Source organism: Agelaius tricolor, unplaced genomic scaffold (genome assembly GCF_023055355.1).
Source record: "Agelaius tricolor isolate 1412-34295 unplaced genomic scaffold, bAgeTri1.0.p SCAF_8, whole genome shotgun sequence".
Taxonomy (NCBI): Eukaryota; Metazoa; Chordata; class Aves; order Passeriformes; family Icteridae; genus Agelaius; species Agelaius tricolor.
The window spans coordinates 4,312,111-4,381,256 of NW_027269268.1; the positions used below are offsets into that span (position 1 = coordinate 4,312,111).

At 40.6% G+C, this 69,146-nt stretch overlaps 5 protein-coding genes across 14 annotated transcripts in view; 3 read left to right on the forward strand and 2 right to left on the reverse strand.

Moving 5' to 3' along the window:
• Positions 1 to 1,494: 1,494 nt before the first annotated feature.
• HELQ (helicase, POLQ like) lies at positions 1,495 to 16,046 on the reverse strand. Of its 4 annotated transcripts, none has more exons than XM_071431436.1 (18): positions 15,771 to 16,046; positions 14,664 to 15,402; positions 14,130 to 14,308; positions 13,376 to 13,576; positions 12,269 to 12,341; positions 11,681 to 11,778; positions 11,016 to 11,114; positions 10,207 to 10,352; positions 9,287 to 9,526; positions 8,455 to 8,596; positions 8,049 to 8,153; positions 7,319 to 7,538; positions 6,439 to 6,596; positions 5,973 to 6,071; positions 5,513 to 5,686; positions 4,872 to 4,985; positions 3,093 to 3,227; positions 1,495 to 1,694 (listed from the first exon to the last, which is right to left on the reverse strand). In XM_071431436.1, the coding sequence occupies exons 1-18, from the start codon at positions 15,921 to 15,923 to the stop codon at positions 1,608 to 1,610; spliced, it is 3,162 nt and encodes a 1,053-aa protein (XP_071287537.1). In that variant the 5' UTR covers positions 15,924 to 16,046; the 3' UTR covers positions 1,495 to 1,607. The 4 variants fall into 4 exon arrangements, with proteins under 4 accessions (XP_071287537.1, XP_071287538.1, XP_071287540.1 ...); XM_071431437.1 differs by having other exon boundaries at positions 14,664 to 15,397; positions 15,771 to 15,905; XM_071431439.1 differs by lacking the exon at positions 14,664 to 15,402 and having other exon boundaries at positions 15,771 to 15,906.
• A 73-nt stretch (positions 16,047 to 16,119) lies between these two features.
• On the forward strand, positions 16,120 to 18,569 carry MRPS18C (mitochondrial ribosomal protein S18C). The gene is made up of 6 exons (XM_071431449.1): positions 16,120 to 16,221; positions 16,326 to 16,387; positions 17,422 to 17,505; positions 17,936 to 17,993; positions 18,306 to 18,365; positions 18,450 to 18,569. The coding sequence occupies exons 1-6, from the start codon at positions 16,170 to 16,172 to the stop codon at positions 18,524 to 18,526; spliced, it is 393 nt and encodes a 130-aa protein (XP_071287550.1). The 5' UTR covers positions 16,120 to 16,169; the 3' UTR covers positions 18,527 to 18,569.
• Positions 18,341 to 25,091, reverse strand: ABRAXAS1 (abraxas 1, BRCA1 A complex subunit). Its single transcript, XM_071431441.1, has 9 exons — positions 24,947 to 25,091; positions 23,792 to 23,882; positions 22,869 to 22,905; positions 22,344 to 22,410; positions 21,504 to 21,697; positions 20,795 to 20,914; positions 20,395 to 20,479; positions 19,815 to 19,923; positions 18,341 to 19,666 (listed from the first exon to the last, which is right to left on the reverse strand). Exons 1-9 carry the CDS (start codon positions 25,031 to 25,033, stop codon positions 19,239 to 19,241), a joined length of 1,218 nt encoding a protein of 405 aa, XP_071287542.1. The 5' UTR covers positions 25,034 to 25,091; the 3' UTR covers positions 18,341 to 19,238.
• On the forward strand, positions 24,567 to 46,402 carry LOC139592071 (glycerol-3-phosphate acyltransferase 3-like). Of its 7 annotated transcripts, XM_071431443.1 has the most exons (14): positions 24,567 to 24,977; positions 25,535 to 25,713; positions 27,014 to 27,134; positions 39,061 to 39,133; positions 40,643 to 40,913; positions 41,302 to 41,376; positions 41,676 to 41,765; positions 42,088 to 42,181; positions 42,475 to 42,590; positions 43,341 to 43,396; positions 43,741 to 43,826; positions 44,473 to 44,601; positions 45,012 to 45,091; positions 45,533 to 46,402. In XM_071431443.1, exons 4-14 carry the CDS (start codon positions 39,106 to 39,108, stop codon positions 45,645 to 45,647), a joined length of 1,140 nt encoding a protein of 379 aa, XP_071287544.1. In that variant the 5' UTR covers positions 24,567 to 24,977; positions 25,535 to 25,713; positions 27,014 to 27,134; positions 39,061 to 39,105; the 3' UTR covers positions 45,648 to 46,402. The 7 variants fall into 7 exon arrangements, with proteins under 7 accessions (XP_071287544.1, XP_071287543.1, XP_071287547.1 ...); XM_071431442.1 differs by lacking the exon at positions 27,014 to 27,134; XM_071431446.1 differs by lacking the exon at positions 27,014 to 27,134 and having other exon boundaries at positions 43,741 to 43,793.
• A 10,095-nt stretch (positions 46,403 to 56,497) lies between these two features.
• Positions 56,498 to 69,146, forward strand: part of LOC139592074 (glycerol-3-phosphate acyltransferase 3) — a 22,254-nt gene continuing 9,605 nt past the window's right edge. Inside the window, exons 1-2 of the mRNA XM_071431450.1 lie at positions 56,498 to 56,884; positions 65,909 to 65,981. Coding sequence (XP_071287551.1) covers positions 56,744 to 56,884; positions 65,909 to 65,981 — 214 coding nt within the window. The 5' untranslated portion in view covers positions 56,498 to 56,743. The remainder of the gene's footprint in view (positions 56,885 to 65,908; positions 65,982 to 69,146) is intronic.

Below are 69,146 nucleotides of genomic sequence, written 5' to 3' on the forward strand. Positions count from 1 at the left end.
AGTGATAGGACAAGATGGAATAAATTTAAACCAGAAGAAGAGATATTTAGATTGGATATTAGGAAGAAATTCCTTACTGTGAGGGTGATGAAGCACTGACACTGGATGCCCAAGGAAGCTGTGGATGGCCCATGCCTGGTGTTCAAGGCCAGGCTGGGTGAGGATTTCAACAGCCTCGTCTAGTAGAAGTGTCCTTGCCCATGGCAGAGGGTTTGGAATGAGATGATCTTTAAGGTTTCTTCCAACCCAAATCAGTCTATGATTCTGTAATTTAACACATCAGGCTGCCCCAGCTTTCAAGTCTGTCTTAATGTACAGGACATTGTCAAGTGCTACACAGCAGCTTAGAAGTTTACTATGTCACAACTGATGAAGGTTCAGGCTACTGTATGTTCTAAAGTAGGTTCAAAACTACTTTAATGAAGCTTAACTTTTTGCTGGAGCTAATTGGGTTCAGATGCCTTTAAAAATCCTGACTAGGGTGACTGACACATGCCCATGGACTCTCAGAACTTGACAGGGCTTCTCAAACATCAGTTCTTTAAGACCTCATCTTTATTTAGTCTTCACATTTAAGTAAGAAATTAAAAACATTTTAAAAAAGTAAACCTTCTGTTTGGAAGACTGCTTCAAAGGCATCCTGAAAGAATTATCTCAGGGAATTGCCAGAGGCTGAATATGAATTTGATATCTGCATTTTTCAAAAAGGCTTAAACTAGGCATCATTTACCATCTCTTGCACAACTCTGGGACAACTTCTTTGTTATGAATTGCAGCTCCTTCCATTAGCTACGCTTAGAGTACAGAGAATCCTGCAAGCAGGCATTTCTGGGTAGCTCACTCAAATGCAGGTGTCCTAAAGGGAATATCTAAAGGTATTATTTAAGTCAGCTGTGAGCATAAGCTCCCAGCAGAAGTACACACAAAGCAGTCAGTCCAATTCCCAAAGCACTCCTAGGGCTGTATCTAAAACCAGGAATGAAGATGATTCTGTCCTATTGCTCAAGAAGTTCACAGTCCAAACCTTCGAATTAAGTCAACTGTGGCATTCACATTCTCTGAAAAAATTCCTTTTCCTAGGGTTTTTTCTCCTGGGAAGCTGGAAGGCAGCTAGAGAGGCCTCAGAGAAAAGGAAAACAATTCTTCTTTCATTTGCTTCTCCTGTGCTGTGCTCTGTGGAATGTGTTTGGAGATTGTTTACCCAACGGTGATTGCCTGATTGGACTCTGGTGTGAGTTGTTTTGACTCTTTGGCCAATCAGGGCCAAGCTGTGTCAGGACTCTGGAAAGAGTCACGAGTTTTTATTACCTTTTTAGCATTCAGTAAATATCCTTTCTGTAATCTTTAGTATAGTATAGTATTCTTTAATATAATATAGTAGAATAAAGTAATAAATTAGACTTCTGATAAGATGGAGTCAGATGAATCATTCCTGCCCTCGTCAGGGCACCTTGTTTACAATAGTCAACTTCTGAATTCAGAAATCACTCAGAATTGTGGTATACAAAAGATATTAAATATTTATTAAATTACAGCAGCTTTAAACAGGAGAGTTAAAAACTTTAAAAATATCTGAATTTTGGATTCATTATTTTTTTCCATGACAATCAGTGGGTCCCTGGGATATCTGTTGGCACTTTTAAGAGTTCTTCGACTTCTTCCTGTAAAGCCTCAGCTTTTTCACTCAGCAGCATCTACAACAAGAAAACACAGAGAAAAACAAAAATTACAAAAACAAATACAAGTATTAGCTATAACTCTTAGATTAAAACACCAACGTTTCCCTCCAAACTTGCACCTGGGCCTGTAGAAGACTGCTGCTCCCAGGACAGCAGCAGCTTTGCTTCAAAGAACCAGCATTTTTTTGTCGATTAGTTTACACCCATATAGAAAGCAGTCACACAAAAATTCATACAGCACACAGATGGTTTTCTGGATTCTGCCACCACATAATACACCAATTTTACAGAATATGAACAGTTTTGTCTGGAACCGTTAAGGAACATTTTTAACCTTAGACATTCATTTTCCATGTTAGAATAAACATTTTTAAGTTGTGTCTGCTGAGCTGACTTCTTCCTTTATTTGAAATTTCTTACTACAGCATTTTACACCAGACATACAGGACTCCCAATATTAGCAGTTGTTAAATCCACTGCCCTGAACTGTTTGTTGCTGGCATGGAGAGGAACAGGACCCCATTCAAGCACTCTTCTAACTTCCCAATTAGAGAAAACTCCATGAATTTAGTATCTGAGCAGGAGAGTAGGGTCGATTGCTAGACTTGTCCTTGATGTAGATAAGCAATCTGCATATATCCCTTTCTTTTGGCTCCCACAGCAGCAAACGAAAAAGGCAGCAAGAAGCCTACAACATTATCTGAACATGACCTTTAAGGTACACATACCCTAAAGCTGGTATATTCACTTCATGAGAATGTGCAAACCAAAACTTTCTAATTGACTGCCTTATTTTTACACCAATCACCCATCCTTTTATTCTGGACATTCCCTTACTTCACCATGAGCTTGCTCTTTTAGTAGAATCAAACATGAAGCCAATACCATTGCAAGAGCAGATGATGAATGGGGATAGGGAGAGAATACCATCCCTTGAAAAAGTACTTCCTGCAGTTTTTGTTTAGACACAACTCAGTGTTTGTTATGGAACTTGCATATTCAAAATGGAAAAGACAGGAAAGAATAAAAGGGCATGACAAAAGCAACCTAAATAGGTGAAGTTAATCCTGCACCTTGTTGGTTTCCATTTCTACAACCCTACAAATCCTATTCTTTTGTCACAATTACCACTAGAACTTCTGTAAGGTAAGTCCTGAGATATTGGCAGAACAGAGCATTTCAAGTATCAGACAAGCTGTCACGCATTCTTGCCCTTTACTTCCCCTCTGAAAAGCAGCACCACTTGGCTGTACACAACAGACTGCTCTTAGTACATATCAGCACTTGGATCACAAATGTCCACTAATGCCTTTACTAGTAAACTGAATCCTTCCCTTTTATTGTTGTTCAAACATCCACTTTTGACATACTGGAGTTCTGAAGCAGGTTTTTATAGCTTTGTTTCTAACTCACCTTTGCAGATGAAATTATTTGTTTGGCTTGACGTCGTGACAAGTGCTCAATCATCCTCACCAAAGTTTCTGGATTTGCATTAGCCAGGTGTGCTAAAGTTTTGTACCCTGCATTGTAAAGCTGTTTTGCTCGTGCCTGAAAGTACAAAATTGTGTTAGATTATCAGAACAGGAAATAGGAATTACTGGTAAGTGCCAATATCTGCACCAATCTCCAACATTTCATTTTGCATATCAATCCAATTCTCTTTTTCTAACCTGAATACTCACTGAGAATCTTTATAGCCTAAAAGCACAGGTTTGCCACTAAGATTTACCACCCTAGCTATCTTATCCACCTTTTATGAATCCATTTGCCTTTATTTCCTCTGAGCCTAGATGATAGCAATGCTGCTGTCTTCTCTTGTTGCCATGTTTTCTGCATTCACTGTCACTGACAGGAATGACAGTCCCACATTCTTTGGAGGCGTCTGTCTTGTTTAGCTTCTCAGATTAAAACCTCACTGCCACTAAATTCAATGGTTTTCTGACAAACTGATTCTACAATATGCTGGACAAGTAAGTTAAATCATTTTGTGAGAAGTAGAACCTTGGACTGAAGTCCCAAAAGAGCTTTTGTTTTAATAGGAGTCTTTGATTCAGAGACAAGTTAAATATCTTATTTAAAATACATGCAGTCCCAACATGACTTTGCATATTTCTGTAAGGATCTTTTAACTTAAATATGTAAATTCTTATTCCTCCTTACTCCCAGGAACTGAAGAATACTTACCACAAAAGAAACCTGGACTCTGTTTTCCACAGAATGACTAAGTTGGAAGAGGCCTTAAAGATCATCAAATCCAACCCATGCCTTAACACCTCAATTAAACCATGGCACTGAGTGCCACATCCAGTCTTAAACATATCCAGGGATGGTGACTCCACCAGCTCCCTGGACAGACCATTCCAAAACTTTATCACCCTTTCTGTAAAAAACTCCTTCCTAATATCCAGCCTATATTTCCCTTGGCACAGCTTGAGACTGTGTCCTCTGGTTCTGTCAGTTGCTGCCTGAAGAAAGAGACCAACCCCCAGCTGACTAAAGCCACCTTTCAGAAGTTGTAGAGAGTGATAAGGTCCCCTCTGAGTCTCCTGCTCTCCAGGCTAAACACCCCCAGCTCCCTCAGTTGTTCCTCACAGGGTTTTTGTTCCAAGCCCCTCTCCAGCCTCGTTGCTTCCTCTGGACATGCTCAAGTGAGTCAACATCCTTCCTAAACTGAGGGGGCCAGAACTGGACACAGCACTCAAGGTGTGGCCTCACCAGTGCCAAGTGCAGAGGAAGAATGATCTCCCTGCTCCTGCTGGCCACACTATTCCTGACACAGACCAGGATGCCCTTGGCCTTCAGAGCTGGCTCATGTTCAGTCTATTGTTGACCAGTACCCCCAGGTCCCTTTCTGCCTGGGCCCGGTCCGGCCACACTGTTCCCAGCCCATAAGAGTGCAGGGGATTATTGTGGCCAAAATGCAGGACTTTCAACTGAGTATACAGTTAAATTATTGTCCAAATACAGTATTTTCGTAGTTGCTGTGGCAGAAGCCAGAAGAAAACCATAGGCCTCAGCTCCCATTTCCTAAACAGATCACTTTTCCCCCAAACTCCACACTGTTGTGGAATATCTGCATTAAGCTGAATTCCCAGTAACAAATTACTTAGTTTTCCAGATACACTTGAAAGACACAGTAACATTTAGCACACAAGTTAACTTGAAAAGTTTCATCAAGGCAGGTTTACTGACCTCTAGAACCCCTGCTACCTCCATCAGAGGGATGAGTTCTGTCTTAACACAGTATGTCAGCTGCTTGGTAAGCTCTGTCAGCAAGGCTTTATAAACCCAGAATTCTTCCAATTCCTGCAGAGACAAAGATTGCTAAAAATCAGCTCCAAAGTTCTGTATTTGAGAAATATGACGGACAAAACTCTACTAAGGCAAAAAGTATGTATTTGTCTTTTAGATAGGGGAAGCACTATTATTTCTCTAAGCCATCCTTTCAGAGAGCTGCAGAGGTGTATTCAGCATTCTTCAGCTGAACATCCCAAAGGTGGGGCAATTCTGAAGGATCAGCAATAAATTATTTTCCTTATTTCACCAACAGCACTAACAGTGACCAATGCCCTGTACAATTTGTATATTTTCACACTCTCAGTGCATAAAGCTTGCTTTTACTATCAGAAATGTCATTGTATGACAATGTTAAGCTTTGCTCAACAGAAAAAATGACAGAAAAAATAACATAGAACAGGAAAGGTGAAGAAACATTTTTGCACAGGAAAGGTGAATTACCACACCTGTATTCAGTTCTAAAGTAAGATAACAAAACTCCAGATTTTGCAAAACCAAGCCACAAAGAATTTATTTACATTTTTTTAACACAGTACCTCACAGAAATGTAGAAGGCAGGATGCAAAGGAGGCTGCAGAATTGAGGAGATTCTGCACATAGCCCCGGGACAAGTTAAATTTCTCTGAAACACTCCATATATTGGTCTCTTTCAGTAGTGAATAAAGAACAAATGTCAGGTAGAACCTGTTCACCACAGCATTGTCCACATTCTAGGAATAAGACAAACTAGAATTCAGAGCCAGTATCACACTGCAGATGTTCTGTTAGTACTACAAGGCAAATCTTTTCATCTCTACTCCCTCCACAGCTTTAAAACATTTCTATACTACACACAAAGACATGAAAAACATTAAGAAAACCAACCAATGAGATTAAAAGAACTTTAATAATCAGAACAGCAATAAATAACATTAGCAGAAAAATCTTCTGGAATTTGCAAATAATCAAATGAAATCACTAAACTGTCATCTTAGGTATGAGAAATTGCCAACCTACCTTTCTGACGGCTTGACCAGAAGCCTTTTTTGTAATAAAGCTTTCAGGTACTCCCACAATATCTGCTACTTTTTGCTCTGCTGCACTTAGCTGGTTAAACTAAAATAAAATTTTATAAAGAATTTTCAGATATTCAATTCTTTTAATATCATAGAAAACACAAGTACATTGTTCACAGTGCAACAACGTTTTTCAATATCTCTATAGAATCAGTAGAGTACAGTCACCAGTCACAGGCAGCTCTGAGGCTTCTTTGCCTACTAGTGTGATTTATCTGTAACTGTCCATCTCTGAATGCCTCATTTTAACAGAATTAAACAGATTTTAGTGCACCCCCAGTAAAAAACCCAGCATATTTGCTATCAGATTGCTACCCCACTTCAGGTCCTATGTGTACAAAGCCCCTGCAAATTTAATACACAGGATTACTGAATGCCCCAATGGATGTTTGCTAGCAATTTCTCACCTGTCTCAAGTATATCATCCAATCTGGGCTACAAGTAGAAGTCATATCATAGGGAGTTGACAGATAGAGGAGATGAAGATTGCTCTCGAGAACCAGCCCCTCCAAACTCTTTTTCAGTTCTCGGTACAGAATATTGCAGTACGCCAAGTCTATTGAGCCTAGAATAAGCACACAGGGTAAGAATAAGGACAATTATAAACAGGCACACAGAGTTAAATAAAGTACATTTTAACATAGAAATAGTATTGTCTTTACCTTCCACAAAAGCTTGTTATGCCATCTGAACTGGAGAGAAATATCTGCAACCTGAATTACTATTCTAACCTGAGTAGCGAAGCAAAGCTGAGGAAAGGCAATCACCTATTTCCATGTATGTTCATTCTGTGTGGTTTTGGAGTGCTTGTGAAATGTCTTGGCTTTACTGAAATCCTACAATAATTCTGTAGATTGAAGGAACCTTTCAGACTCATCCTGTTTCAACTACATTCCACAGCCCAAAATATTTATGATACGATAGGAAAACAAAACTTCCTGATATATTTATTTTTATTGCAATTGGTCTACATGTCATATGCTCCCTTTCCCTCTTAAGCTTTCCAAGGAATCCTTCTGTTTACAATAACCTGTTCATAACAATTAATTGTAAAACAAGGCCCTGAGCCACTTCAATTACAACACTAAATCAATTATTTAAGTGATTCTTTTAGGGGTACAGTTCCATTTTTTTTCCCAGTGGGATCAATATTATTACACTTCATTCACATCACTTTCAGTCATGTGCTACTTCACTCCCATTTTCAGTCTACATCATGTAGCAAAACTCTTTCTTGACAACTTATTTTTCATTGCAGTTTAATAATAAGAATAAAAAAGTGCATACCCTTAAATGCAGCTTTACCCAAGGGTGTGATTGTCAGTGTAGATTTGGAATTGTGGTCTTTCTCAGATATTCTTCCTTTTAGGAGTCCTTTTTCTATTAGATTTTCCAGTCCATCTTTAATTATCTCTGAGAGGCTCTTCTCTTTACACAGCAGCTGCTGCTGAACACCCAGCAATGTACAGCACATAAAATTGTCCACTTCCTCACAGGTAACTGCTATCTGCACCAGTTTGGGAAACGATTAGCATATTTAAAGTTATAATTTCACATATTTAATAAGACATAAGAAAAAAATACTGAATAAAGAAAGAGCTTGTGTTTCTATAGAATATATCCCAACAAATAGAATGGTAGATTCTCGGTGGTGGATCTGATGGACTGCTCTCCATCTGTTCTATTATTCTAGCAACTGCATCATGTTAACTTGCTTCCACTGCTTCTATTTGTATTTTGAATCAAGTATCAGAAATAGAAATATTAATATTCTATTGTATAATAAGATAGATATAATTTTTGCTTTTACACATAAGGTAATCGTTGTGTTAGATGATTACTTATTGAGTTACATGAGAAGATCTAATCAGATAAGGACAAAAATTTGATTAAAGCTTTTCTGAACTTGCAAGCCTGAATGTTTAAGCAGTCTGTCTTTTCCTACAGGATCAACAGGTGACATTTTCTTAGCATTTCCAAGCAGTTAAGTTACTCACAGAGAAGAGTTAACTGATACCTTCAGTCCAACCAAAGATAACAACAGGCTCTGGATTCCCTTGGTCAACTCCAGCAGAAGATTGCTGTGGCAGCTCTCCAAAGGACTGTGAACTAAATCCTGAACCTAAAAGGGGCAAGGAAGATATTAGTACAGAGGAATATTCATGCATTAATTTTATACTTTCAAAAAATCAAACTGACATGCATGATTCACCTTATAAAGAAAATAACGGTAAACATCAAAAGTTTACAGTTCCCATCTGAAAACAAGCCACATAAAGGAAGTGTAAAGGTATTATTACATAAATCAAATACTTACAACTTTAAGAGGTGAACAAAAATTAAGCTAGGCAGCTTGTCTCCTCCTGTTTATTGCACCATCTTAACTCAGCAAGTTAAATTACCAACAGCTTTGTAAAAATTACCAAGTGTTTGTCTTTTTCTTGCACTATGAGAATACTTTCTCCAGCACTGTCAATACCAGCTCGACCAGCTCTGCCAATCATTTGCTTATACTGGCTCTTCTTCAGGAAGTCATTGCCAACATAAGGAGCTCTGAGAATCACCCTGCAAAGACATCTTGAATAAGTTATGCTTTATATTCAAATTACTAAAGCAGCAATAAAATGTTATAAATTCAAATTCACTATTTATATAGGCCCCTTACCTCATAACTAATAAAATTCAAATGTACCTCTTTGGACAGATGAGTAAATCAATTGTAAAGCCTTAAACTATTTAAGGTGTATTAAATGTGCACACAGAAGTGGATTCTTAGCCAGTCCACCTAGCCAAGCAATCTTTGGTCACACAGAGTACAGCAGCCCTATCATCAGAACTTGCATATGAAAAGATAACACATTTTTGTTTTAAAACATATTCCAACTGCAAATCCTCAGAAAAGGTTTATTTTACCATTTAAACACTGCTCCTAGGAGAGTATCTAAAGAAATCACTCTTCTTTTGAATAACATTACTAAAAACATGAAAACATTTTTCAATTTATTAAAACTTCCTTAATCCATTTACATAAGTGCTCTTCAGTGATATACTCTGAGGTACTTCCTACTGATTCACATTTCCTACATGATTGCTACAGGCTTGTGTCCCAAATTGACCACAACATCCTTTATATTTCCAATTTGCTGGCAAAAGCACAAACACACTTTAAATAGCACTAAGATTTCCAACTTACTAAAGATTTTTTTTTTTACAAAGCAAAAATCAATGCAAAACTTAAATCTTTTGGCTACTAACCTTCTAGCTGGTAGGTTCACTCCAGCAGCTAAAGTGGCTGTGCAAGCAAGCAGACACAGGACACCTGCAGAATAAGCTTCCTCTATGCTTTTTCTTTCATCATTTGTAAGGCCACCATGGTGATAGGCAATACCAAAAGGGATTGTTTGCTTCAAAACAGGACAGACAGTTCCATTTCCAATACTCTTTAGGTTCTTGATGAGATCTTGTTTTTCTTTCTCCTTGTGGGCTCTAAATTCTCTTGGAGGAGGAAAAGCATTTCTTTAGATTTTGACCAATCATTAAGCAAAAAGAAAATAAAAACCAAGAGACATGCTTACTGCCTCATTCTGTTCATCATTCATTTCTCTAACATGTAAGTTGAAGAAATAGTTATTTCCAGTAACTTTCCAGCAATACACAAGAGGCTGATTTAGTTGCAATAGAGCCTTCCTTGTTTGGAAACACAGGAACAGAAGAGATCAAATACTGGCTGCTTTAGATTTTACAGCTCAGATTTCCAAAGTGGGTATGGGAATAGAGATATTCAACTGACTACCAAATACATGACTAAATACCAAATGTTTGTTTTCCAAGAGAAAAATGTTTGTTTTCTAAGCTTCCAGAAACCAATGCCAAAGGGACATAAAGTTAGATTAATTTAGTATGTTTTTCCTTCTTTTCTTTAGTTTTTTTTCCTCTGGCAATCGTCTTTTTCAACTGTTTTGGTACAAAAGTAAGAACTTAAAAAAAATTTTATTTAATAAGCCTTTTGCAGTTTGCTATCACTTATGCAGTTAGCAACATTACATGACTCCATCTTCAAAGCATTTACTTCTAATCACCAGGGAAAACCACTTGCAAGATAGATGACAATAAACCCTAAGTTGTAAGCAATTATTTCACATATAATTAAAAAAAAAATATATATAGAAACTTACTTCTTGAGGTACTTGCAGACCATTGAAGCCACATTTTCACAATTCTTTTTAGTGGGACAAAAGATTAGACAGGAATATTTAGGAATAACTTCAGTAACGAGGGCAATGATGTGGTCAGGATCTGCTCTCTCCAGATTACTAGAATACTGTAATAAGCACAGATTGACAAATATTTAAACCTAGGAATTAAGTCGTAACCTAAACATTCAACACTTGTTCTCAACCATTGCTTGAATACTCCCATTGGATTTAATGTGACGGAATTCCAAGATGTTGTAGAATAAACTTTTCTCCCAATCCTCATATGAAAGACATTGAACTTGAGGGATGCATGGATACACAAATCAAATTCTTTGCTTTTTCCCTTAATACTTCATTTTCTTTTAGCAATGCTTGAGATATAGTCTACCATTAGACACATTTTCCTTTGTAAAGGTTGAAAGAATCCCTACAAGGCAGTAGTAAGCTGGCAAAACCCCCAAAAGGTATCTTTCAGTTTTGTCCAAGAGTGATCAACTCTACCCCCCAACAAAAAACATTGAGTATCTGGAATACTCAAACATATTACTTTTCAAAATACTGAAGAAACCTCTACCTTGAAGAGTCAAAAAGAAGTGCAAATCAAGTTAAGCATTCAGTATTTTAAGGCTGTTTTTTTCATTCCCAAAGCCTACCCCTTCTTTCTCATGGGTACTACAACTGAATTATCATGTTTAAGTAATTTCTCTAGTAAAAGGCCTGTAAGCATATCAGTGTAAAATAATGCATTTCACAACAGTTCTAAGAAACTATAAGCACTTTGTTTTTACCTTGAAATTAAGGAGATGTGAAAAAGCAAAGCCATTTTCTGTTTTGCTGTCAACTGCATAAATGGTGTCTCGTATCTTTATGTACTCCTTTAATTCTACCTAGCAAGGTAGAAACCACAAAGAGAAACTTCAGTTAAATTACTCAGTTCTCTCTAAAGCTATTACTGATGTACAGATACAGCTTTTCTCTAAACATCACATGTCATATACATACTTGCACATAAGCACGCGCTTTAGAATTTTTAAGAGAACTTAATTGTTTTGATTATTTGCCTTGATAAACCATGGAATCATAATGAAGAATGCCAAAATTGCATCCCATGAACTATTTATAAACCATGTTGTCCTAACAGCATACAAGAACCAGCATCTACATATCCTAGTTATACCAAATGGACTGCAGTGACTCAGCACAGTTGCTGTAATTTAGGAATTGCTTAAGCTAAAGAGAAGCAAATGCCTTAGCACAGCATTACAAAGGTTATTGCATTTGTGTATTTAGAAGTGCATGGTGCTATTTACTGTATTGTTAGCAATTAGAGAGCAATGGCAGGCCTTATACTGTACAATTAAGCACAAAAGGTGTGATACAATTCTAAACAGATTTACTATGATTTTAAAGGCAAATATCTTCTTTACTAATTCCTGGTATCTTGTATACAGACCGGTCTAAAATTATTAGTGTAGTACTCTGCTTGGAGGAACTTCTGCAGGTCTCCAACATTATTTAACGTTGCACTCATGCCAATGATCTGTGTCTTTTCTGTAAAACAGAAGTTGAAATGATTTTATTGTCACATTGCCAATTTTTAACACTTCTGTTCAGTATCTAAGTCACGAGACTCCTTCTTCACCATCAATCTTTCCAAAATGCCAAAGTAGCAGGTTTGAAGGGAAAGGCCACTACTAAAGAAATACTAACTAACTAAGAAATAATATTATAAGTTACAAAATAGTAACTGAGACTTAAATGTAAAAAGAAGAAACATTTAATTGGAAAGGGCTCCTACAAATAAATGGAAGACTTTTGACAACACCTAGCATTTCACAGAGAAGTCAAAAGAGCTTCAAAAACACCCTAACATCGTTAGAGGGTCAAGTAACACTTCAATGAGTAAATGCTGTTAATACATGGAGTCATGCCATGTTTTTCAAAAGCAGCCAAAACAACACAAATCCAGAAAGTGAGAGTGACTTCTCTCAGAGGCCACAACTACAAAATGTTAATGACATTAACTGTAGCCATGTCTTACTACTGGTGTAAAGAATTTTCGCCAGAGTAATTTCCAGTACTGCTCCACGACTTCCCGTCCCGAGCATATGCAGCTGTGGACAGAAGGGAAAAAGAAAAGGCAAGAATGCTAATGAGTTGAGAGTATTTCTAAAAAAACCCCACCAAAATATATAATATAAAGAAATACTACAGAACTGTTTTTCTTGGACTTCCTAAAGATATCCCTTGTTTAAATTTGGACTGTTAAGCTCAGATGTATTACCTCACTCAAAAAGCATTTAAGAATCACAGAACAAGACTCATGGGCAAATGTAGACAACAAGATTTACCTTCCATTTAATTAGACCACAACTGACACAGTTAACTCCTGACAGTAAACAGTCAGGGTGGAGATTTTTCTATTTGCCAGTCTGAGGCAATTTTAAACTAAATGTGGTTTAAGCAACACTTAAAGTAAAAACATTCCTAGCAGCCAGCTTCTAGAAAAAACAGTAGTTAGTGCTTCAGCTGCCCTCTGTTTAGAAGCTACAGTGCTAAAGTATGGTCAGTCAGCCTGAATAATTCCAGGAATTAAAATCCCCATTAGACATTATACATGTTACTCAACCTCACAATAAACCCTTGGTAGTGCAACTCAGCCCCACCACTGCAACAGGCAATTCTCACAGCCAAATGTTACTTGGTATTTTTCATTTTTGTCAGTGTTTCACTGGGTCATTACTACCAGACACAAAGTTGCATGGCTTCACATCTACGAGTTAAGGTCTAGGCTTCATAAAGTACATTCCAAAACATTAGAATTATTTATGCTTTATATCAACCCATTAGAGACTTCTAAATGACAAGTAGTTATGCAGGAATTCACCATCAACCACTACCACAGTAGATTTCTCAATATAAATCTATTATTCTAAAAAAGTGATAAATGCTTCATTAAAAAAAAGAACAAACAACAACTTTCAAATTAGAGAATTATGGGCCAATTCAGAACACAGAAAATAAAAGTAGTTTTCATGATGAATACTCTAAGCAAAACCAAACAGGCAAAGAACTGCTCCTTCCTAAATAATTGCTTATTAGAACCCTAAAAGATCTTGCACCTGATACGCTGGATCTTGTGGCCTACCTCATCCACCACAACCAGGCCGAGGTCATTGATTCTTTCTGTTTCAATTAAGGAGTTCACCAGAGCATGTCCTTTTTCTATAGTAGCAATATAAAGAGATTTCTTTACTCTCCTTTTGATTGGTGGAAATCTTCCTTTACTTCCTGCATATTCTTCAACCAGGAAACCCAATTCTATCCCAAAACTCGATAAACCCCTAATCTGTAAAAGAAAAATCAGTTAGAGAACAAATTCATGCTCATTTTGGATTGCAGATCTGCCTCAATAACTCAACAGAAAATCAACCCATACCACAATCAGCTGCTTGAATGAGTGAAACATATTAGCTAAGATTATCTGCTTCAGCTACAAAATTGAACTGTCTGCACAAATTATAGCTGGGTTCCATCTGTTCTCTAAAACTAACTTTCCCTTTATACCAAAATACGTTTTTATTTCAAGATCACTTACTTAGCAAGATGGGCAGCACAGTTCTCAGGCTGCACAATTAAAGAAAACATCCCAAAAAGCCATTATTTCAAAATTCAGCACCCTTTACTTCATAACTCAGTATCTTCACCTCATAATTTGTGTCTGTTCCATTCCAAAATTACTGACCCTCAGAGCAGCATTTAGAAGAGGTCACTCACTTCCCACCGTATATTCATAAAAACCTTACTGCAAACCAGGCACTCGAGCAAGTAAACAAAGCGTATCATGAAAGACTTATATCAAAAACAGCAGAACAGCAGTACCAGAAACACTGTATCCAGACCTTTTCTTGGACAATGGCAACATATGGCAGGATCATCAGAACATCCTTCTGCCTGCAGAGTAATTCTTGGAGAATTATTATTTCAGCTACAAGAGTTTTTCCACCACCAGTTGGCAACGAGTATATCAAGTTCTTCCTTTGCTGTAGGGATTCTAACATTAGGCAATCATGCTGCCACTCTGCAAAATATAAATGGAACTATCAGCAACCCCAGGGGAATGTTAGTTAATGTGAAAATGCCTGTGTTTCATTCAGAACACTCTGAGCTCAGCCTTTGAGAGCTTTTCCTCAAAAAAGCACTTAAAGCTTTCAGTGATGGTGACTTCTAGCTATTCTGTAATCCAGATGGATACCATCCATCCATCCCATCCATCTAAAACACCAAAACAGCCACTTCCTAAAACAGGACAACTACTTTCCAATGTGGTTTATGTTAAGCATTACCTTAAATATTTTTACAGTATAATGGGTGAAACAGACAATACTCCACTAGCAGTTCTTTTTTTTTTTCCAACAGACCATTGGTTACACTACCATAAAGTGTTTCAATCCCTCGAAGTTGTCTGAATAAATCTTTAACCTTGCTAGGTAATCCATAAAAAGGGCCTATATCAAGAGAAGAAGATTCAATAGCTTTCCTAGCCACAAAAATCTCTTCAGATAAAACAGCTTCTTTGAGCTGCTTGGTCTTGGAGACCTGCAGAGTCTGGGCTCTGGCATTTCCAGTCATAGCACTTTTCAGGTGATCTTTGAGACTCTCAGATTTAAATAAAACACACTTGGAGTGTGAGGAAGAATCAATAGGTCTGTTCCTGTGTTCAGCACCAGCATAAAAAGACAGTGGGTCTCTGATTTTGTCTGAGAAAGAATTCACACGTTCATCTCTCCCTTTTGAGAGTGGAGATGTTCTAGAAGCAGAAGAAAGTTCATCCATTTTTTCAAAATACAGGAGTTGCGACGATGGCAAGTCATCTAAAATAGACTCAGTTAATTTTTGATTGCCATCAGCTGGGTCACTGTCATGCACTTGGCAGGCACCCTCATCGTCACTTTTAAGAACAACCGCATTTTGTGAAGCAGAGAAGTGGTCTTGCTCTTTCTGGTGAACTCCTGACTGAAGGTTCCCAAGTACAATCTCTCCAGCTGCTTTCACATCCATATTTTTATCCTGCAGGTATTTGTGCTCAACATCATCCACTTGAGCGATCAAGGAATCGTTTCCATGAAAGCTGTCATAGTCACCAAACATATCCTCCTCGCTATCATTACTGCACTGCAAAAACGAAACAGGAGTTATCGACACCCTGAGGCAACGCCACGGAAGGCAGAATAACATGCAGAGCGCAAACATCAGAGCCAAGTCGCTTAAGTCTGCCCCAGCTTAACACAAAAGCATTTTGTGCGATGTCGTCTGTGAGGAAAACCCAGCTCAGGTTCTGAAGAAATGCCTTGACTAAGTGAAACAGATAACCTACAAGTAGGAGAATACGTGCAGAGAGATGATAGAGATGATTTTTTTAAAGCTAAAGCCAAACGGCAGTATACCCTCTCATACAAAATATGACGCTTCCGGACACACACCATCCTCCCAGCGGAGCTGCCCCGCCTCGACACCAGCCCCAGGATCCCGCCATCCCCTACCAGGGCCTCCGCCGGGGGTCCCTCGCCGCCAGAGCTCGTTCTCTTGCGAGCCACCGGCGAGCTAGCAGCAACGGGCTGCCCTGGGGCCCGGCTCCGCTTGCGCTCCGATCTGGAGCGGCTCTTCCTCCGCACGGCGAGCCCAGGCTCCGCCATGGCCAGGGCTGCGCGGGACCGTCACTGCCGCGGCAGGGCACGGAGCGGGACCGCCGGGCCGCCCCACGGAGGCGCAGCCACCATGGCGGGAGCGGGGACTCCGGGCAACAACCCGCCGGGGGAAGCACGTAGCCGGGCTGCTGCCAATCGCCTGCCCCGAGTCGGGAAGACCGCGCTGCTATTGGCCAGCGGGGGGCCGGCGGCAGTGACGCGCGGGCGGAAGTGGCGGCGCGCGGTGCGGGTGTCATGGCGGCGCAGGCCGTGGCGGCGTGGAGGCCCTGGCCGCGCCTGGTTCTCGGTGCGTCCCTCCTGCTCCCCCTCTGCCTCTAGCGGCCGCGGGGGCGTTCGCGTGTGCGGGCTGTCGCGCCGCGCCGTCGCTAACCTTGTCGCTCTCCCTTGCAGCGGAGCTGTGGGCGCGGCCGCGCCGCCTCCAGCATGAAGGGCAGCCTGAGCGCTCGGACCAGGTGAGGCTTCCTCGACCTGTCCCGCCCTGCTGTCCCGCTGCTCCTCCTCCGCAAGACACCAGCGGTGGCTGGAAACGCTTTGCTCTGGTCGCTGTGTAGCTCGAGGCTCGTCAGACCCCGAATGCATTGTGGGGAGCGCAGCGCTGAGGGAGGTCATCAGACTCTGGAAGTTCAGGCCCCGCGAATCTGTATTTCAATATCTTAATGAGAGCCTGTTAAACCTGATATCTCAGTAGCTCGGACGCGGAGCCAGCGCCAGGACAAGGACCAGTGGCCGTGACTAAAAACATAAGAAGTTTTACCTCAGCATGAGGAAAAACTTCTCTACACTAAGGGCAGCAGAGCCCTGGAACAGGCTGCCGACTGAGGTCACGGTCTCTCTCTATGGAGACATTCCAACCCCACCTGGACGTGTTCCTGTGTCACCTGCTCCAGGTGACCCTGCCTTGGCAGGGAGTTGGACCGGATGATCTCCACAGGTCCCTTCCAACACTGACTGTTCTGTGACTCTGTGCAAAGTGCAAAATCACCTTTCATATATTGTAAGAATTTGGTGCTGGGTGTATTCTGAAGCCTGAGGAGGCTATTCAGAAATACCTCCCAAGGAGGCTCCTTGGGAGATATTTCTGAATCTCTCTCTTTAAAATGTGTATGAGCACATGGAAACTTCCTCAGGCCATTTGCCATGAAATTATTTTTTAAAAAAAGATTCTTGTGACTTGTCAGACAGAACTACATTTTTACCAGCTTCTGCAGATTTTGACTTCAAGTAGAGGTGTAAGCACTGTCTTACTGAATGATTTAATGGAGTTGCTAGTGTCATTGTTACTAAAATATAAAAGACTGTTTACTTGTGAGAAGTCTTTGAAGTTGCGAGTTACCAAGAAGTGAGTTAATAAAGTTATTGAAAAGTTCAGTGGTGCACTAAATATCTCTTCTGGTTTCAAGACAAATATTGATTAAAGGATTAAAAGTAACAAATGTTCTCTATTTTCTTGTGAAGCTTACAAATGTTAATCATTCTCTGATTTCAGCCCATACAAATGGAGAACCCCTACAAAGACCCTCCAAAGAGATGTGTCCTATGTGGAATAAATGTGGACTATAAGAATGTGCAGGTGAGTTTTAAAATTGCTGTCCTTGGATGAAGGGAAGTGGTTTACTGTTTTTAAATGTGTGTATAGTAAGTCCGAAGTGATTAAAAAAATTAATTATAAAATCCATTCATATGTGGAGGGGTTTAAAACTTATGAGTAAGAATGTGTGTAGGTCAAGGGCCAAATAATATAATCATGCTAAGATGCTTAATCTACTAACTATGTGTGACAACTTTGCTGTTTAACAAATAGAGGCCTTAGTTACAATTCAGCTGCCACAAAGCATGGAAGCATAGAAAATACTGTCTAGCTCCAAGCTGTACTTTTTTCTTCAGGTAGAACTGAATTTTGAAAAAACAGATGAAAAAATGAAAAATAGAGTACAAATGGTAACATAAAGCTCCAAAAAAAAAGTTCTTAAACTGACTTTGATTTTTCTTAATTTAACTAGCTTCTTTCCCAGTTTGTTTCTCCATATACGGGCTCCATTTATGGCAGGCATATCACAGGTATGTGAAGTATTAAATTAAATCATATACAGGGCAATAATAATATTTTTGTGAGTCTAAGTAACTGTGCATCAGCAGTCTTTCTGAAAGTAACCAGTCCCAACTCCATATATTTTTAAGAGTATTTCCCTGACTTAGTAACCTGCATGAAGGAATTAAAATATCCTTTAATTGTATGCATTTTGTATTTAACAGTAAAAGCACACATGCATTTTTCTAGAAGGACTTAATCAAAGTTAGAGGGAATTGTCAGTAACATGCCTTTCACACTCTAATGACTTGCTTAGTGTTGAAAATAATTCATCTCTTTAGGCTTGTGCAACAAGAAGCAGAAGGAAATTACAAAAGCCATTAAAAGAGCTCATGTATTTGGTAAGTATGATTTTGCTTTTGAATTTTCTAACTCAAGACTACTTTTCTACTAAGAACACCTCCATCTTTTTTTTTTTTTAACAGGATTTATGCCAGTTATGTTTAAGAACCCACAATTTCTCACAGACCCCAAGCTATGTAACATCAAGTATCCAGAGTGATATACTGTACAGAAATAAACAATAAAACTGTTTTTCATGTTTATGTACTTGTTTGTTGGAAATGTGGTTTGCTAGCACAATGTGTGGTTGACTGAGCGGTGGATGTCAGTCTACCTTTAATTTTCCTCATGAAGTCTCTGAAAGTTATTGTCTGAAGGAAGATTAAAGCAATAATAGAAAGTGGTAGCTCTATGGACCCCTTCCTCTGCTCACCAGTCTTGCTAAAGCTCAGGTGGCTGTTTTTCCCCTTGCTGGGTTGTAAGATGTGGAGAAGTAAACAAGCACTGGTTTCCTGAGGATAAATTAATGTATTTAAATTGTGGCAGTTCATGTAGACAGCTAATTCTGTAACGTGTTCATTTGATGCTCCCTGCATCAGGAGGGTAGGTAGCACTGTTTCTTCACCAGCAGTTAGAAGTTGTATCACTTTGAGGCAGCATATGACATGCTTATCTCACTGATATCATCCTGTAGCATAGGCTTTGAACCCTGAGAGACAGAAGACAGGTGGAACTCTGGAAGGCAAAGTGAGGGAATGTCATCTTGGATTTATCTTTATGCTGAACAGGATTCGTGCACTGGGGAAAAAAAAAACCAAAAACAAAAAACGAGCTGCAAAAATGCCCTGTTACATACATCCTTGCAGTGCTAGAAAATGATACATCACTGGAATACACCAGCAGTAGGTTTTGGCATGAAGTCATCTGGCAGATCAGAAAGTAGGAGAGTGTGGGTATTCCTTTGCATCTCTGTTTTTTTCAAACACATCCTCATCTGTTTCAGTGCTACTCAGTGTAAGCTTCCTTTCCTGGTCACTGTCCTCTTGGTCTTGAAGTGGTTCTTGGTGAAGCTGCAATGATCTGGACTTCTTGAATGACTTTGAAACTGATGTGGTCTCCCTGACCTTACGCTTGTTTAGATGCCTTGTTTCAGCTTCAGTGAAGTCTCTTTCCTCTACCATAAGAGTCAGTTTGTCCATGACATTAATATGATGGTCTGTGTTACAGCAGTTCTTGGATATCTGTTGGCCTTTGAAAGAAACAATGCATGTCTGAAGTCTGGAATTGGGGAAAAATGTTTGTAGTGCCTGGCAAAGGAGAACATTCTCCTTTGGCTCTGCTGGATGGTTTTTGTCTTCTCCTGAGGAAAAAAAAAAAATCAAAGTCAGAGTTGCAGAACCTCTTGCACCTTTGCTGTTTTGGCTGCCTCAGGTTCAGAAGTGTGTTCTGCTTCTGCCACTTGAGTCAACTTGGAAGGGCAAGGCTTGCATCACATTTGGTTGACTTACCTGAACAATTTTGTTGCTTTTTCCTCTTTATTTCTTCTTTTAATTGGCTCACCTCTGCTAAGAGTTTCTCTACAGATCGTTCACTGACTTCTACTGTAATGCATATTTTCTGCAAGGAGAAGAGCATGTTGATCAGACTAATAGTATTTACAGTAGCTGACTTTAAAATTGTTCAAAAATCCTTGAAGGTACTAATGGTTAAGTTGGACATAGAGTAGTAAAAAGCTTAAGTAATGATTTAGAGGTGAATCTGTCAGATAACTTAAACCTTGTGTTGAACCAGGTGCAAGATGTTTTATTTTATCCCATCTAGGCAAAGGAGATCTAACAAACTACAGAGAGTACTCCTTCAAAATAATCCTGTTGAGAGAATTTATTGATGGACTTGAAGATTAATGATTGTACTATAATCAAATGGGAACTTAAATCCTCAGCTTTGAGAATGTAGTGTGCAGCGCAGTAAGTAGAACTTGCTGACCTTTCAGGTTATGGCTTTGTTTTCTCATGCAGTGCAAAGTGTAGCCCTTGGCTGCCTTGGTTTTGTAGAGCTGATGAAGGTAGGCAGGCCTGCCTGGCTTACCTTCAGTTCCTCCTGCAAGGTGGTGTACATCTCATTTATCTTATGAACCTCTTGTAGGGACCCATCTTCATGGAAGAATTCGGACCTGTGACCAGGAGTAGAAGAGCATAATTGCAAGCTAGTGATTTCAGTGCTTACTTAGTAGGAGCTTTAGTGAGTAAAGAAGCATTTTGTGCTTTAATGCCAGATGCCTGTGTTGAGACAGACAGCTCCTGGCAAAATATAGGACTGAATTAATTTCCTAGTATGCTGGAATGGTAAGTAATTGTAGAAAACAGGTCAAGTGAAACAAGGTATGGCTATAACATTTGCAAAAGCACTTAAATGCTTTTATAAAAAAGTAAGTGTAGTTATGGTAGTGGGAAACTACAGCTGTCAGTAAATACAACATGTATTGTACCTGTGTTGTCTCATGGCTCTCACAAAACCAGAGGATACACAGGAACCGGACACTGTTCTGTAACCTTGCTGTTCTGCCATGCCCAAGTTGGTAACCACCAAAGGAACTTTCTGGAAAAGTCTTAAAATGCATAAGTATGAAAACATGATCTATTAATATCCAAAGATATTTCATTGAAAGTTAAATATTTTTGGCCATTCAGGATCCAATGGAAGGGTTATAGTATGGTTAATCCTTGCTAAATGTATTACATCATGTACAGATGAGGCTAAAGGGAAACTCCAAGAGCAACCAGAAGATGAGCAATGCCCATAATTGCCCCTCTTTCTGACTACAACACACACTAATTCAACATTTGCTTGCTAAGCCTAGCCTGCGAGCAGAATCTCTCTGAAGATAAAGTTAACACCAATTTAAATATTTTGATGAACACCATGTATGGTTGAGGTCCTGTACACAAAGCAATTTGATCAGGTGTAGCTTATGCATGTAAATAAACTGACAGTGTCTGCTTGGTGATGCTGGCACTATAGATAAAAAAGGCAATCCCAGAACAGAATTCCAGGGTAAGCCTTCAACTGGGCTGTGGCAACATAAGGAACAATCTTATTAAAAGTTTAAGTTTCAAAGGTAAAATATACAGTGTTACTGATTCAATTGCAACAAAGTAGAGAAACCTTCAAGTTTTAGCACATGCTGTAGACATTACCCTTCCTGAGGCCGATGTAGAGCATGTTCCAGTCTGTAAGTAGAACAAGTTTCTGTCATCACACTAGAGGTTAAAAGGAGGAATACAAGCCCCTGATTTGATAGGTGTGACTGCAGGTTTTTATGAAGAACTCTTTCCCGGAATGTCATGGTCTGGTCTGTGTTACGTCTGAATTTGTACCATCCTATTACACTCTGCAGGCAGAAGAAAATTCACAGTTACTGTTGAATCATGATGTCCCTGTGTGTCACTGAAGCAAGTTTCATCCAGTGCAAAGTCATGTCTGAATTGTTTGCTAGTAGGTGCATAGTCAAGCAATTAGTTAACTTGAAACCTTTAAAACTTCTAAGCCTATTTCCCATCTTCTTTCCTTCAAAACCATGTGTTGAATTGGTCTGTTTCTTAGCCTGTGTTCAAGCTGAAACCGCAAGCTTTCTTCTGTTTTGCTGTTTCTTTTCAGCTTCTACTTTCTGCTTGTAAAACTTTGTTCTGTGGAAAAAAATTTAGTTCTTTTTGATGATCTTAACCACTTGTGAGCTGACCTCAACTGATCTTAAGGTGGAAACTGGTGCAATTGCTTTGGGATCCTTGAAGTGTTCGCTTGAGAAATTAATAATTCAAAATAAAGTTGTGACACATACGTAGGCAAATCCTAGTCAAAGATAAGCTAAACTGTTTTTTTAATGGAGGGAAAGGATGTTGCTGCCCTGACCAGTAGCATGAGCGACTAAAAAAGGCTTAAAATGAGAAAAGAAAAAACCTTGATGCAAGAGGAATCCAGAACAATCTCCAAAATTTGAGTGAGCTCCTCAGTATGGTTTAGATTTAAGAATAAAATACCTTCTTACAGCCTGATAGTATTTTCTTCAGGGCAAGTTCATTCAGTTCTCCTGCAGAATTATAAAAGCTGTAAGAAAATTAGGACAATTAGAGGGGAAGAAATTAGACTGGAAAAATAACTTTAGCATGCTGAGAATCATCTTGCTTTAAAAAAAAATTAATACTATTAAGAGTGAGGGATTAGAATGTATGGAATTCTCTTTTTTCAGTGTGTTGACATTGTTCTGTAGTTTATATGGTACCATAGGTGACCAGAAGGTGCAATACGCTTTATCTCTATTTCTATATGCATAGACAAACATTAAAAAAAAAAAAAAAAAAAAAAAAAAAAAAAAAAAAAAAAAAGACACAAAGAACCAAAATAGGAATAGCATAAGGCATTTTGCATCTGTAATTCCAAGAGGTTGATATGGCTACTATAGTTACAGCTGGGTGATTTTCTTAGACAATGTAAGTTTAACACTTGAAGAGTTCAGATTAGGGTTAATTTTAACTTTTCAATATCTGTTTCCTTGAGATTCTTACCTGAACAACTGGTAGCATGGAATATGCTTCTGTATGTCTGGAAAGATAAAGTAACATTACTCTGGGTTCATCAGCTCAAGATGTATATTCTTTTGCATGCTATGATCAGCGTGAAACTCATAGAAGGACCAAGAAATAATTTTACATGATTTCTTAAAATGGAATGCATTAACATTAAATAAGGTGAAAAAAGGAAATATTTTTAAAATATATTCTAATTAATTTTGTCAAAAGTATAGGGACCCACTTATATAAACTGCATTTTTGGTATACTTTTCTATTATGTCAACTGAAAAATCAAGCTGGGTGCTTTGCATTTTTCTCCTTCTACTGAGTGAAGGAGAAATATGTAGTATGAAGGATTTCACTTGAGTTATTCAATGCTCATCAACACCAATCACATCAAGATGATAACAAAAATACATCTGACATCTGCTTAATGAAATTATTAAAGAGCTTGCAGCCTTCACACACATAATTTTATAAGCTCCAAATGAGGTAATAGATGCTAATACATTACAGTTCACACCACTGATAGACTGAGCTTTTCCTTTGGGAAAAGGGCAACTGTAATCCAGGAGAGTTTGTGATGTAGCCAAGACAAGGGTGTAAACCCTAATTTATGTTTAATGTCAGATGATACTTGGCAAAGAGTAGCCATCCAAGGAACTAGGAACTATTATTTCTTTTAAATTACTGTGTTTTCTGCAGTAAAATTGTAATCTTGTTAGTAGTTAAAATGTTACAAAATAACCCTTCCATGTGTTTTTGGTTTGGGTTTTTTTTTTTTTTGTTTTATATATCAGCAAAGCATGTAGGATCTTGGAGCTTTGATCTTGCTGTAGACTGCTGTCCCTCAAAACTGAAAGCTGTCATTTACTGCCCAAAACCAAGCAGGCTATGAAAAATGTGGACACACTAACCGATTGTATAAACAACTTCAACATCGTCCATTTGTGAGTCTGTGATGCTGTTCTTGGCTTCACCTTTCACATCTCCAAGGAGAAAACCTTCCTTTAGCGGGGAAGAGAGAAAAAAAAAACCCACATTAACAGTAGCACTGAACAGACACTTGCTCTTGGTGCTGGTGTGGCCTCACCCCCTGTCCTGTGTGCAGTTTTGGGTGCCACAATGTAAGAAAAATACAAAGCTATTAGAAAGTGTCCAAGGGAGGGCTGCAAAGATAGCGGAGGGTCCAGAGGGGAAGCCAGAGCAGGAGTGGCTGAGGTCACATAGTGTGTTCAGCCTGGAGAAGAGTGGGGGGAGACCTCATTGCATTCTACAGCTGCCTCAAGGGGAGAAGTGGAGCTTCAGACACCGATTTCTTCCCTCTGTCGACGGTGACAGGACGCGAGGGAACGGTATGAAGCTGAGTTGGGGGAGGTTTAGGTTGGATATCAGAAAAAGGCTTTTCCCCCGGAAGGTGTTTGAGCAGTGGAACGGTCTCCCAAGGGAAACGATCACAGCACCAAAGCCTAGCAGAATTCCAGAAGCATTTGGACACCACTCTCACAGGCATGTGGTGGGATTCTCAGTGTCCTGTGCGGGGCCAAAAGTTGGACTACATGATCCTTGTAGGTCCCTTCCAACTCAGCATATTCTATCATGATTTTCTTTAATACCAAGTGTGAGTGCTGTCTTCAGGAGAGGAAAAATGCTGTCAAAACGAACTTTTTTCTATTTTTTAGTTTTAATACAGTGGGTTCTCGCTCATTTTTCAATACTGGCCCGCAGTTAGGAAAAATTCCTCAGCGAGGCAGTTCTGTGTCTTGGTCGGTTTGCGGTTACTCCCGTGTTCGCCGAGCCCGAGCAGCCCGCGGCTGCGGGGCTGCCCGCCGAGGCTGGGGCCGGGCGGCCCTGCCAGCGCTGCGCTCGGCCCGGGGCGGCCATGGCGCTGCAGCCGCCACTCGCCTCGTTCGAGCACGGAACACCCACGCTTTCCGCCGCTCGCACACAAAAAGACCGCCGGGCGCTCTCCCGGCTGGGCCGGGCGGGGGAGGCCCGGCGGCAGCGCGGCGGGGCGGCCGGCCCCTCCCTCCTCTCCCACCGACCCGGACCGGCCCTCCCTCGGCACCCACCGTGTCCGAGTCGGTGCTGAGGTGCTGGAAGGTGAGGGCGCCGAACACGAAGCCCGAGAGCAGGGCCGAGGTGCTCTCGCCTTCCATGCCAGTAATGGCGGGACGGGCCGCGGGCGGGCGAGCGGGCGCCCTCAGCGGCCGCCGGCGGCAGCGCCGCGCCCGGGCCCGGGCCGCTGCACCCCGAGCCGCAGGGAGCGCGGCGTCCCTCCTCAGCTGCAAAATGGGGAATTTGGAAAAATGTCCTTAAGAGAAGATGGTCTCTGAGGTTTGATCTTTGTCTGCTTTCAAGCTTAGTCAACAAGAAGGGAGATTTAATACCAAGGCGTTGCCTTTCGAAAGGACGTACAGCTGTATGTCTATGCACTGCGTTCTTTGAGATTGTGGGGAGAATCTTCTGAGTTAATGACCTCATAAAATGTGATAAGGAGGTAATAAAATGATAATGCTAAATAATGATCTGACAGCAGTAAATTGTACCACTTCTTCCTCAGATGTAGACTGTTTGCAGAATGCATGCTTTGTATTTTTTGAGTTGTCACATTTTACTTATTTTAATACTCGTACTAACATTTTTTTTTCCCATTATAGCAGGTGTTCCTGACATATCAGCCAGAAGAAAGGCCTAGAAAACAATTTCAGGAAGAGAGAGTTACTAGTGACAACATTCTTTGAAATGTGATCAGAGATCTGGTCTAAAGGCTGCAGGGGTTTTACTCCTATACTTCAGGAGAGCAAGTATTTGATTTCATCACTCATCAGGACTATAAGTAAGCACAATCTTAGCCTTAGATGTTAATTTCCTGACTCTTGAAATAGGATATATGGACCTGTGGTCTTTCAAGAGGTATTTCCACGCTTTTTAGGTATCACACATATTTTTTTTGTTGCCTATAAAATTAATATTTTCAGTGCAGTTTCTTTTCCCTTAATTTTTTTGCAGGATTTAGAAGGAGTTCTGGCATATTTATATTTAAATAAAATTCTTTAAGTATTATTTGAAATATATGTGAATGATGCTATTATTTAGAAGGGAAAACTGTTATGATTCTTAACTATTGTTACAGTAGGGAGAGGGACCAGGTAAGACTTTCATTTCTCAGCACAGTCATAAATGATCTAGATCTCTGAATAAGGGGATGACAAGTCCCTAGATAGTACAGAATGATGGGCAAGGTTGATGGGGAAGAGCTAGCAAGCATTTCTTGCAATGCAGACCATGTGGTATTAAACAAATGGGTAACAAGTACAACACATCTAAACGGAGATATTACAACAAAAGATTCCATTATAGACCATGTTGCTGTGGTAGAGGCAACAAGAACAGATGATACAACAAACTTCTAGCTGTTTGGGGAGAAAACATTGAAAGTGGACACAAAATGCTCACTCAGTTCAGGAATTCTCCCAAAGGACCCTGTGTTGTGCTTGCTGTCACTCCTAAGCCAGAGCTGGGAGAAAATTGTATGCATTTAATCAGTACAATAAGTTTTAGGCATTGACAAATTAATTTATTGCATTCAGTGTCAATTAAACACAAACCACATCCAAGATTTAAATGGACAATATGTGAGATAGGTATTGATAGCCATGCAGTGCCTACACATCTGTGGGTATTTATACATTGCTGAGGCATACAAATGTAATCAGAACAGTAGTGGATTTCCCTGTTTTGAGATGCAAAGACTCAAGCCTGTTGTAAGCCACAGGATACAATTACTTTCTGTAATTGTTGAATTTATCTGGTATGGAAACAATAATACTTCTGTAGACAGAGCTAAATTTGGTACAGTCATCCTAGTGTGAGTTATACAGTACTTAAAGATACTTCTTCAGTGTTTTCATAATTTGTTTGTTGATGGCCAAAGATGAAGCATAACTAGCATTACTGTGGTCAGATATAAACATGCTCCTGTTTGGTGGCATAGATGGAATCTATAGAGACCTAAAGAGTAGCAGACATAGATCAGAGTGAGAATGCAGAAGAGCACATATTTGCACTTCAGTGCAAGAAGACAGTGTGTTTTCCATTAATAAATATTGCACCTGACACTGCTTCCTATGCAATAGGTTACCTCTAAGGTTATTCTGGCCTTTTGGAGAATTTTCCACATGTAATGTATGAACTTCAGTCTTGATAAATGTCAAAACAAAACTTCCAGAGATTATTTCACCCTTGAGTAGCAATCAGGTAAGGAGTTTGATGAATGTGGGGTTGAAACATTGAGAAGACATAAGCAAAACTAATAAATGCTTTTTGTTGTTGTTATAGCTGGTTAAAGCTTAGTTGAAAAAAGAGATGTTCTTAGTAGTTTTCATTCTGAGTACACTCAGCAGAATTACTGGGGTGTATAATGTTCTGATCAGTCCTGTTTGAACATTTTCTTATCCTGAAAAACATGATCCTGGTATCCTTGGATGTTAAGTGATGCTGGTAAATCAGCCCAGGTTTGCTGTCTGACTCTGTGTCATCGACTTACAAGGCTTTTCTAAATAGATCAGTCTGCTTTGTAGCATGGCAAAACTCACAGAGAAATACCAGGGAGCCCTACAACTGGTGTCAGAAGAATAATTTTAGCAATAATGCCATCTTTCCATGCCTAATGGCAATGTCAGGATGTACTTCTGTCTACTGGCTGCAAGCAGCTTTGGACAATGTTGCTACTCCAAACGGTAAAAATTATACCCTGCATATTTCCTAAAAAAAAAGGATCAAGTGATAGAAGGTTGACCTTGATTGACAGTCATGATCATTGTCATTTGCCTCAGGTACAAATACCTCTTTGTTAATCTTTAGGGAGTGTGTTACTTCAGCATCTGAAGCACCACCTGGCTGGAGCTAATGTGCCAGTGCTGCTTTGGAGCAGTATCTGCTGGGGACATGTGATGTTTGGCTGGTCTGATAAGAAAGGTGTTACAAGAAAGGCAGGTTGAAAACTCTCCCCTGACATCCCTTTGGAGTCACTGGAATGGTTAGTGTTGGACAGGAAGGAAGTGGAAAGAGTGGTTGCCAAAATTTATGTGACTATGTGATTCCTTCTTTTTGAAGACCATGGCAAGTGTTATTTCCAGGCTGATACACAAGGGTTATTATAAATAACCCTTGTGTATCAGAGGGAAGGCAAAACCATAGTAGCACTCCTTGAAAGCTATCACTTCCCACTGCAGTTTTTAATCTGTTCACAGTATATTTGAGCCTGCTTAAAAGCTGACTGCTGTGCAAGAAAAGGGCTGTTTATACCTGATTTAACCCTTCCATGTGAGGCACTACAAATAGACACAGGTCAGTGCTGTGTTTGCTTCTACTTGCACTGGAAAAATAAATGGGTCATAATTCCAGTTCCCTCCAACAATTGGCCGTTAGGCAATAGGCAATGTTTTGCAATATGAAATTAGCAGAATGACCTCAAAGGATCTAGAACCTGGAGTAGTCAGTTGATGCCCTTTCCATCTCCTTGTCATTTCCCTAGGAGACCAGAAATTGTTTCAAGTGAATTTGTTATGCTTGTGGGTGTCAATTTGAGATTAATTAAATTAAAGGGAGCTTTGCTCTTGGATTCTTCCTGTGTCACCCACATTACTTTCTTCTAAGTTGGGTTCCATTTTTCCAAATGGACAGAGAGTTTTGCATGTTTTCTGGTGGCTTTTCCTAACATATGGGGTACTTCATAGTAGAAAAGAGCTTGTGATTATTTGGTATAAATTCATCACCTGTTATTTACTGGACCTTACAAATCAGTGCTACATTCTGTTGCTGCATGTTTATTTCATTATTTGCAATACTTTCCCTCTTCTGGATAAAGCCTTTCTCACAGCTTCTAAACTGATGTGATTGCAGCAGGCTAGCTCTTGGTGAGAGGGATAAAAAGGGCAGAAGAATGACATGCAGAATCTCTGTTTAGTCAGTGGATGGCAGAACTAATTCTGAAAGAAATCATTTTGCTGAGGAAATTTATGTAGCCACATTACAAACTGTGGTTATTCAGTTTAGTGTTGGATCCATATCTATTCACATTGGAATTTGATAAAAATGACATTTCATGGCTCTTCTGAAAAAAAAAAAAATCATCATCATCATCATCAATTATTGTGATGGGGTGCAAAAAGCTATGCCAAATTTCTGACCAAAAATAGGAAACTATGTTATGAATTGCCTGAAGAAATAAAGAATTTTCTTTCTTCTTCACATCGTGATCAAGTTCATTACCTTAATTCAGGGAAGAGATAAAATTCAAATCCATATTCACTTCTATAGCAGTCTCAAGTTTTTTGGATTAAGACATACAGTGCTTAGACCATCATGTCTCAGTTGATTTTATGCTTATGGTCTCAAGAGCAGAAGGATGCTTTAGAAGATTCAGCAGCCATTTTTGGCAGAAATTTAAAAAAATTAAACTCCTTGGTCATGATTGGACAAGTTCTAGTACTCAGATTTATTCTGTAGTGGGTTTGGGGATAATTTTCCATTGAATTCCATTGAATTATTCCATACTGTTACTAGGTAGACATGCAGAATCTCCTTGATTTTGGTGTCATTCCCAATTTGAGTGGTTGAGGTGCAGGTTTTTTGTTTGTGTGTTTGCTTTTTTTTCTCTCCAAACCATGTGACATCAATGGTAACAGAGTAGTAAGAACATCAAAATGGTATTTAGTATTTCAGGAGGTACAAAGTGGATAAAGCAAAGAGTAATTGTAAGAAGAGTCTTGGCCGTATGCATCTTGTAGTACCTTTGGGCTGGATGGTTTGTCCACCTCAATAGAGAGGCAAATAGAAACTCTTCAGTTCTTTCTTTATATGGTTTCACAGAATGAAAAACAACTCTACCTTATCCAGGAGGGGAAATTTCTTCCTCCCACCCAGGCTAGGCAAGTCCGTCTTTCCCTCTATGCTTTTAAGAAATTATCTGTCTTGTGTGTGCCTAAACCTGCTGCTGAGGCATCCCACCAAGTGAGTCGCCACATCTTCCTGTTCCTTGCAATACTTCATTTTGCCCCCCTTTCCTGCTTCAAATCAGGTCCCAGAAATTACCTCCACCCTCCCGCCCACGGGGTTTTTAGCACCTAGACTCTGTGCATACCGATCCCCTGTGCCGAGGCTGATGGCAGCTATTCACAAGTGCTGCCAGGTGGATCAACGCCCTCTCCTCCAGCTCTCCACAGGCCCCGCTAGGGAATGTGCATTAGGTGGGCAAGCCACTTGAGGAAGACACCAGAAAGGAGAATAAGGAATAGTAGCTAAAGAGAAATGGGTGACCGAAGCTGTTTTACAATGGAGCATTGTTCCTAGAGAAGCCTTTTGGCAGGGCAGGTAAGAAATAGTGGTTAATGGTGTACCTGGCAGCAGCAGGGTGGAGAGTGAGGGGCTTAACGTTGTCACTGGGAGAAAGAGCATTGGGAAGGCAGAAACACTTAAAAAACAAACCAGTGAGGTTTTGTAGAGGATACAGAGGGCTCAGAAGGTGGCCAGCAAGGGGAGAGAAAGGTGAAGAAGCTAAGTAATTAAAAGATGCAAAAGAGAAGTTATATTGCTGGAAAAGATTGCAATGTAATTTGAAAGACCTGAGGGATGTCATGCAGCAGCAAATCTGAAGGTACAGAAGCTACTTGACTCACTGTGTGGTACAAGAAGCGTGCCATGGATTCACATGGGCTTGTGCCAGGAGTCTGGTGCCTGGGTGTGTGGTGTAAATTAGAGGTGGTGCAGCCCCCTCTGACATCTCTGCTTCTCTTACTGCCTGGACAGTGTTGGATGCACATTTTACACAGGATCTTTGCATCTGCTTCCATTTATAAGGAATCTACCTGCTTCACAACACAAACCAAGCAACGGTACTTAGGGATGGGAATATTTTAAAAGGACAGCCCCGGCTTCAGACAAATACACCAATGTATTGGCAAAGGGAAAATCTTTTGTGGACCAGCATGTCACTGTCTTGGAAATGCCCTAAATCCTCCTTCCACCAAGGCTGGTTAATTTGTTCTGTGGGAAGATTGTAAACCAGAAGCTGGTGGGCTCCCCTGAGGCTCTAGAGTTATTTACCTTTATATCATCTGTGATGCATGCAAAAAGGCAGGAGAAGGGTGGCTGTAAGGGGTTGAGCTGGGTATTTTCTAAAAAATACTGAATTAAATTATTGAAATTTGATAGGCTAGAAGGAGAAACAGGATTATCTATTGCATTTCAATTCTGTAGTTGAATATGTGCGAAGATAGATGGCTTGTTACTTCACCACAGTGTATTTTGTAACCCTGTAATACAGGCTTTTTTGGTGAATTTCTGATAGAGTGGAGGGAGCAGGTTTATTGTCTTGTCATCAGTCCTTGCCTGATGAAACTTGCATCTTCGTTTCAAATGTGTTATTAAAAAATAAAATAAAATAGAAAAAGCCTGACTTGCATGCCAAGCTTCTCTTTCATTCATTTGCTCAAATACCAAAACAAGCCAGTTATCTCACCATGAAATAGAAAATCTGAGTGAATAAGTCACATATTTGTGCAAACATCAGTTGGAGAAATGCTTCATGTGTATTAATAAGAGAAGATTTTAGGCAGTCTGAAAAACACACCCACCTGGTTCTGTATTGTAATTTATTGGCAGGACACCCTGTGAAAACCAGTTGTCACATTGACAAGGTTCCTTATTGGCAGCATCTAATTATCTAACATATATTATTACTTATCATGTTTTTTTCTTTCTTCTCCCCTGGTGAGCAAATGCTTATCAATTACAAGGAAGTGGGTGGAGTTAGGGCGGGACAAAGGGCAGAAATTACTTTTATCATTGAGAGTATCAGTAGTGTCAGTCTTCAGTGAGCAATAGCCTTCTCCTAGAGACAGAATGTGTAATTTTTCTTTGCCTCTGTCTCTTGAAGCTTGCTAGATTCTCCACTGCAGATGAGCATATATTCTCAGAAAGGCAGCTGATTGTCATTTTGGAGGGGCAAACATGGAAGAAAATAGAGAAGGTCATGGCCTTGCAGAAGGCAAGATTTTGTCTGTCTGGATGATTTTGTTTGTGGCATTAGTTTTGTTGCCTTCGATATTTCGAGTGTCACTGGGGATTTCTCATTTCTATGTGAAAATTGTAATTAAAATGTTAGAGGTAAGTTGAGAAGTGAGTTCAAAAGATATGTGTTTGCTAGAGGACGTGTGTAATAAAAAATAAAAATAATATTTTTATTTTTTATTAAACATGTCCTGTAGCAAACACATACCTTTTCTTCTGACTTTTATGGCATTTGATATAAATGCCATAAAAGTCAGAAGAAAACAAAATCCATTAACTTGCATGTTATTTGCAGCTTTATTTTATATGATCATCTTTTGAGGGGTATCTTTAATGATATCTAGTTATGTGCTGCTTATCATCTGAGACTGGTTTGAGGTTTTTTGGGGTTAAAGTAGAGATTCCATGGTATTTTCTTCTAGTTCATGCTTGTTAGAATGCTTCATGCAAGTAGAATACTCATGACAAGTCAAGTATAAAGAAAAAGATCTATTAGTTTGTGGAGCTGGTAAGTAATAAAAACGTGTATTTTAGATGTATATAAGTTTCAGTGGTTTTGTTTGGATTGTTTTAATTGCATGGAATTAATATTCCAGGTAAGAACACTGATTCTGTGTGTTTGCTTCACCCAGTTATAAATCTGGGGGATCCAGCAGTTACAAGTTCTGCTGTACAAGACTTAAAGAAATCTGTGTGCAACCTTCTAAAAGTGGAATTTTTCTAGAGATAAACAGATAATGGCTAAGATTCTGATCCTGCTTCTATCAATAAAAAGGTTTCTGGGGCTTTTTGTAAGCCAGAATCCCATTTAGTTTTTCAAGTTTGGTGTTTCATATCCATTATTAGCCAGAAGTAGATGCTGTGATTTCATCATATTGAACAGTAAACATTTCCATTTTCCAGTAGATTGACTTTGTGCTTCTGGTGTAAACCTGCTTTCTGTGAATATACTTTCTACTTGTGGCAGAAAACGTTACTATTATTTTTGCTATTATTATTAAGCCCTTGGAGTAATCTGCAGTAATTTTGCAGTAGAACATGTCTGTAACAGTGTGATACAGTTAATATCATGACCATCTTACCTTGCCAGTTCTGTCTTTTATCCTTCTTATATTCTCTTTTGTTTGTTGTTGTTTGGGGGGTTGTTTGTTTGTTTTAGTACTGATTAGGAGCTCTTGAGCAGTATCTGTCTTCAGCTGCATGAACATCATTTAGCATAGTGCAGATGACTGCAAAATTTAGGGGTTACTTATTTTTTTCAGATACTGATGTCAGTGGGCAATGACTGCCTGTGGTGGCTGTATGTAATATTGGGCTTTATATGTGAAATATTTTTTAATCAGACAGTGGTATGCTAATTAAATCCCTAATTAAGAGCTACTCTAATATCAAACCTGTCTTTAGGCAACTTTGCTGTTGCAGTTGGTGGGCATCAAAATAATTTCTGGGTTTCTTTTTTCCCAACTCCAAGAGATGTTTGACCCACTCAGTGTGTGTTCTATGTAGGAAGGTACTTCTCTTTGGTAAAGCACTTGAAGTATTTTTCTCTCCACAGTTTTTGTAACAGGTTATTAGTGATAATTCCATGCTCACAATGTGGAGGATCAATGTGCTGAAAAATAAATAAGTTAATTGTTATGTGATCAGCTATAGCCTTTTGTGTCTAATTTCCTGTTGCCACAGCAGCTAATAACAGGAACAGCACAACTCCATGCACTGCTATTTAGGTTGGCTCATTTCGTTTTGTTCAAAATTGTTCCCTAATTGTCCTGTGGGCAAAAAAGGAGCTTCTGCTGTTTTCATCTTACAATTAATTCCAATGGTTTTCTTTGAAGTATTGTCAAATGCTTCTCATTGTGCCACAAAAGTAGTTAAGAGCTATCTTGGTGGAAAATGGGAGGGAGAAAGAATGGAGGGGGTGTTAGGTCCCCTTTGCTTGTAATGTGGCCCACTAGGCTCTTAGGAAGAAAGGATAGGACTGGAAAAACCTGGGTTAAAGCTTGTGCATGGAACTGCTGAGCCTATTCTTGGAGTCCTGGGGCTTTTTCACCAGAATACAGCTAAAATTGCAGCTTGGGATAAGTCAGCTTTAAGGCAGGCTTGTCTGAGATATGAAAAACCTGACATTGAAACCCTGGAGAGGTGTTGGCTGGTTTCTAGCTGTGGTGTTGTGTTCCTGCGATATTGCTAACGGGATAATGCACAGAGACCATCTGTGGTTCCTGTTGTCCTCTGGAATGGTGCAACAGGATGCCTTCCCAGAGAGCTGAGCTGGAAATGCTGAAGATGCTTAGTCACACATTAGCACACTGCTGTCTATATTGCAGGAATATCACTGCTCGAGGAAGTGCCAAAGAACTGGGTGATGCTTCAGCAAAAATCCAGCCTTGAGCACTATGGCTGGTCACTCCATTGTGTTGCATTTGACTTAGTTTGTTATGTAGACCAGCAAAACTAATAGAAACCTTCTCACCTGAGGAGTTTCTTTATATCTGTTTCTTACAGCTGAGCAGAGGAAAAGTATGTTTTATTTTCCTCCATGTTTGGCAACTTGAGAAAAATAGCAGTGGAGACTGAAATCAAGGACTTCAAAGTAAAAAAAAAAAAAGTTAAAAATTTTGTTTTCAAAGAAAATGTATCTTTAGACCTTACTTAATTTGTTGGGAGCAAAAAAGGTGTTTCAGAATAGAACTCAAGTTTTCAGATCTATCACTAAGTAATGAGCAATGGTGGCATATGATGAGATAAGTCGCTTTGATTTCTTGACTTCACTGAAGTGTTATAGCACTGTGAGTGGTGATTGGAATAAATGGGGAAAATGTAATCATGCATGGAAAAAATTTTTACCTTCTGCTGCTTTTCCATCAAGGAATCTAGATACTTGTTATTTTAGAAAGATAATAAATCATTTTATAAAAGCAAGATTCAAGGTTTGAAAATTTGGGGTGACTGTTTTTGTTTGCAGGTGCTTTTTGTGGTTGGGTTTTTGTTTGGATTTTGTTGTTTTTTTTTTTTTAGGACATATGGATAATATAATAGCAAAAGACCTCCAATACAGTAATTTCTCAATTGCATATATATTAGCCCATAATTCTTCTTCTTATTACCCTTACATTATCCTTCAAGTATTTCTAGAAATTATAAGGGTGAACGTGGTTTGGGTGTTGTTAGGGTTATTCTTTCACATGTGCTTGTAAACTTTTATTTGTAAATAATGTCTTTTCTCTGAGCTTTGTCCATCCTGGGGTTTGTTGGAAATGAGGATATTAGCAAAGCTGTTCCAGGAATGTTACTCTAGTGATTGCAAAAGAAGATGCATTTGCTAGGATGAAATCTATGCCATGTTCTCAGAGCCATGTGAAGAGTCCAAGAAACACATTAAACAGCTATAGCTCTATTTGCCAAGAAATGTTCTGGAGTTCTACAAGATCTGAACTTCTGTATGAAATTGGAGCATTGTTGCTTCTAGAGAAAAAGAAATCAGCCATCTAAAAATTGTGAGTAGTTTTTGCATTGAGAGCTCATTTGTACATGGAGGTAGCTCGTATGCTGTGCACTCCTACTGGAGTATGGCGGATGTTGCTGACACTTCAGCTGGTGAAAAATTGCACTGCTGTGCTTTTAAATACATGGCTATCCTTAGCTGGCCTCTCCATCAAAACCCAAACAAATTATATCTGTACTTTTATCCCAAACAGCCTCTTCTCAACCCATTTCATCAGTCCCCATGGAGCAGCCAGGAGATTTGTGAGTCCTTTTCGTAGCCTGAGGGTGGACAGTCACATCTTCTCAGACACTGAGTGTAACACTCACACTATTTGATCTGTGTTCATGTTTGTAATGGGCAAGGGGAAATAATGCCAGGCAGAAACCACTGTTGAGTGAAGAGGTCACAAGTGCTTGATCTTAGATGGTGATTTTAGTTCATGCTGAAAACTTACCAAACTTCTCTTTGACACTGTAGTGGAAGACTTTACATGGAGGAGCAACTTTACATTGCCCCAAAGCTTTTGTCATGCATGAGGAAAAGATTGAGAAAAGCTCATGTAATGAGTGATTAGAAAAACCTTTTGTGAGAATATGGGAGAAGAGGTAGTAAAATATGGGAAGAGAGGCAAAACTGAATTATTACTTAGTATGGAAAGATGGAGTATTGAGCTGTACTCAATACAAAAGCGAAAAGGGAGGAAAAATTGTGCAAGATATGAGATTTCAGGAAATGAACGTTTCACATTGTCTTTCATGTCATGTCCTGTGAAGACAGTAATTAACATAAAGCAGTATTGGGCACCCTCATTTTATTTAGAATGTAATTACAGGAAGCTCAAACAAATGACTGTTGACTTAAGCTGTCAAGTATTCAGTATTTCAGGTGGGATCAACCATTAGGTGTTTGGACTTCTAGTATCCTCATCACTTCAGAAATGGGAGTGAGGGAAAGCACAACATCTGAGTTCTCATTCAGTCAGCAGATGTGGGAATGAAGTTGCTACATTTAATACTTAAATTCTGTCTTAGTTGCAACATCTGTAGGTTTTTTTGTAAGGTATTTAAAACATCCTTTCATTACTGTTTTGCAACAGAGACCAGCGTGACAGCTCTGTCTCAATACTGTGCAATACAAAGGTGATCACAAAGCCTTATTTCATTTTGGAAAACAAATTCTATGTACAGATGCTACCAAAGGCAGAACAACACAGTAGCCACTGAAGAGTTAGTCAGTCCAGAGTTTGACCCAGACAGATGGCTTTGACAGGTGTCAATTCAATGGCTGGACTGAAAGCCTAAGACCTGGGTGACTCTACACCTGTATTCCCTCCTCACTGCTTGTTCTTCAGTCTCCCATGTCAAGCCATGAGTTAGGAGAATTTCATGTCCCATGATGGTTTGTGGAAATATATTGCCTTTTTTCTTGCTCACATACTCTGCCCAAATCTTTCCCATGGTAAACCTCAGTTCTTGTAGTAGAAGAGAAAATAGATAACTGCTCCTTAAGCAACTGCTCTGTGCCAGTCCAGACTTTGTAGATGCCTGTCTCAGCCATCTCAGCCAGCTCTTTCCCAAGCTAATGAGCCCTGTGTAACTGTTCAGCCTTTGAAAGCTAAGCTCTTCTTCATCTTTCTGGGACACTGCCTTTGTAGCCTGGACTATTTAGTTTAGGTCTGCCACTTTTGCCTCACTCTTTCTCTGTGCTAGGAGGCAAGATTTTATAATTTACTAATAAGCTTTATTAATTTTTGTGGGTTTTGACTTGTCTTGCTCATTTAGATTAGTTAACATGTATTTTTGGAGTCAGCTTGGTCAATGACTGTCACCCTTTTTCTATCTGGGAATCAAAAGTCAGCCTCCTGGAGGTATTCCAGATCCTTCAGGACAGTATGAGCAAGCTCATTTCTGGCAGTCCTGGCCAGCTGACAGGTGCTTTTTATGTAGGAGGACAATGATAGGCAAGATAAGGGTGGTAGACAGGAAACAGGAAAGCAGAGACTAAGGCAGAAGGCTTTATTTGTCAGTCTCAAAATATTTTATGTTTTATATTTTTTCCTCTCTCATGCCATGCAACTATCCTAAAGGATGTTGGGGAAGAGATGAGGACTAGCAGTATTTTGTAAAGAGGTTAAATTTGCCATGTCTGCCTTACTCTCTTTTGCAATGTACCTGTACCTGTTCTGTATGTTCTTTCATTTCTCAGTGTGTGGGCTGCTGTTTTCATGACATCCCTTGGTTCCACCTGGCTCCACTATTCTGAATGACTCTCCATGTGTTGCAAAAGATGGAGAGATGATGTACCTGTTGACCTTTTCAGGAGAATAATCAGGAAGTATAGACAAGATGATGCTCTGTGGTGCAGGTTTTTTAATTTCTTTTTTGGGGAGGTTGTTTGCTTTATGGTGTTACTAAAGAAGGTTTGTATGGAGTTTAAAATACTACATTAAAGCCTATTCTGCCTTCACTTTTTTCTTTTCTTTTATGATGGCTGGTAAAAAAAGGTCAGCTATGAGTAACTAAAATATCCTAGTTATGTCAAGGCAAAGCATCCGTTTTGTTACTGACTTAACTTTGATAGCTACAGAAAGAGCATGCGAAACTTAAGGGTGGCAAAAAACTGGTTGATGTTTGCACATGAGACATGTTGTAATGTAGTGAAGACTGTTTGAGATCAGCTTTGTGGTGACTTGTGTGGCTGCACATGTCAGCTAGAGGGAAAGACACTGTTTAGCAAGAGTTTATATGAAACAGATTGTCCTTATCTATTGTAGATGGGAACCCTTAATAGCAGGTGAAGGCATAAACTGAGTGGGTCACTGAGCCTTTAATAATGAGCAGAGCCTACACTCAAGCATCCTATGCTCTTTGTTAGGGCAGGTACCTTGACAGAAATACAGCCAGATTTTAGTACTCATGGGAACTACAATTTATGTCTATGTATGTGTGATGAAAACAGTCAAAACTAGGAAAACTTCAAAAATCAGGCATAATTTTATATTTGATTTTGCTAATGGAGAGTTTTATGATGCTCTATGCAAGGAGAAGAAACGGTTTAGCCCAAAAAAATGAATACAGGGAAGGGTGAAAGCTCCTTACCACACCTGCTGCCTTCTGAAATATTATCGATACACAATGTTGCCAGCTCTGTTTCCTGTCAACAGAAACCACTTGAATGCCCTCAAAATGAATTAACCTCTTTTATTCTTTAAAATAAAATTTTTAGTTCTATTTTTCTGGCACACCTCTAATGTCAGTGATATTATTTTGTATAATCTTATTGCCTGAAGCTAACTAGAGAAGAGAGAGTTTTGGGTACATTGGATCTTATAGAGTCTCATAGGTATCTCAGTAATTTGTTGGACCCCCAGAAAAAAAACAACTGCCTGTGTCCTGAAAAGAAGGTTGAGCCAAACAAATTTTCCTGGAAATGGCAAAAGGTAGTCTATGTAACAAATGAAATGGGAGGTCTGCAGGGCACCCTTCAGGCTGAATTTGAAAAATGAAAATTCTAGACCTGGCAGGGGCAAAAGAGTCTCAGACAATTCACCTGAGGTAATTGCAGAATGTCTGGAAATGATGAAATGAAAACCATCAACATCTACTTTTCTTGTTTTGGGAACAGTGGGCCACCCTGCAGATTGAGGAGGGAGTAAAAAAGCAGAAGGCGATGGCACTTGAAAATTTAATCTCCACTGGTAAGATCTCTGGATGAAGGGGACACAGCACTATTTATCATGTAAAAAGGCAGCTATTTAACAATCTTACTTGGAAAGGAGTTTGATGAGCAAATATCCATTGAAGCTATAAACATACATAAGCATGTTATAAAAAAGATAATCCCTGAGTTTTGTGAATAAAAGGAATTAGAGACTAGTGTGGGAATAGAAAGACATTGCTGATAAACATTTGGGAAGCATCACTGTTTTCATAAGTGTTTTTTGCTTTTGGGCTCCATCAGCTCTCTCTTTACAGGATTGGGATAAATTAGTGTTCTTTGTGCTTGACATGGCTCTGCATAGTTATCTTTTGCTTCTTGTAACTCCTAGCACCCAAAAAAATCCAGGCTCTCAAATAAAAGATTTACAGCATCCCATGGATCACAGATAGAATTTGTACTCTTTTCTAGACGTGAGGATAAAATCAAAATAATTTTTTCCCCAACTATTTTTCCTTCCTTCTTTGATCAAAGAGTTAAGTTCTCATAGTTATCCTTTTACTTGTAGTGCCATTTTTAGTGATTAGTCATGTAGGCTGCTTGGTTTGTCAGCTAATAATTTTCTGGTCTGATGATTTCCTGGGAGTTGAAGGTTTTACTGAAGTGCCGATGGAGGAAAACTTTGTGATTCTGATCAGGGGGAGGTAGGTTGATCAAGATAAATTAATGTATTTTTATAATGCATACTTAATGTCATCCAATATGCCCCATCAAAAAGAAAAAAAAAAGAGGTGAGGGAGGCAAACAAAAAAGCCAAGTGTTAGCTGGTATGAACCAACAGAATTTTAGTCACTGTAACCAGCCAGATAAGAATCTGGTCCCAGAGTGACCTCAGCAGACTTGCTGCATTGCTGTCCTATGGGGTGTGATTTTACAAATAGCAGAGCAAGAATGTGTTGTCATTCTTCCTGCACAATGTGTCTGTGTAATGCTTTGTATGTCTGGGAGGGGAGAAACCCAGGCACTTTCAAGTTTTTTGGTAGGGAAGTGACTCTTAACAGAGAAGGGATGGGGGGAGATAGAAGGTTCCAAGGAAAAAAAAAATATGCAGAGGAAGGTGTTTTTTACAGCTGGGAAACAATAAAGCTAATCAACATCAGCAAGAACAATCATACAAACTCTGCCTGAATTTGAGTCAAGGCACCAGGAGGGATCTGCTGCCTTGGCAGTGTATATGTGACATTTCTAGGTGCAAGTGCCTATGTTGTTTGGTAAACAATAATGAAGTAGGTGCTGTGCTCAAGGTTTTATTTGCAGCTTGATCAGAATCCTTTTCTCCTTCCTCAGCAACTTAGGGGCGTAATATGGCATAGGATTAGAGAAGTAACTTGTGGAATGAACTGTCAGTATGTAAATGAGGCATAGCAGTGAATTATTGTGCTTGAATAGGAGAGCTGTTTCTAAAAAGTATATGTATTTCTTGATATTCTTTTTGGAATCCATGTTGTTTATTTCACCTTGTGGAAGGAAGGCTCATTTCCTCATGCAGGGATCATCCAGAGAGATGAGACTCCCATGGAAAAGGAGGTTGTTGGCCAATGCCAAGGATGTTTCAGCCTTGCTGATGTCATGTACTTCTCCAAGAAGGGCTGTGAGGCAGTTGCGGAGGATGAAGTCACTCGACGGTTCTCCTCTGAGGAGCTGCTGTCCTGGAATCTCCTCAGCAGAACCAATGCCAACCTGCACCATGTCAGCTGGAAACTGGCTGCTGTGTGGGTCACTGGCATCCTAATTCGGTATTGCCTCCTGCTGCCTTTCCGGTGAGCCAGACAGGGTTTGCTGGGATCCTATTTCATGGTACTTTTTACAGAAGGGGTGAAATAGTATGCTATTGGCTAGTGGTGGAAGGAGAATCTGGCATGACCTTTCCAAGAAGCCATCTAAACTCAAATATCCCTTAAAAAAAAAAAAAGTAAATTTCTCACTTTCCATATGCTTAATTAGTAATTAATTTGCTTTTAAAATCCAGCAAAGCTGGATGAAATGGTTTGTGTGCTGGTTAGCTGAGTAGTTTGTTGCTAGTTAGATGCTATTAAATGCTGGAAGGAAGCATTGTGAAGTGGATTAAAGAGCCAAGTAAGAAAACCTTCTTGCTTACTCCTCCAGTTTTGCTTCTTGCCATTTAATTAAGATTATTTTACTTTGTAGCATCTGCTTGTCTGTTTTCAGCATCCTGTTGCTGGTGTTGGCCACTACTGTAGTGGGACGGTTTCCAAATGGCAGGTAGGTATTTGCTGAGGGCTCTTTCAATTCTTCTGTATTTCTTTAAGGATTTGAACTAGCAGTTGGAACAGTCTGCTGAAGTCCAGAGGATTGATGTGGACTATCATGGGGTGACTTTTTCTCTCCTGTAAAATTACAAAGTGTTTTGAGAGAAAGTTATGGCAATGGCATCTGAAAGCAGACATGCAGTGTGAACCTTAGAATGGTCTTTGTAGTAACAGCAATTTGGGATAACTCGGAGAGTTTACATTGCATATGTGGCTCCACAGAACTAGAAATGTATGCTTCATTTCTTTTAGAGTTAAAGGCTGGCTGAGCAACCAGGTCCAGATGATATGTGCCACCTTAGGTATCCGATGTCTGAGTGGCCTTGTTCATTTCCATAACAGGTGAGTGCTGCCACCTTGCCCTTTATTAGTCTGGAATTTGTTCCTTGCAGTATTTAACATCCCAAGTTTTGGAGCAGGATACTTATTCCATTACTGCTGGGATACTTGGTGATGGTACAACTTGATCCAAAAAGCTGTTTGGATCATCCAGACTCTCTCAGGATGTTCACATGCCCTCCTGTGTTTCCTGCTGTGTATTGGCAGGGTGTGTGTAGATGATGTAGTACTCTTCAGACACTTAGATATTATTCAGTGCTTGCCACCTGATTGGGATTGTAGTCTGGAAAATAAACATTAATTACTTTTATGGTCATCATTGCAGGGAAAACAAACCACAGGAAGGAGGCATCTGTGTAGCCAACCACACATCTCCATTGGATGTCCTAATCCTGGCCAGTGATGGATGCTATTCCTTGGTATGAACAAGACAGTTGGTGAATATCAGTAAGGTTGAGATGTCCATAGATGTAGCATTGGGTAAAAGGATGAACCTCCTCATAGAACATTTGGGATTTGACAGCATTTAAACTCACATTCTGAACTGCAAAAAAACTAGATGCAAGCAGGTGTGTGCACATGTATGACCAAGGGGATTGGTATAATTTGTAAATAAGCTTAGAAATGGTTGCATCTGTGTTTAGAATTTAATAATTTAAGTGTGTGTCTGAGTGTGTGTTTGCTTTGTAACAAGTTTCTTTTGGACTTGCAGGTTGGCCAGGTACATGGAGGGCTTTTGGGACTTATTCAAAAATCCTGCATGCGAACCTCTCAGCATGTCTTGTTTGAACGCTCAGAAATGAAAGACCGTCACCTGGTGAGGAAAAAGTAAGGTAGTGAGGTGTTTGCTTCATTGTCTGGTCAGGTGTGGTAATTTGTCATCAGTGTTGACATTTTTTGTCATCGTCTTTTGTTGTTGTTGTTGTTGTTGGGTTTGTTTGGTTTGGTTTTGTTTTGCTTTGCTTTGTGTTTTGTTGTTTTTTTTTTTTTTAATGTATGGTGTTTTGATTTTGTCCTTTAATGCAGGCCAAAGAGGAGCTCCATGCTTTGAGCTCCATGCTTTTGAGTTGTAGAAAAGACAGTTGTCTTGGAAAATGACCGATCTTAGTGTCAGTAATCTGCTTAGTGGTGATATTTGTGGTTTTAAGTGATGCAGCAAATGTAGTAAGATAGTGACCTGTCACTTAACTAAACGTGGAGAATCCTTAGATACATGTAAAGCTGATGTTGGGAACCTAGAAAGCATGAAAACTAGAAATTTGGAATATATTTCAGTCTAAAAAAAGTTTGACTGCATTCATGGCTGGAATCTGGGAAGTTATTTTCACATGCTTCAAGAACCACCATTCTCTGGTTAAAATGGAACTTCATACAGCTTTGTAGAAAATCTACTTTTTTAATTCAAGAGATACTGAGATAAAAGCCTGAAACCAGAACATATTCCAGATAAGGCAACTGACTGGGTGAAAGGCAATTGGGCAAGAGCTTTTCTTGTCCTATGTGAGAGGTAATGAATGTTTAGAATCTTGGACAAAACAAATATGAAGTATACATTGAAATTTTATTTTCTCTCCACAGAATTAGAGAACACATTGCAAATAAGGCCAAGTTACCCATTTTAATTTTCCCAGAAGGTAAGAAGCAGCTGTATTGATTTTTTTACTCTTCTCACTTCTTGCCCTTGAGTGCAGTTTATTATATCTAGTCTTTAGAACTGTGGTTGTTTTTAGTTTGTAGAATTAATTCATTCTTATGAGATATTAAAGGTCAGGTTCTAGTATTTTACAACAGTTTTATGACAGTTTATTTGCTTTAGCATATAAAAGAATGAAGACATACAAGGCTCTGGGATTATGTTCCAGAACTAAAGCTTACTTTCTTCTTTAAGAACCAAGTCTCCTTAAGACAGTTTAGGATTAACTTCCTGATACTTTTCTCAGAGTGGATTAAGCCCTTCATCTATTTTAATTCTGACCAGGCACCTGCATTAACAACACATCGGTAATGATGTTTAAGAAGGGAAGCTTTGAGGTAGGAGGAACCATCCATCCAGTAGCAATCAAGGTACTGTAACTGCACTTTTCTGAACATGGAAGGATTGGTTGCAAATGCTTCTCATGTCAGGGAAGCTGTTCATGTGTAAGCCTTGAAAAGGGATATGTTTGGTGTGCATAAAGTACTGAATAAGCCCTGAGAGACAGAAACTTGTGGTTTTAAGCACTATAGGAAACATGTAATTTCTGTCCTGGCTCTTACATGCTCTGAGGATAAGGGCAGTTTTCTTGGCACTTTCAAGTCTTTCTGAGTAGCTTTAGCCAGGTCACTCTAGATCTGGAAATATTAGTTACTTTTTCTGGCACTATAATGTTACCTGATCTTATGGAAGTTCTTAAAACTGGTGTGAGCATTGTCAAGGAAACCTTTGTAGTCAGCATATATGTAGATGACAAGTTTTTACGTTTTGAATAAATCTTTTGCTATAGTTGTGTTGCAGGTCTGTAATGGTTTGACGTCATGCATTGCTTGTAAATGCTAATTGTTAGAAACTTGTAATAAATTTTGGAACTTTACTCTGAATTTACTGATGCCTTCAGGAGGTGTGATTAGATTTGCCTGTTATTTAATAAGTTGAATTGTGACTTTGTGGCAAAAAAAAAAAAAGCCCTTTATGTGATTTAAACCAAGGCAGCTTATTCTTCTTGTCTTCCAGTATGACCCCCGCTTTGGAGATGCCTTCTGGAACAGCACAAAGCATTCCATGATGACCTATGCTTTTAATGTGTTAACCAGCTGGGCTATTGTCTGCAATGTGTGGTACCTGCCACCGATGGTCAAAGAGGTTCTTACACTTTTGTATGTTTTGAAAGTGCTTGTGAAATGCTGTCTGGAAGGAGGTCTGCATTACTACACAAGGTGCTCTGAATCCTTATTGATAACTTAATGGACAGAGGCTAGGGAGCAACACTACATTACAAGTCCTGGATTTATCTAGGATGCATTCCCTGCTCTGGCCAGACCTGGGACTTCAGGCTGGGTGTTGTTTGAGGCTGTCCCAGAAACTAGAGAGCCTCCCATGTAGTTCTTTTCCGCACCAAATAGTGGCAAACCACGATCAGCTGGAACTGCTTACATTTGGCTCATGAGTCAGGCATAAATCCTACTGCCTGCTGTCTGACAAAACCTGTCTTTTTAAGTGAGGCACAGAGAAAATGTCTCTTGTAAAGCAATTAATGTTTTTTTTTTTTTCAGGAAGAAGAAGATGCTGTTCACTTTGCTGACAGAGTCAAGGCTGTCATTGCTGCTCGGGCAGGAATGTCTGTACTTCCTTGGTAAGAAGCAACACCTCTAGAATTGTTTTTAAAGGTGCTCTGTATTCTGAAATATTAGCATGGAATCCTTTAAAACCTGCTTTTTTACACTGTAGTCCACCGCCCTTACTGACTCTGATTCAGAAAATGTTACTTTATTACTTGAACAATTACATTAGAATAATTAGAATAACATAGTAGATAGAGAGAAACAGAGCTGACAGGTGGATCTAGACAGCAGGCAGTATTAGGTGAAAATTAATTACTTGCCAGTTAAATGCTGGGTTAAAAGAAGGGCATTGTGGTGTTGTAAATCTTGGCAGTATAAATCACTTAGCATTGTCTTACAGATGTCAACATTAAGAGTGGAAACTGCTTTGACTACATAGTCTAAATATAGTAATGTTTTTCTGCCTTGACCCTGAAGTGAGTTTAAGGCTGTTTCTTTTCTGTATCTTTCAGGGATGGAGGACTGAAAAGGAAAAAGGTCAAAGAGTCTTTCAAGGAAGAGCAACAGAAAAAATATTGCCAGATAGTAATAGAAAATGGATCTGTGGGAAACGGAAATGTTTGTTAAATGCTATTTATTTTATCTCATTTTTCCATGACTTATCTCTACCAGAAAATAGACTGGCTTTATATTAAGCCCAACATGTTTTCCTTCTGTTCCCATAAGATATTTTGCATGTGACACAGCAGGGAAACAATAAAGAAATATCCTTATTTAAAGCGAAGTACTATAATTTTATAAATAGGAAAACATAAAATATGCTAATAAAGTTCTCCCTGATGCTGAGAAGAATCTACAGTAAAATTAATTATGTTCATTAAAGTATGACTTTAAAATATTTGCAATACCTTGAGGACTTAAATGGTTACTTATAATAAATCACTTCTGTACTGCTAGACTCTTTCAGTGACTTAGACTAGCAATACTCCTGTGAGCCACAGTCACCATGTTGCTCTAGAGATAGATCTCCTGATGTCAAAAGACATGAAGCATTTCACCAAAATATGTTTTCTGAATTGCATGTTGGAGAGGAAGTGTTGTATGTCAGAGGAAAAATGGGATGCTGACTTTCTCCTCCATGTCACAAGACCAGGGATGGCATTGTAGAATATTTTCTGTTATGACAAAGAGCAGAACTGTGTCCAGGGCATCATGTACTGATGCCTGGGCGTGTGAAGCTGAGGTAAATTAATCACAGCCAAGGATACAAATGTAATAGAAAATATCCTGTGTTTTTAAATCATATCTTGTGGTTTTGTTAGATCCCTTTTTGAGTCTGTTTGTATGCATTACACAAATTAAAGAAAGCCTATGATGTGACATCCACTGTCCTCTGCTGTTGTTATTTCTAGATAGCTACTTGCTTGTGTTACCACTGGATGTGAAGGCTGAGGATTTGGCCTCTGACAAGCCCACCCTCCAGAAATAGAGCAAGTGCACTTAAGGAGTATGCAGTGGGAATATTTCTGTCTCCTATAGCATTTATTGGTATAAAATATTTGCTCTCCTAGTAAGTAGCTCTCATATCAAAGGATCAGTCTTCTTTAACCATCTGAATGTCCCTAATGAAACACACAAATAGCTCCTGTTTTGGCCAAGGTGCTCTAAAGACAGACCTTGTAAGAACAGTTAATAATGTTTACATGACAGCAGCCCATTGGCTGAAGTCTCAGAAAAGACAGAGGATCAGTGTAGGTGAGCACAAATACATCCTACAGAGGGACAGATACAACTCTACCTAGCCCTAGAGAGCCTAGAAAAACAATCTCCCATGGAGGGGCTAACAGTAGCACAGAACTGAGCTCTCCTCTTCTCTGGCCAGGCCTGGCATTGCTACAGGTGTGTGAATTTCTTTGGTGGATCAGTCAGTCTAAGTGTTGGAGTCATGGGTAAGCAGTAGGAGAATCTGCCCTTTTGCACAGCTTTTAGCCACGCAGGCTAATAGGAAAGCCACCAGGCAGTAAGGAAAATTGCTTCAGACTCTCCTGATTTGAAACAGGTCTACTTACTCCCAGCTATAGTAAGATGTGTTTCCATGGCTCTTTAAGCTGTTGATTTATTTTCTAGGTATAAAAATATGAAGAAATGTGATTGAAAATCCTGATAACTCTCAAATGCTTTCAGTGTGCCAGAGTTTAAAACTGGGAGATTGTCTTTCTGTGTGACTGATTTCTGAGAGTTGCTAACAGAACTGCAGTAAGAGAAGTGTTGAGAGCATTCTTCCTGCACTACTCCGTACTTTCTTTGTTCTCAGAGGTAAAATGGGAGACTGAATAGGCAAAAAGAGGGGCCAGACACAGGAAAATATGGGGAGATAAAAAACAACTGCTGGAAGAGAAATTTTCTGCTTCTGTTAGAAATTAGGAGATTGATATGCCTTTTTTTCCTGTCCTGCAACACTTCTCCAGCTCATTAAGAGGAGCTTAATGTGTGGAATGTGTGATCCTCATTATGGTTATGACTCCAAGTTGTGTAAAAGTAAAGCTCAGACCTCTGAATGTATGAGTATTATGTAACATTTGTGAGAGGATGGTGGGATTGTCAGTATTTTCTCAGTCATTTTTTGGCTGTCTTAGCAAAGCAAGCTGAAAACTCTGTGAAGTGGGTACTTACATATAGAATGGGGAAATAAAACCAAGTGATGAACCCAAGAACTTGCCAATTACAAGTGGAGTGTACTTTGTTACCTGCTGGTAAAAATGTCAGTCTGACTTGAAATTGAGACTACTTTGTCTTGCCCTGCTTTAAGTAAGTGTTTCTGATTTTTGGTGCTATTTTCTCTACTTACATTCCACCTCCTCCTTTCTTTTCTCTTGAAATGCAAATGAAATACAGAATATATCAGCAGAGGCCTTGGCAATTGCTTTTATCTGAAATTGTATATTGCCCTTAGACTGCTAGGGTTATGGAGGAATTGGTTATTATCCAAAAGGTCTCCACAGACAAGTATGTTTTCCTCCTCTACTAGGAGGGCATGGTGACAGTAAAAAAGAACATGTTCTTATGACAACAACATGAGTGGGAAGCTGACAGCTTATTTTTCACAATCAAGGATCTTGCACTTGTGTTACTCCTCCTCTTATCTTTCACTGGTCTTGCAGGACCAGGTTTCTAAACTATTAGAGTGTAGGAATGTGCCCCCTGTTGACAGAATGAACAAATGCTCCTTTGTCTCCTTAAAAAGGAAAAAAAGCCCAGAAGTTTCTCTCCTCCAATTGGTAAAAGACACCTCATAGGACCTTGAGGACTTCACCTCAAACCTAAGGATACCCAGTTGGACAGAAGCCAAAAGGTCCCACCTAAGCAATTCACTAGAAAAAGAAGAGAGCAAAGGAAGTCATCGCTTTTGTGGGGTGTTTATACCAGGAGCAAGAGCCTCTTGGACATGGGTCGGTTTTTCTCTGTAAAGAGCTTTGTGATTTTGCCTTTTATTAAAACTTTTCTGTTTCCAACACTACCTCAGAGCCATTCTTCTGCTTTTATGCCATCTGAGGTAGCTGGGCTATCTCAGGTGTGATGTTTCTGTGAGAGCACATAAGACCTGGCTAGAGGAAATATTATATCATTAGAGCTCCTCTTTTTTACCATGTACCTTTGCAGGATGAAATGCATCATGGTCTTGTGCTCATTTGTGGGAAATGATAGGCTAAAATGGAAGCAAGTGGAATATTTGGGTGGACCAGGCAATTAATGCCCAAAACAAAATCAAATCAAAGAAAAAAACCAAAAAACCCTGTCCTGGTTCAGGGCAAATTTTGGATAGAACCCCCAAAGGGGCTCCTCTAGGAAAGCAGATTCAATTGGCCCCTCTCCCCAACCAGTCTGGGAGAAAATACCTCCTTGGAGAAAAGTGGAAAAAACCTGTTTATTAATCAATAAAACCTCTTGCTGCTCCAAAAGAGATGACCAACTGGGAAAGTCCCCTCCCCGGGTTCAGCAGTTCAGCTCACTCAGTCTCTTATCAGTCCCTCCGGTGCTGGAAATGTCGTGGCCCAGGCCTGGCCCGGTGGGCCACAGGTGTGAGCTGCCAGTGGTCTTCTGGGTGTTCAGTCCAGAGCAGGTTTGAACAGGTCCAAAGAAAAAGGAAAAAAAACCCCACAGTCCAGGGAACTTCTTTGCCTCAGCTAGCTAAGCTAACTAAAAGCAAAGGAGAGCAACCTCCTGCTGTCTGTCTATCTGCAGACGACACAGTCCAGGAGCAGGAATGTGGAGGAGTGAGTGCAGTGTCTGAAAACAAACTGCTGCTGCTTCTCTCCCCCCTTCACTCTCTGGAACAAGTCTTAAAGGTGCAAAACTTATTATTCAGCATAAGCAGAATGTGACAATTGGAGATAAAAGCATCATACAGTCAACCTAGGACAAACTCTGTCAGTGTAAGTAATGTTTTCTCTTGTTATATTTTTAATGTATTTATTATCTGATAGCTGTGCAAACAACATAGATGAGATGTATCATCATCTTGGACAAGCCTGTGAACACTGTCTTCCTCCAGAGCACAGATTTCCTCTACTGTTTACCATTTAATATATTTAACCTTAACCAAGGAGCCTTGTTCTTTTAATTGACTGGATGACCTAATCCCCAAATTAAATATGATACAGCTAATAAGTGCAGGGAAGACCTACATTCTAGGTAGCCTTGCTTTTTAATTTGGTGCTGCTAGCTGGTACCTCTGTATGAAGCATGTGAGGGATGTTAACTGTTGCTGTGGCACTAATACATCAGGAAACTGAAACAAACCACAGTAGTCCAGGGTGCATTCATCCCAAACTTGAGCTGCCTAAGGAAATGAGCCATGAGTTGAAAATAAATGTAGGTTGGAATGAGTGAATAAAATAACTCTCTCCTGCTATGTGGGTGGGGTAGAGAACAAAAATAGCTGCTGCTTCTAATTCTTGAAGATATCACTGTTTTAATAGCTGTGTGGATAGAAAACCAGATCTATTTTAAAAAGTTCTCCTTTAGTGAAACTTGGGCAGGTGCTCATTTTTATAACGATTGTCCCTGTAACATACCTGCAAAATTGATTGGTGTAGCTCAAATCCTTTATTCCCTTGGCTCCAAATGTCTTTTTCTGCTGCTGTCTTACATTTGGGAACGTTTAAATGCTCATCTCTGACTTTTCCCGTCGGCTGGCTGTCCAAGGGGCATGGCTGAGCGTTAGAGGAGATATGCAACGGGGGCCATCTGGTGGCGTCCAGTCATTGGCAGCAAACTGCCTCGCACAGCCGGCTCTCCCATTTCCAGGAAACCACGAAAACGTAGAAATAACGTTGCATACTCCGAACACTGCATTTTCAAACATTGATAGTGGTTTACTACCCGCAAAACTTGTGCTTGCTCGAAGTTTCAGCAGCCTTTGCTGTGTGGGGTTTCTCCAGACCATCTCTTCCATGTCACAAACCAAAATCAGAACTGCTTCTTTCCTTTAGCTCATTCAAAATCAGGTAGGGGTCTTTTTTTTTTTATTTTTTTTTTTTTTATTTTATTTTTTTTTTTTATTTTAACACTCTGTAGAGGTGACAAACCTGGGATGTTCCTGGATGCAGTACAACATTTGCATTTGCTGGGATAAGTGTCTTCGGTACCTTGATGCTGTTTGATCTTGATCTGAGACTGGGGATACTTTCAGAATAAGTTTTCAGGATAATGAGGATGTTCAGAACTTGTTTTCTACCAGCATGCATTTCCTTGTGCTGTTGAGAGAACTACAAACTAGTTAGTGCCAAATTTAATAACAGTGTTTCAAACTCTTCCATGCGCAGCTTGCCGTGAACAAAACCAGGAAAAGCAGCCTGGGCAGCTCCTCACTCTAAAGAACAAATTTTGGTTACACATGCAGTCTGAGGCTTGATTTCAAGCTGACCAATGGAGGTTGGTCACAGATGAGACTTCTGGGGTTTATGGCCTCTTTGTGGGATTTGCTTTTGGAAATGTTTCTTCTGAGGTATTGTTCAGACTCTTTTGAGCAGGTTTCCCAGCTGTGGCACACATTGTGGAGATGACCTGTGAGGAGTTCACAGGTTCATTTGGTGTTTGAAAAGGAGGCTTGGAAGTTAGAGGACATCCAGCACACAGAGGCCTTCCTGGTTCTTTGTTTTTTTATTGTTTCATTGCACAGACAGGCAGCATCTTAGCTCTGTAGCCATTTCTCCTCTCCCCTCCTCTTCTATTTATTATTCTATTTAAGGATGGCTCCTCAATTAGTGTACCAGACTCCTCTGTGAGCAGAGTTCATTGTGATCAATTGTCATCAAGGCTCACGTTTAGTACATCCAATCAATGCTATTCTATATAATGGCTGTGGTATTGACGGATTTCTAATTTTACAGTATGTTGAGCCCTGTTGAACTCTTTTAATATGATAATTGCTTTACTGATCAGTAGCCATGATTTGTGTGCAGTTGTGGATTATTGATATCAGTTGATGTCCCCTAGTATTTCTATTTGACAATATGAAAAATGCGTGTGATGAAAGATGTGTAATATCTAAACTGTGGCTATTAATTAGAGTATAATTGGGAAAAGTACTATATCCTTGCATATCAAACTTTTAAAAAGTAGGTTATTAAATAATGTGAAAAGGCATATTTCTTTTTATAAGGGATAGCTACTAATAACTATCTTTTAAGTTTATACAGACATCTGTTAAACAGCCTTTTTTGTAAGCATTCATTAGTTCATACATTAAATACTGCATTTATCAATTATATAATTGATTTTTTTTTCCTAAAATGCTCATTGTATGGTGGCTATGGACAGCCTCCTTTTCTCATATAATTTATGACTTTTAATAAGATGTATATACATGCATTCAATGAAATAATAATTGAAGTTTGTTACACTTCAAATAACCACTCTGTCCAGTGTTTTATTAATATAATTTTCTGAAATCCACCTAAAAGGGATTAGAAGGATTAACATTCTTGTTAGATTTGAGCTGAGGCTGATTTTTATCCAGATGCTGTCTTAAAACATTTGGGCTTTTAAGTTATTCTTTGCATGTTGCAGTATCCGTGTGACACAGGATCTGGCAGTTGCATCGAGCCCAAGGATTATACTGCGCAGCAGCCCTAGGAAGTGGCACCCCTGTGTGTGTGTCTGAGCTGCCATGAGGACTACAGCCTCATTAATGCTTCTTTGGGAACTTCAAGCTATAATATCACTCAAGGAAAAAAAAAAAAACAAACAAGAAAGCAAACAAACCAAGATGTAAAGATAATTTACTGGCTATCAGCATGTTTTGTCCTTCCTTAAAATCCTGCTGTGAATGGAAAAAATTTCTTTTTAAGTGGTTAATTTTATTGCTGTGGAAGTTTTGGTCATTAAGGAGATCATGGAGTTCTGGACTAATACTTCCACGTTTTTTTCATTCACTGTTTCCTCTCTCCCAGTGCAGTGGAAATCCAGGCTGCCAGGTCATGCTCAACAGCCAAAGGAGGTGCCATCCTTGTGGCCTGCTCCTTGTTTGTATTGGTGTCACAAATTCTATCATGTCTGCTGGGTCAGTTGGTTTTAATTGAGTTGGATTGATTAATTCCTAGAAATCTAAATTTCTAAACTATGGAAATTAAATTATTTGAGGTGGGGCATGCCTGGGTACTGTGTTCATGAAGCACACAGTGCTTATAAGCCCTTGCTGTTGCTGGAGACAACACAGAAGGCTGCAGCTCCATCAGTGCACATTGCCAGGCTCAAAGGCTGTGTGGAAGCCAAACTACTTCTATTTATTTTCAGTGTAATAAGAATTGGAAGTTCATGACAGCAGACAGTAAAATTCCACTTAGGATACAAAGTGAAGCTGAAAACATCTGACTCCTTTTATAAAAGGTATCAATTTTTACAGTGAGTTATAGCAAATACAGTGGTAGGGAGAAAGCATGCCCTGCCTGCAGCCAGAAGACAGATGAGAGAGTGCAGAATTCCCCTGAGTGGTTTGCTGGCTACCTGCCATTCCTCAACAGCACAAGATAAAAACAAGCACTGGGATAACCACCCTGACCCTATTTACTTGCAGTAAAAAACTGATATTTACATGAGATGAAACTGTTTGATATTCTGAAGCTGCCCAGCTCCAGTGACAAGAGACAAATGAAATGCTACTTTTTATTAGATCTGACCTACCAGAAGCCAGTAACACATGTAATAACTTAGCAAAGGGAGTCTGAGACTGTCTCATAAAGTACAGGCTCTCTTCCCAGGCTGGTTAACAATATTTCCCCCATCTTGGAAACCAAGTTTGTAGCCATGTTCCATACCACCAAACCTTGAGAGGTGCTCATAATTAGGGGGGATAAAATAAGTGTGGCCAAACAAACAAACAACAACAACCAAAAAAACAAAACAAAACAAAACAAAACAACCAACAAAAAATTCAGAAAAGCATTGTGATAAGACTGATCCTTTTCCTCTGTCTTTGATTCAATCCAATCCCCATTAAAAGCATGTGTTACATCAGAGAGTCATGTTTATTTGGACAGTAAACATACTTTTGCTACAGACATAAAAATACACTATTGCTAGTATTAATAGGACAAAAATTAAGAATCTCAGAAACTTCTCACAAAGTTAAAGGAAAAAAACCAACAAAAATTTTTGCATCCATTTGGAGCACCTGATTTAGGTAAACTTGAAGCATATCACTTCAACCACAACTTTTTTGGTATTCACTGTACTAGGTCAAATAAATTGAAAAATAAGGATATATGAAAATGTTTTCTTTCAAGTCTAGCAACACTGGTATATTCTCATGGGATGTTTCTTTTTGAAAAATACTCCATTAGAAACATGACTAACTGTAGCCTTTCTACATGAAATAGTCCTTGAAAAAATTAAAGCATGGAAAATTTTTAAAACTGGCACTTTTTCTGTGTCTTCAATGTATATCATACTGTTTTACCCATACTGAAAGTATGGTCTTAGTGCTTGAACAAAAAATAATCCCTTCTCTCTTAGGAAAACAGGCTTACTGGTAAAAGTGAGGCAGAGAAATTTTATGCCCTCACAGATTACAGTGCAAACAAATAAAATGTAATGATGTAATCAATTTGAAACGAAATTGACAGTAGATAAGTCATCAGCAGTTTTTAACAGCTTTATCTTTAAAAGGCAAAGGCCACTTAGTAAAGAGAGCAAGTAGGTTTGTTGCTTTTTTAAAATAAGTCAACAGTTTTTGCAGTTAACAGCCAACTATTCTTCAATGGGAGTGTAAGATTTGTGCAAAGGCCAAACTTCAGCATGGTTATGACAGGACTTTGGTAGCAGCACTGTCACCAGGAGGCGACTGGATGAGCAGGCATGTTTCCTTCCTGCTGTCCCAGGCGGAGAAGGTCGTTTTTCAAGCAACTCAATAACAGAATTGATTTTTTTTTTCTTCCCATTTAACATTAATGACTTTGTGAATTATTCATGCAAGCATGGAGGGGAAGCCTGAATGCAATAAATAAGAGTATGTGTTTATGTGCGAGTCTCGCCCGTCTTGGCCTGTTTAGCTCACACAGGATGGCTGCCTGTGCCTAAAACTGCCTCCTGTCATGATACATTTTCACAGTGTTTTTCCTCACTGTTGCATAGTGAGAGCAGGGGTCAACCCAGCCACCTTTCCCTGCTCTTAAAACACAAATGTTGGTACAGACTGCTCCCTTCCTACTCTTTGTTTACAGAGCCTGAGGACAGTGCCAGCAGGTCCAATAGCCAGGCTATTGCAGCAAAAAAAGCAGTGCCTTAATTCCATGTGATGAATATTACAAGGAGAGGTCTCCAGAATCTTCTTTTGTTTCTCCAGATACACTGATGGATTCCAGCTTTCTGAGACTCAGGAATTTGCCACCTTCCATCAATTTTGACATATGGTGTGACATTTCCCTAAAGCAGAGGTTAACAAGCACATAGACTAAGTCAAACTATTTTCAGTTTTCAAGGTTTGTTTTTTCAACAAACCCACAAGGCAACACTTTGCCTTGCACAGGATTATCTGTATTGCAATTCCTGCTTCAGATGGCAATATTAGATGCCATTGGTTGCTGTCTAAATAAAGGTACTGAAATGTCAGGGAGATAAAAAACTGTATGACCCATTACTGTGAACTGTACTGTTTTCTTCAGGATCTAGACAACATCTACTGTTGCTGCTTGGGCTACATCTGTCCTGTGGATGAAGCATTTTGTTCCTTAACACCAGATGAAAACAAACTAACCAAGCCTTTGGCCTCTGTCATTTGCACCCCAGATGAAAATTCACAAGGAAGTACTAAAAAACCTATATCACTTTCTGCTTGGGAAGCAACAGACAAAATACAAAATTAAAATATCTTACCCATGTATGTGTTATAAATATCAGCCAGTCTGGAAAGTAATATTCTTTTGATTTGTTTCTGTTCTGGGCTTTGGGCACTTTTAATTGACTTGAATCCACACATCTTTGTAATATTTAAAAAGCACTTGTAGTGCAGATAGTAAGAATTCTTTATTATCCTGTGTATGGCACTGACAGGTATGGCCTTGATCCTTATTGGGTCTTTTGGGCATGATCATACCTAAACACTTAGAAGAATGAAGACATTGAAGTGCTGTTTGGCAATGTCAGATCTAGCTGGACAATTGTGGTTGTTGTGTCTAGAGGCTTCACCAGGGATCATCCTGCTTCTGCCTCAGAGAAACTATTTAACCAGATGAGGCAAAGAGTAGGAGGAGAGACACCAGAGCCAAAAATAGGAGCCAGAAAGCAATGCCCTTGTCCACATGACTCTCCTGGAACTCTCCTTGGACTCCAGTTCAGGTTTTTCATTGAATCCTAAGCACTTGGCTCTCAGATATCTTTCTGATCGCTCAAATGTGGAGAGGCACACCAAACATCCCATTTCTGTTGAAGCAGTTATGAAAGACGCACACAGAAAATATGCTGACTGCCTTTTTCTAGGAGGACTATGTTATTCCCTTTCCCCGGGATGCTTTGGGCTGACATCCCTCTTCAGCCTTTTTCTGCTAACACCGCTTTCTTGGATTGTGTCACGCCAAGTGCTGTGGGACGGGCTGTGCACAGCCGGGGCAGGCAAACCCTCCTCCAGGCAGTTGCCACTAAGTTTCCTTTCTCTTGGAGAGGGCCTAACGCCGGGGTGGGAGCCGGACTCCCAGTGAATCCATCTTCCCTGCTCAAGTCAGGAGAAAAGCACAGGTGGACGCGTGCAAATCTTGCCCCTTTTCCTTTCTTTACTTTCCCTTGTCCTCTTTGATATTCACACACCCACAAGCTCTCCCCAGTTTTCCTTTTCATTTTTGCCCTCCGAGCTGCTCGTTTCGGGCTTCCTACGGCTTTCCAGCCCACGCTGCTGCCTCGAGGCCCCCGGCTGGCCACGGCAGCGCCGCCGCGCTCCCGCCCGCACCCGTTGGAGCCATTTTTCCTACACCAGGAGCCTTCCGTGCCGTCTGCTAACCCCGGGTTTGGCAGCTTCCCGCCCCGCGGCACCCTCTCCCGAGGCGCACGGCTTCCGAACCTGCACCAGCCGGCCCAGCCCCTCCCGAGCGGCCGCCGGGCGCACGGTGCCCTGCGGGGCGGGGCGAGGCGGGGCGAGGCGGGCCGGGGCGGCCGCGGGCCTTTAGGGCCGGCGGGAGGCGGCGCTGCCCGGGCTCCGCTGCCGGCGCTGGAGTCGCTCGGCCCTGCGCGCCATGGAGGTCGTGTGGGCCGTGGGGCAGGTGGGCGCCGTGTGGCTGGCGGTGGTGCTCGGGCTCATCGTGCTGCCCTCGGCGCTGGGCATCTCGCTGGGCATCTCTGAAGCCTATATGTGGGTGCTGGTGAAGACGCTGGAGGTAGGCGGGAGCTCTGGAGGGGAAGGGGGGGGTGTCCCTGGCGCTGCGTTCCCCGCGGGGCTGCGTCTCGCTCGCTGCCCCCGGGCCGAGGCGGGCTGGGCACGGCTCCCTCCGGCCGGGGCGTGTGCGGGGGTGGATATCCCGGAGGGGCGTCTGAGCGCTCCGGTCCCATCGTGTCCTCCTGTAGAGGAGAGCGGGTGGGTCACGTCCTGCCTGGCATCTGCTCTGCCCGGCTGTAGCTTCGGGCTTAAAGCCCTCAAGTAAAACTGGAGATCTGTGTTAAATTTCTGGTTGTGTAGGCTCTGGAGTGCTGTCCCTGGACCCGCAGGAGAGCGGAATAAACCTTGTTACCTAAGGCTGTACCATGGCCTGGGCGAGGCTGTCGCTGTGGCAGCTGTGCTCCACCTGGGGAAAATGATGCCGGGTCATGCTCTCGGAGGGTGTAAAGGTCTGATGCCAGAAGGGCTGATGCTCAGAAACGCGGACTCCCATCCAAGTTGAGCATGTCCAACGCCTTAGTTGCCATCTGCCTCTCTCTCTCTCTCTCTCAGGGATAGCCAGTTTCTCGCAGAGGAGCTGCTTTCTGCATGGGGCATATTTAGTATGTATGTAAAAACCCTCCTTCTGAAGCTAATGGTAGTGGTGAGCAAGGGTGTTTTTAAATTGTTGCTGGACGTGATCAGATTTGAATCTTTACTACGCTTTTTCCAAGGAGGAGGGGTACCCAAACCACGGAAACAGCTGTAAGGAGGAAAAATTAAATGACTCACAGCACAGTCAGTGGCTATGCAATATCCATCACTATGTGACTATGGAAAGTAGATTTTGTCTAATTTCATCTTGTTCTTCGAGGTTTTTAGGCAAGCTTTGTTTGTGTACTTCAGTGCCTGGCTAAAAAAATCCATCTATTAAATCAGCCTTTGTTAAATACATCTTAAGGCAAAATGTTTTTAGGCTTTTGGGTGAGAATGAATCTGCTCTAAGTAATTTCTGGGACTGTGAATGGTATCAGGATAAATGTTGGGGAGAGAAGATGCAATTGTTAGTGGAGTAAAGATCTGAATAGCAGGAGCTGAGGAGGTAAAGATCACCCTGGCCTCAGGGAGCAATTCAGATGGCCTAGTGAGATAGTCTTGTTTGGATGACTTGCCTTCACCTTTGAATAACCACAATTTACATTCTTTATTAGTAGATCATTAATCATTATTTTTTAGTGTCATCAAATGTTGCAACAAGAGGTGACTCAAAATGTTTTGGGCAAAATTGTGGAGAAGTATCTGGCAGCATATTGATGGTGGTTAATTGTGAGAGCTCTCCTATTGCCTAAGGGAGGAAATAATGACTTACCTTGCGAGTTACCATTACTTTTGCATTAAATACTTTCTGGAGTTGCATGCTGCTCAATATATTAAAAATTTTATTAATACATACTTATATTGGACATAGATATGATTTAAATAATGTATCTATAAAGAAAAGGCAATGAAAAATTGGAAAGTATTCTGAGAAGAGTCAGCTAAATTTGACTTGCTATGGGAGAGTGAAGAAGCTCAATCCACCCAGGTATTCAGCTTATCTCAACTTGGCCTTGCTTTGCCTATGAATTCTTTGTCCTCAGAATACTTGCATGGGGATAATCCCTGAAAGGAAGTGGTTTGTTGTGGGATGTTTCCTCTTCATTTGCTCACAGGTCTGTCTTGGTTAGAAGCCTGACAGAGGATGACTGTCTGCAGCCAGGTCGGAGCAGCACCTGCAAGAGGGCCTGATATATAATACCTAAACTGTGAAAATAAATCAGAGTAATATTGGGAAAAGTACTGTATCCTTGCATGTCAAACTTTTAAGAAGTAGGTTGTTTAAATAATTTGGGAAGGTGTATTTCTTTTATAGGGGTTAGTTATTAATAGCTATGGTGTTAACAGTGAAATGTGCTGCTAGCTGAGTGTCTGAGACTCCCTGGGATGTTGAATTGAGTGTGCACGTTTTCTCCTGAGAAGAGCTTTTTGGCTCTGTGAAGTCACAGGATGCTGAAGTCTCTGATGGCTGAGGCCTTTTTCAGCAGTGTTAACTTAATAGCTTCCTCTTCCACTCCCAGCCCTGGATCTCCTCAGGCCTTTTCCCCTCTTTTCCAGGAGGAGGGTGGGTGCTTGCACCTGCACAGTGTTCAGTCAAGATGCTGCTGCTTTTGGTGCCTCTTTAATAGGCTGGATTACAGGAACTGTCTGAAAAGTGGTGGCTGTTTGTGCATCCCAGGTGATACCCTGGCTTGCCTGTTTATATCCCGTGTCTTGGTGTAGTGGAAGGACACAGTGACTGTGGTTTGTTTCCTACATGGCCTGTGTTGTCAGGTTACAGCATCTGCTTTATTCAAGTCAGTCTGTTTTGAGGGTCCAAGTCTGTCCACAGTTCGGGGACAATTCTAGGGTTTGCTGTGATGCCTCTTCAGGTCATATCAGACAAAACAAAACATCCAAGAATGAGTCTGTGGTGTTCAGTTGTGTAGGCTGTGGGATGGAGCAAGTTAAGATGATGGGGGCTTGTGCTTGCATTTTTTCCTGCCAATTAAAAAAAATATATCTTTTTCTGCTTGTTTCAGGAGGGCAGAAGCTTGTTCTTGGTGCTGCAAGCATGATCTGAGAAAAGGGAGGGGGAAGCTCCTTTTAGGAACAAAGTGTTTTTGTCCTTTGACCATCTGACATTTCTGACAAGGGACATCAGTTGGTGCACAATAGATTTTTCTCTCTGCTGAGCTGCCTCAGCAAGCACCTGCTGCTAAGAAAACACAGCATGTACAGATGAGGATGTGCTGCTGTTGGGTTGCATTTGACCCTTAAGTACTGCATTAAGAAGTACAGCAGGCAGCACTTGCTATTTGAAAGCCTGCTTCCCCCATCATGTGGGTTTTCCTGAAAGTGCACAAACTTGCTTCTGAATTGCCTTACCAAACACAGCAAAATTTTAGGAATTTGGTCATTTTTGTCTGTGGCTTTCCTTCCAGTGTTAATAGAAGGATTTCTGGCACCATGTTAATATAGTTTTTTTAAATGTGGGAGTACTGCTGCAGAAAGATCTCTAGCAGCTGTTTGACCTTATGAGGAGCTAGTCTGGACTAGGCACCTGCTGTCCTGATGCTTGTCAAGTCTCTTGCCACAGAAATATTCTCTACTGCTGAAATACTGGGGACTGTCTCTTGCAGTCATCACAGCATGCTGCATTGCTCCCTGTTTGTTTTTCAACATCAAAAGATTGCTTTCAATTTTAAATTTAGTGCATTTTTACCTCTTGGTCTCATTAATTCTCTGTTTTAATCCATTGCCTCTTGTGAACTCTTAGTGTGATTTGGGCCTGTCCGAGGCCCCTGCAAACATGCCATTGGAGGTGTCTTGCTGAGCACTGGAGAATGCAGCCTTTCAGCAAGTCCTTTGTCTTTCATTGAGGCCCACAGAGCAGCCACTGTCACATAGGATCAGTTTCTCTAATTCCATCAGATTGTAGAAAATCTGGAGGACTAGTTTGGACTGTGTGTCTATATATTTGGCAGTAGCAATGCGCCCCCCCAGTGATGATCTCTGCTTGGATGGATTGCAGCTCACCTTGTTAAATACTGGGTTTTTTTTTTCCTAGTCTGATGGTGGTTTTTTTTTGGGGGTGTGCCTTGCTGCCTGAGACAGTAAAGTTGTCAGCAGCACTTTGTAAAGACTGCCCTTCTTGCCCTTTCTAATGAGAAAAATTCATGTGTTTTTAAAACTGTGTGGTGCATAATACTTGTGAAACATGAAGAAACAAGAAAGCCTGAGGGAAGTGAGGTGTTCAGGTCACATTTGAGTCAGGAAACAAACAACCTGGCTATTAACTAACATCACATTATTGTCTGTTTCTGGACTAATGGTTTGTTGGTGACTGCAAGCACTTTTTGTGCACTCCCCTTCCCAGTCTCTTGAGGCTTTTTGTGGGGGCTTGTGGTGAGCAGAGAGAGTGATTCTTGTGTGGCTGGTTTTGGTGGCTGTAACGCACAGCAGATGCTGCACTTGTAGGTGTTGTTCGAGTCCTAGAACTGACCCATCAGGGTTTAACAGCAGCCCCTTGTAACAGAAGCAATTTCTGATACTGTATTGTGCTGCCTGTAGAGAATATATTTTTGCTGGACAAGAGTGTAATATTATTCTGCAGCTGGAGGCTAAGCCCAAGTTCCTTGTGTTGCAGGTGACCTTGGCAATATGAATGGACCTAGATATGGTGAAAAAAGGACTCTCAGTGCCTCTGGTCAAAGTGGAGATTGCAGCTGTGCAGGGCCGGTGGGATGGACTGATACTCTTGTCCTAGGTATGCCAGGCTGCAGCTTCTTCCCATAAGTCACCATCAGGATTCTGTGTGGTGCTGGGCATGAGGGTAGGGAATGGAGAAGAAGAGGATGGAAGCTGATAAATAGATGAATCATTGTGGGCTTTGACTGCTGCTTGTGTAACTCACTGGCCTCAGCAGCAAACTTTGCTGACTAATGTCGTTGCACAGAGTCAGTGAAGGCCTCTGTCTGTGTAATTGATATCCTTCAAGGACTGCTGGGCAGAGGAGAATCTGAGAGAGCTCTGAAAGCTGCCAGCTCAGATGGTAATGAGAAGCATGTCTTGGAGACATGCCTGGTGTGAATGATGCACCCTTGTTTACAGGGCTCACGCTGACTTTTGGAATAATATTTTAGCAAATTTTGTGCAGAATCTTGAAGTAAATCCCTGGCCTGTATTAATGTAGACCTCAGTCCTTTGAAGGCCTTTATAAATGTTTACCACAGATCTAAAAATCAAGAGTCCTTGTATACCAGTAAGATTGGCAGAGCTGAGGGTTGCCCTTCGCTGTAGTTGCATCAGTAATTAATGCGCCATATTCCAGATCAACAGCTCTTGTCTGAAACTGCTCTCAATTTTACAGCATGTGAGCACTGTTAATAATCAAATGCTGTTAAAAAAATAACAGCAGCTCTATTCAGAGCTTGCCTTGAAGTAGGAGTTTGTGAAGCTGCTGTAAAAGAAGTTGCTTGGCATTCCTTTTGCTGATGCCATTGGTGGACTCTTAATTGCTCATTGGATACCTGTCCACCAGGAAGGACTTGCTATGCAACTCCTGTGTGTGGAAGAATTTGGGAAGCTCCTTGGAGGCGGTGCCGGGGTGTCCCATCAGAATAAGAAGTGCATGGGAGATGAGAGAGGACGTTTTGCCCTGACTCGGAAATGATTGCTCCTCTTGGTGGTGTTGGTGTTCTTTCCTCACACAGAACAACTCAGTAACTGACATGCAGATCTTGCTGTGTTAAACAAGGTGGCATTGCGTGGGATGTGCTCTGCAATCTTTCTGTTGTTACTGAGGTTTGGAGAGATTCCAAGGAGGAGTGCTCACCTAAACTTACACATAAACTTTTGGCTCTGATCCAGCGGTGCTTTTAAAAGAGGAACCCCAGTGGTCTGTCTCTATGTGATTGCAGATTTCAGTCATCTCTCCCTTCCAAGAAATTGTTGAACATTGTTAAGTCAGAAGTAGTGTAAAGGTGGTAAATGAGGTGAAAGGCTGAGCCCCATTCCTTAGGGGAACAGGCAACACTTTGAGGTGTTCCTAATGATTTGTATTTTGATCCCAGCAAAAAACGTCTAGATGTGCTTTCATGAAATGGCATGTTAGGCTTGGCTTTGGACATAGTCAGACCTCAGAGGCAAAAATCACACATTCGCAAGAGATATCCAAAACCCTTCCTAACTCCAGATAAGACAGTTGCTAAATATCTTTCTCAAGTACTGCACAGGTCCTCTATACGTGGCAGTTGCTTAGTGATGTGTAAGTGAATTTGATCTTTTGGCCTGTTTAGATTTTATTTTAAAGGTGCTGGTAAATTAGAGGACTTTTCTAGGAGGATAAGGAGGGAGAACTTTCCCCTGAACAGTTGATGTTTTCCTTGCCTAGTGAAGTGTGGTATCTTCAGATTATTAAAGCATTCAAGCTACTTTCTTGTTGGCAGTTATGATACTAAAGTTTCAAAATTAGACTTGTGGTGATGCTTGTAGTTCTGGGATCACGCTGTTTTCTAACTTTACATTTCCAGTCCATTGGGTAGCCCCACTGTAGAACTATTTTTAATCTGTTCAGGAGCCTGGTGTTTTATACTTATTCCCCAAAGCTGCCTCAAGAAACCCTACTAAAAACACAGGTCTGCACCAAGGTCCTTGGGACTGCCAGCTCAGCACCAGCTGGAAGAAGCCACTTAGATTTGTGCCAGTGTTACTGAGAGATCCAAAAGCCTTGCCAGTCTGCTTTTTGCTCATTTCCTGAGTAGAAGGGAGACTATGGCTTGTAATTGTTTCATGCTTTGATCTCTAATACACAAACACATTGTTTTCCCCTCTGTGGGATGGATCAGCTCACATTGTGATAGCTCTTTGTAGCATAACCTTGTTGTCCTTCAGCAGAGGAACCAGCGATGGATGGCACATATCCCCGATTAGCAGGAAGGAAGGAGAATTACTCACATTAGTGCGGGTGGTGTCTCTTTTGTTTCCCAGCCTGGATATAAACAAGCTTTTCACTTGCTCAAAGTTGAGATTCTGGCTTTGATGGTAGTGCCTTTAATTCAGGTGTCTGAGAATATGTGAAAGAATTAGATGTTAACTAAAAATTTCTAATTTCTTACTCCTTGGTTGCTGGAACATACATAGTTTTTGGAAATATGGTGGATTGAGGTAAGAAGAAAGCTGACAGAGAACTTAAAACTTGTTTGCTGTGTCATCTGATAGATGTGGGTCCTTAAAAATGCCCAAATGCTCCTGACCAAGAGGGAGAGCTGGTCTCATCATTGCTTATTTTATTAAGTGTGCTTAAATCCCCTAAGAGACCTGGCATGGAATGTAAAAATGCCTCAGCCACTGACTTGTGGGGCACAAGTCAGTTGTCCTCTGGAATACACTGTGCAACCCTTGTACATGATGCTATGCTCTTGTCAGGCTTGTGCCAGTGCTCCCATCTCCTGGGAAGGCACAGGTAGAGTGCAAAGGGAACTGTCCTCTCCAGGCTTTCTCTTTGCCACTGTTCCTCCATCCCCTAGGTGGGTTGCTGCACCTTTCTGGAGTTAGATGGACATGAGGAGCAAAGGTCAGACTACTTCGGAAGAAGAAATGGACTTTTCTGAATAGGGTTGATAAATGTATCTGAGCAGTAGAAACTGACTTGAGTTACATGACCCTGCAATTTCTCTGCTTTGGGAAGATTGCACTGCCTCCTTTGCATAGCAAAATGTCAAGATACTGCAGTATAGGGGGTGTTGCAAGCTTTTGCGCATTACAAAGGCCTGTCTCAATAACGTGTCCTCGTGATTTGTGCTGAGGCTCAAGCTTTGACACAGTCTAGAATGAATCCATAACTGCAGGATTTCTGTAGCAAGAGCTTTCTGAAGGTAGTGTTGCATTCTCTTTCTGAGCACCAAAGTGTTCTTCCAGGTTTTAATTATCCCTTTGAGAGGATTTGGAAGATGCAAACTTTTTTTTTCTGCTGCTGTGTATGGCTGAGACCATTAGCCAAATATGCTCTTGTTCTTCTATGTGACTTATAAGTGACTTAGCTGTTTGTGGAGATATTAATTTGTTGAATGCAGTGATTCAAGTCTGGTCAGAAATGATTGTGTGAATGTATTTGCTGGTCCTTCTGTACCCCCAAATCCATTCCATAGACAAAATGTAAAATGACAGTGCTCTTAATAGGTTCGTCCTTGAACATTGTTTTGGTTTGGTATTTCCCAGAACTTTTATGGTCACAATACTGATAAAAATGTAGCCAGAAGGTTACTGAAGGTACTTGAGTACCACAGAAAAACTGAGTTATTCCTACTGTTTGCTGCACAGGAGGCATGGGCAAGTCCAACAAACTCGGGGACTGTGGCAGCTGTATCTCCAGGAGTGAGGAGGCAACAAATGTCAGGGGAACAGCTTCAATATGTATCCAGTTAAAATTAATTCCTGGAAGAGCCATTGCCTTAGCCGCAGTAGAACTGAGAAGGAAGGGGCTATGTATAGCTCACCCCAAAGCTGGTGAATTGGCCTGTTTTCCTGCTGCTCAGAGCTTCAGAATGAGAGCTGAAAGAGTTGGGTTGTTCAGCCTGGAGAAGGCATCTGGAACTCATTGACCAGAGAAGCTGTGGACTCTCCATCCCTAGAGGTGTTCAAGACCTGGCTGGATGGGGCTCTGAGCAACCTGATCTGGTAGAAGGTGTTCCTGTCCATGGAAGGGGGTTGGAACTAGGTGATCTCTAAGATTTCTTCAAACTCAAACCATTCTATGATTCTGTGAAGATGCCAAGAAACAAGCAATTGCAGAGTCAAGGGAAATGTCAGGTTTGTTCAGCTTGGGAAGTTCTTGGGTGCTATCCTTTTTGGGTTGAGTCTGAATTTAATTGAAATTTCTTATGACTGAAAATGCTGATTTTGGTTTTGAGTGAAATCAGCTGCGTGCAGGCTTCAGTTTCACTTAAGCTAGTTAGGACTTTTTTTTTTTTTTTTTCCCTTCAGTATGATGAAATTCTGAAAGTAGACAGTCTGGGTTGTGATATGTCTGTCAGCTTTGTAAACACGTACTGTGTGTGTCCTGTGTCTAGCTCAGCTTCTGGGGCTTTCCATGTGGCCTGGACTCAGTGGCTGCTGTGGCAGTAGTAAGGCTGACTGAGGCCTTTCAGGCTCTTGGTGGCTGTGAACTGGAGCTGAAACAGGTGTGGCTCTCTGAAGACTGAGAGCGGAGCTGAGAAGTACTGACTAGCACTGAGTGTTTTGGTTTGGTTTTTTTAATTATTATTAATTACTCTGAGTTTCTTCATAAGAACTGTGTATGGGTTTGGGTTTGTGGACACATCTGAGGAGGATGAATGATGATTACCTGATGAAGATATTCTTTGAAAATCACAATGTGTCTTTGACTAACTGTTGGGGTTTTTTTGGTGACTTTTTTCCTTAAGTGAATACTGCATTTGTGAAATAATGTTTTCATTCTGTTCAACAGTGGGCCACTATCCGGTTACAAAAAGGGGCCAAAAAGCCGCAGCCGCAGGTGCCACGGACTCCTACTGCCAATGGTGAGAGCTTGGGGTAAAGTCACATTGATGAGACTAATGTTGTGATGTTGGAGTACTGAGGCCTTCTCAAATGAAGCAGTTAGATGCGTGCATGAGATAATCTGAGAAAAGGTGGGTGTTACATGCTCACTGAAAGTCATGGTATATGGTCAGGCAGCTGCTCACTCAGTGCCCCAGTGGGATTGGGGAGAGGATCGCAAGGGTAAAAGCCTGAAAATCCATGGGTTGAGATAAAGACAATTTAACAGGGAAAGCAAAAGTCACACACACAAGCAAAGCAAAACAAGGAATGAATTCCCTGCTTTCCCATGGGCAGGCCAGAGAGCAGGGCTCCATCATGGGTAGCAGTGACTTAGGAAGACAAACACCATCAGTGTCCTGCATGCCTCCTTCCTCCCACTTTATATTCTGAGCATGATGCCATATGGTCTGGAAGGTCACTTTGGGTCACCTGTCCGAGCTGTGTCTCCTCCCACTCTCCCAAGCCACCCCCAGCTTCCTCGTTGGCCTGGTTGTAGGAAAAACAGGAAAGCCCCTGGCTCTGTAAATCCTGCTCAGTAATAACAAAAACATCCCTATATTATCAACTGTGTGTTCAGCACAAATCCATAACACAGTCCCATACCAGCTACTCTGAATAAAATTGACTCTACCCTACTGAAAACCAGCACACTTACATATCTAATTGTTTTGCAGTGCTACTGGCTAGCAAACAGTTCCTGCAGTATAAAATGCTGCCTTTACTGAGTCTTTAAAAAATTAGGGGATGAGGAAATGGAGGGCATGAAACAACATGAAATTTAACAAAACAAAGTAGAGCTGAAGATGGAGACTGTTCCTAGTTGATGGAAATTTTTGTGTTTAAATATGAGGTTTGTTTTCCTCTTGAAATTTGTCTTTACCCTGATGCTTCTAGGGTTGCTGGCAAGCTATCTCAGTCCTAATAGCATTAGAGTGCACTTAAATATTCTCTGAAGAGGTCTAAGTGTTTGTTGGACAGCACCTTTCTTTCCCAAGCTCAGTGCTTTTTCTGTGGTAGGACTGCAAGTTGAAAGTGTGTAGTGGGCTTGTCTTTTTTTCAGTCTGCTGCTGTTGACCTTTTACTCTCTGGAGTTAGTATCAGTGTTTGCCAAACTTCTTACACTCATTGTCTGTAGAAAGACAGCTGAAAAGTTGCTTCATCTTTCTTCCTTTAGCCTGGTTTTGAAATTAGTTCTTTAACTATATCTTAACCCATACTATGTGTGAGTTGTGGTAGACTGTAGTAGGTCAGAGTTGTCTTTATAACTTTGGAGCCATAAGAGAAGTCTGAGTTTGCCCTGGAAACAGGAGAAGGCTGAACAAAGCAGTCAGCACTTGGTTTCCTCCTGGTTCCTGAATGCTTCAGTTTTGTTATTCAATTGCTCTATTTGACAGCATTTGGCAGCAGTGTGAGCATTTTCTGTGTGTTCCTTCCTTAGGCTGCACAACTGGAAGCAGGCCCAGCCTGCCAGTTAGCAGACAAGTCAGCTGTTACCTGAGCCTGTGGATTAGCTCATGTGAACATGATCCAGTAGTGGGGACTGAATTGCTGAGCCGGGTATGTGTGTTTCAGCTCCAAAGGGATATGCTTATCAATACTGCAGACACTGGGATCGCACTGTCCGCAGGCCAGGTGTGGAACTGGCTTCTGTGGCAGCAGATGTCAGCATCTCTGATAGTAAACTGGAGGTACTGCACAGCACCTCTGAAAACAGGTTAAAACTTGTCTTGCTTAGTTGCTGACTTACAAGTGGCTGAGAAAAAGTACATCCTATATCACTCACCAGTGTCCTGAAAGTTGTGGGGTTTTTTGGGCGGAAAGGGGGAAAAGGCAAGGTTAGCGGTCCTTTCAGCTAATTGTCAGTGACATGTTGTCTGCTTCCCAGGTTGCCAATGATGCAGGAAGATATCTTTTTTCTTCCTGTAAGGCTGATGGTGCCCCATCACATCATGGGCCAGTGAGATGGCAAGAGACCCTACTGTGCTGCTTTAGCTGCACAGCAGGAGCTGTCATCCTCCTAGACATCTGATCGTTCTTACACGTAGTTATTTCTTCTCTAGTAAACAGACATCAGGGGAGGGAGGTCCTAGCTAGTAGATTGTTCTTTGAACTATCTTTAAAAAAAAGCTACAAGTAGCTATTTCTCCTGCAGCTGAGGGGTGTGTAGTGTTAATATGTGCTGTGGTTCAGAACCTGCACAAAGTGGAGTGTACTTTGCTGTCTGGAGGACCATTAGAGATAGTAAAAATGGCCTGAGGTAATTAATATAGATGCTTGAATGCAGGTTATGTTCAAGCAGTCTTAGGGATGGGGATACACAATCACAATGGTAGCCTGAAGCCCTTTTTAATGTCCTTCATATATCTGAAATAAAAAGTTAAAATCTTTCCCCACTGGAGGTGGCTCTTTGTGCTGGAAGCTGGAATCTTAACTGTTCCTTACTTGAGAAAGTATGGGGAGACATGTGATGCCAAGCTGAGCTCCGTATCTTGCTCTTGGGAATTTTTAAAGCATAGTAGTAACTGACTTGTGATTAGGAGTTCCTGGCTGCGGAAGAAAGTACTTGAGGGCATCTGCCCTGCATCACAGGGCAGGTGTAGGTCTAACAGTGCATTATATAAGTCTGCTGAGGTGACAGAACATGATCAGACAGAGGCCCAATTGCATTACACAATATTTACTGAGGGAGGAGAAACTCCTGCTGATAATGAATTACAGAGTAGTTGATTAAAACAGGGTAAAGGTAAATGTTTCTCTGTGTGTATGCACCTATGTGTAAGTGCTGTATGGATGTGTGTATCATCTCTTATGATTTCCCTGACCACTCAGCCAGTACTAGGAGTTGTGTCAGGATAGAATGGAGCACTTGACTTTATGTTCAAAGTCAAGTTTTCCTGTTCCCTGGCAGAGCAAAAATGGTCCTCCTCAAACACTGAAATTTTGTCCCTCAGTTAAAAAACAAACAAACAAAATGTTTCCAAAAACAAAATCAAACAAAAAAAGACCAACCCCAAAACCAAGTGGACATGACTGAAGAGACACCACCTTTCTCTGCAGCATCAAATCCACTGTGCTTTACATCTCTTGGCAGAAAGGGCTGCCAGTGCCCCTGTGTTGGTTGTGTGATAGCAATACTTTCAAGA

What these genes read in the sequence shown, in the direction of transcription:
- HELQ (XM_071431436.1), bottom strand. Translation starts at nt 15,923, where the DNA reads ATGGCGGAGCCTGGGCTCGCCGTGCGGAGGAAGAGCCGCTCCAGATCG. An exon ending in GAAAATTCTTTACACCAGTA is followed by an intron (nt 11,779 to 12,268) that starts GTAAGACATGGC and finishes TCTGTTTTACAG; the next exon opens with AAAAGACACAGATCATTGGC. An exon ending in ACACTAATAATTTTAGACCG is followed by an intron (nt 11,115 to 11,680) that starts GTCTGTATACAA and finishes CTACCTTGCTAG; the next exon opens with GTAGAATTAAAGGAGTACAT.
- MRPS18C (XM_071431449.1), top strand. Translation starts at nt 16,170, where the DNA reads ATGGCGGCGCAGGCCGTGGCGGCGTGGAGGCCCTGGCCGCGCCTGGTT. An exon ending in TTATGGCAGGCATATCACAG is followed by an intron (nt 17,994 to 18,305) that starts GTATGTGAAGTA and finishes TCATCTCTTTAG; the next exon opens with GCTTGTGCAACAAGAAGCAG. An exon ending in TAAAAGAGCTCATGTATTTG is followed by an intron (nt 18,366 to 18,449) that starts GTAAGTATGATT and finishes TTTTTTTAACAG; the next exon opens with GATTTATGCCAGTTATGTTT.
- ABRAXAS1 (XM_071431441.1), bottom strand. Translation starts at nt 25,033, where the DNA reads ATGGAAGGCGAGAGCACCTCGGCCCTGCTCTCGGGCTTCGTGTTCGGC. An exon ending in TACTATCAGGCTGTAAGAAG is followed by an intron (nt 21,698 to 22,343) that starts GTATTTTATTCT and finishes TTCTGCCTGCAG; the next exon opens with AGTGTAATAGGATGGTACAA. An exon ending in AAAGCAACAAAATTGTTCAG is followed by an intron (nt 19,667 to 19,814) that starts GTAAGTCAACCA and finishes TTTTTTCCTCAG; the next exon opens with GAGAAGACAAAAACCATCCA.
- LOC139592071 (XM_071431448.1), top strand. Translation starts at nt 31,890, where the DNA reads ATGGAAGAAAATAGAGAAGGTCATGGCCTTGCAGAAGGCAAGATTTTG. An exon ending in GGACGGTTTCCAAATGGCAG is followed by an intron (nt 41,377 to 41,675) that starts GTAGGTATTTGC and finishes CATTTCTTTTAG; the next exon opens with AGTTAAAGGCTGGCTGAGCA. An exon ending in TGCCACCGATGGTCAAAGAG is followed by an intron (nt 44,602 to 45,011) that starts GTTCTTACACTT and finishes TTTTTTTTTCAG; the next exon opens with GAAGAAGAAGATGCTGTTCA.